General features: G+C 41.1%; 4 protein-coding genes across 4 annotated transcripts in view; all 4 read right to left on the reverse strand.

The window, feature by feature from the left end:
- Nucleotides 1-18,046: 18,046 nt before the first annotated feature.
- On the reverse strand, nucleotides 18,047-24,728 carry LOC128971989 (matrix metalloproteinase-27-like). Its single transcript, XM_054387752.1, has 9 exons — nucleotides 24,571-24,728; nucleotides 23,850-23,989; nucleotides 23,623-23,751; nucleotides 21,475-21,636; nucleotides 21,216-21,339; nucleotides 20,384-20,514; nucleotides 20,016-20,175; nucleotides 18,358-18,461; nucleotides 18,047-18,147 (listed from the first exon to the last, which is right to left on the reverse strand). The coding sequence occupies exons 1-9, from the start codon at nucleotides 24,714-24,716 to the stop codon at nucleotides 18,047-18,049; spliced, it is 1,197 nt and encodes a 398-aa protein (XP_054243727.1). The 5' UTR covers nucleotides 24,717-24,728.
- A 7,561-nt stretch (nucleotides 24,729-32,289) lies between these two features.
- On the reverse strand, nucleotides 32,290-38,779 carry LOC128972164 (interstitial collagenase-like). Its single transcript, XM_054388024.1, has 10 exons — nucleotides 38,675-38,779; nucleotides 37,472-37,716; nucleotides 37,032-37,180; nucleotides 36,816-36,941; nucleotides 36,008-36,169; nucleotides 35,520-35,637; nucleotides 34,750-34,883; nucleotides 33,574-33,733; nucleotides 32,601-32,701; nucleotides 32,290-32,390 (listed from the first exon to the last, which is right to left on the reverse strand). The coding sequence occupies exons 1-10, from the start codon at nucleotides 38,777-38,779 to the stop codon at nucleotides 32,290-32,292; spliced, it is 1,401 nt and encodes a 466-aa protein (XP_054243999.1).
- A 15,717-nt stretch (nucleotides 38,780-54,496) lies between these two features.
- Nucleotides 54,497-62,465, reverse strand: LOC128974897 (stromelysin-1-like). The gene is made up of 10 exons (XM_054391660.1): nucleotides 62,358-62,465; nucleotides 61,273-61,514; nucleotides 61,033-61,181; nucleotides 59,902-60,027; nucleotides 59,198-59,359; nucleotides 58,895-59,051; nucleotides 57,763-57,896; nucleotides 57,008-57,167; nucleotides 55,661-55,761; nucleotides 54,497-54,597 (listed from the first exon to the last, which is right to left on the reverse strand). Exons 1-10 carry the CDS (start codon nucleotides 62,463-62,465, stop codon nucleotides 54,497-54,499), a joined length of 1,440 nt encoding a protein of 479 aa, XP_054247635.1.
- Nucleotides 62,466-69,908: 7,443 nt separating this feature from the next.
- Nucleotides 69,909-71,365, reverse strand: part of LOC128974888 (stromelysin-1-like) — a 6,834-nt gene continuing 5,377 nt past the window's right edge. Inside the window, exons 8-10 of the mRNA XM_054391648.1 lie at nucleotides 71,028-71,187; nucleotides 70,112-70,215; nucleotides 69,909-70,009 (exon numbers count right to left, since the gene is read on the reverse strand). Coding sequence (XP_054247623.1) covers nucleotides 69,909-70,009; nucleotides 70,112-70,215; nucleotides 71,028-71,187 — 365 coding nt within the window. The remainder of the gene's footprint in view (nucleotides 70,010-70,111; nucleotides 70,216-71,027; nucleotides 71,188-71,365) is intronic.

Below are 71,365 nucleotides of genomic sequence, written 5' to 3' on the forward strand. Positions count from 1 at the left end.
ATGTGGTTTGCATCTGTTTTGAATGAGTAATAGCAGTCTCCAAAGGATATTTTGATTTATAATTCCTTCCCTTTTTTATTGTGGTGTTGTGGCTGTCTATAAGCCACTGTTACATTGCCTCTGTGAAATGGTTCCAGCAGCTGCAACTCTGATTCAAATTCTTGTCAAAATAATCTAAATTCACTTGTCAGACTGCCAGGCATAAAATAAAGTGGGAACTAACAAAATGGGTATCAAATTAAAAGGAAGGAGACTAGGTGAGAAAAGCAGAAATCAGTTTTCCACATAGGCTTCACTGGAAGCTGCTGCACCAGCATCTGAGTTTGATGGAGTTTGAGAGAGACAGATGGAGACCCTAATGGCTGGTATTAGTTTCTGGTACTGAGAATCATTCCCAGGCACTAGATCTCCATCCTCTATACTGCTAAATTGTTGGACTGGTTGCTACATCCAAACCAGTTATTTGGAATCATCCTTGATGTGTACATAATATTGCCTGGGAACCATTCATAGGGTTGTTCTGAAATTAAACCATCCAAGAGCCATTCTGGCAACTTGGGAGGAGCATAAAATGGTTATCAGAGGATGTAGGGAGGCAACTAGGAAGGCTAAGGCCTCCTTCTAATTCAACCTTGCAAGGGAAGTCAAGGACAACAGAAAGGGCTTCTCCCAATACTTTGCAGGAAAAAATAACACTAGAGGCAATGCAGGCTCACTGCTGAATGAGGTGGGTGCCTTGGTGGCAGAAGACACAAAGAAGGCAGAGTTACTAAATGCCTTCTTTGTCTCCGTCTGTACTGCTGGAGACTGTCCTCAGGAGCCCCAGATCCCTGAGGTGCCAGAGGAAGACATGACAAAGGAAGAGTTTTCCTTGGTTGATGAGGATTGTGTTGATGAGGACTAGGTTAGGGAACAGTTAAGTGATCTGGACATCCATAAACCCATTGGTCCTGATGGAGGCATCTGTGGGTGCTGAGGGAGCTGGTGGAGGTCATTGCCAGACCACTCTCCACCATCTTTGGTAAGTCATGGCAGAAAGGAGAGGTGCCTGGGGACTAGAGGAAGGCAAATGTCACTTTAATCTTCAAAAAGGGTAAGAAGGAGGATCCAGGTAACTATAGACTGGTCAGCCTCACCTCCATCCCTGAAAAGGTAATAGAACAACTTATCCTTGGCACTGTCCTTAGGCATATCAAGGACAAGAGGGGCATTTGGAGCAGTCAGCATGGTTTGACCAAGGGAAAGTCCTGTCTGACCAACCTGATAGTCTTTTATGAAGACATAACCAGGTGGATAGATGATGGTAGAGCAGTGGATGTGGTTTATCTTGATTTCAGTAAAACATTTGTCACTGTCTCACTCAGCATCCTTTCAGCTAAACTGAGGAAGTGTGGTCTGGATGACTGGGTAGTGAGGTGGATTGAGAACTGGTTGAAGGAAAGAAGTCAGAGAGTTGTGGTCAGTGGAACAGAGTCTAGTTGGAGGCCTGTATCTAGTGGAGTCCCTCAGGGGTCAGTACTGGGACCAGTACTATTCAATATATTCATCAATGACCTGGATGAGGGCACAGAGTGCTCTGTCAGCAAGTTTGCTGATGACACCAAGCTGGGTGGAGTGGCTGACACACCAGAGGGTTGTGCTGCCATTCAGTGGGACTTAGACAGGCTGGAGAGTTGGGCAGGGAGAAATTTAATGAAATTCAACAAGGATGAGTGTAGAGTCTTGCACCTGGAATAGAGCAACCCCATGTATCAGTATAGGTTGGATACTGACTTGCTGGAAAGCAGTGAAGGGGACAAGGACCTGGGGGTCCTAGTGGATGGGAGGTTGACCATAAGCCAGCAATGTGCTCTTGTGGCCAAGAAGGCCAATGCCGTTCTGGGGTGTAATAGAAGGGGTATGGTTAGTAGGTCCAGCAATGTTCTCCTCCCACTCTACTCTACCCTGGTGAGGCCACATCTGGAATATTGTGTCCAGTTCTGGGCCCCTCAGTTCAAGAAGGACAGAGAACTGCTTGAAAGAGTCCAGCGGAGAGCCACAAAAACGATGAAGGGAGTGGAACATCTCCCCTATGAGGAGACACTCAGGGAGCTGTGTCTCTTTAGTTTGGAGAGGAGGAGACTAAGGGGTGACCTCAATAATTTTTATAAATATGTAAAGGGTGAGTGCCAAGAGGATGAAGTCAGGCTCTCCTTGGTGATGCCCAAGGGGACAAGGGGCAATGGGTGGAAGCTGAGGCATAAGAAGTTCCATGGAAACAGGAGGAAGAATTATTTCACTGTGAGGGTGACAAAACACGGGAACAAGCTGCCCAAGGGGGTTGTGGAGTCTCCCTCTCTGGAGATATTCAAAACCCTCCTGGATGCATTCCTGCATGGCCTGGTATAGGTGATCCTGCTCTGGCAGCGGGATTGTACTGGATGATCTTTTGAGGTCCCTTCCAGCCTCTAACATTCTGTGATTCTGTGATCTCAGAGATTAAGAGAGCTTAGTAGCATGGGCATGAACTGCTTCATGCCTGTTTGGTCTCTGTGTCAGAGAATGGTCCCAGTTACAGAAGTAATGTCAGGCTTTAGACTCCATCTGAGTTGCCATCTCATATACCTCAGTCTTGTAGCTGCATCATATCAGTCCTATTATTTCTCATTAATCAGGTTATACTGGTTATATCTATAGCTGGAGATCACTCCCCAGTGTATATTAATGCCTTTGGCCAGCTACAACCATGTTACCTCTATCTGTCACGTGTTTTTGAAGCCAGTATCTCCTCTACAAGCCTTAGAAGAAGAGACTGAGGAGTGATAAAAAGCTTTAAAAAAAATGTAATTTTTCTTTTCACAGACTTAGGAGGTGACTCACAGGCCACAAAGGATATGGCAACCAATTTATGAAATCTGGGGAATTTTTCAGTTCCTGGTTGAAAATGAGAGACACATAAATTGCATTTTATTTTAGGGTGTTTTCTATGTTTTTCAAACTATTTTGCTGACAATCATTATTTTTGGCAAAGTACTATTAAGACACAAGTCTGGTGAAATCCTGCATGACTCCCTCATAGCTCATGGTAAGCTGTGCTGAATTGTGGTTGCACTGTATGGGATTTCAGTGGACTGTTGTTCCAAAGTGGTACAAACATGCTGACTGCTTTAATTCTGGGAAGACCAAGAGAAACAGTGATTGTCACAGCTTTAAGCAGAATACTCATTGATTGTTATCTGAAAGAAGTTCAACTTTTTCACAAAAGAGTTTCTCAGTCCTCTTGGTTCCTGGTTTCACAGTAGCTGAAGTGGCAGGCCAGCATGAGGGAGAAGTTGTCCCAGCTCAGCAGAAGAATTAGGGTTTTTGGATTTCTGCTGTAAATCTGGGCTGAAATGGATCCAAGCAATCACTGGCCACCACCTTCTTAGTGATAATTTGACTGATGCTCTCATAGTCATGCATCCACCCTCCCTCTCCCCAGTTGCTGAAGTGTCTACTCAAGAGGTAACACATCTGAGTCAAACTGTGTTCTTGCTTTTGAGGGTGCTTACAATGTTAATCACAAGTGCTATACATTTACCTTAACCATCTGGACCCCAGGAAGTGTCCAGGTTAGCACATTTACAGGTGCTTAGCCCATTGTCTGGGCTAGGGCATGTTTTGGGGGGTTTGACCCTTCAGGACACCATCACTGTAACAGCATCAAGAGTCAGAAACTGTCTCAATGATTTTGATTTCTGTTTAAGTAGATCATTCTTTGAGAGGCATACAGAATATAATATGCTTGGATCCCTTTCACATTTTCTTTTGGAAAAAAAATCCAAATGGAGACTGATATTTGTAAGTAGCATACATCAAAGCAGATGGAATGGGATGTCTGAAGGCCAGACCATGTCCAAATTCATGGATTGCAATAGTGAATAAATTAAATCCTAAATAATGAAACCCCTACACACAGGCATTTTCTTTGTGGGCAGATGATTCTATTTCTTACCACTTGAAGGTACAGTTTACACTGATCGTTGGAAAGGTAAATTTTCCCATATTTCAGAAGACTAAATTTGGTGAACATCCACAGAAATTTGGATGAGATAGTGCACCACGATGCAAGTGGTAGTGCTTGTGTCCTTGGGAATGCATTCACAGGAGTCACTGATTTATGAATGGAGCTGGACCTGTATGGTAAACTGAAGAATGTGGGATTTGGTTCCTAAATTATTCAGATGAGACAGTCTATATGTATGCTGAAATTAGGCAGAAGAAAACCAGGCTCTGGGACATATTAGAAAAAAGATAATCCAGAGCTCTGAAGAGCATGAGATTTGTCTTCAGACAGCAGCTTGTCAGATGCCTGGAACATATATAGAGGTGGTTATTGTTTTGACTAGAGACCAAGTAGCACAACGATAAACAACATTAGTCTTAAATCTGCCTTGTAATGAATGATTTTTCAGAACATGGTTGCCAAAAAGCAGACGTTGAACAGGACCTCCCATGGCAGTAGATTTCAGCGACATTATTAAGCAAATCCACCCAAACTGGACTGAGATGATTTGGAGGAAGTGTTCCCCATATCCTTGTTAGAATCACTGGGATATCCAGGAAAAAAAGGTTTTTGCAAATTTTTAACAAGGTTTTAATCTTGGATCTCTGACTTCTAACTAAGAGTCAGGTTTGTTTTCCTTATCAATTCTCAAAAGAAAAGTTACTAAAACCTAGATGTGCTATCAGCACACTCAGAAGAGGAAAGGTTTGGGTAATACCCAAGTGGTTGGCAGGCAACCTATCAGATGAGAAAAAAGAACCTAATTATATAAGCAAGAAAGCAAGCTCAGACAAGTCTTATCCATATGAATGTGGCAAACCATGAAGGTGTAAAGAGCAAAGGCTACCTGTGTACCAACAGGCCTGGAGACATTCTTCTCTTATCTAAAATTATCTTTCAAAATAAGGCAGGTACATGCAGAAAGGATTCTTTCATGGGAAGTCCTTAAATATACAAAATTTGTAAGCTACTTCCAGGTACCGATTGTTCCCATGGTCCACTTCTCTGTTCTGCTGAAACGAGTGTCCTCTCTTAATCCTTCACTTCCCATGTGGGCCCCCACAGGGATAAGTCATGATGATATAGCAAGTTAGAGCAGGAGAAAGAGAAGAAACACCCACTACACAGGGTGTCAGAAACTCTATCCCTAATGAATACTTCTTTCTTGGAAGGAAAGACAGCCCAGCATCAACATAGGAAGCAGATAATGAGAAAAGGTGCCTTTGTTCAGCTGTGACCATGAACAGAGATTGAAAGACTCTGCTGAAAAGGAATCATTTAGACACTTTGGGGAAGGAAATTTTGGATCAGATTTAGAAAAGAGATCATATCTCTAGTAGTGCAAACTGTTAACATGTTAACTTAGAGCATTCAGCTGAAGGAATAAGGTTATGACATTGCCTGAAATAGTGTTGTAACAGTGGTTCTGATGCTACTGTTTTTTTTAAAGTCTCTTTCTCATCACAGGTAATTGACTCGTGATTTCAGTGTTTCATGCCTTCTGTCCTGTGGCTTTCCCTCTATAGTTAGGAAGGGATATCAGCTTCGGTTTTACTGTTGTCGTAGTTTAGAGCAGGGCAGATTGCTCTCTTCCCTCTTCCACAAGGGGCAAAAGGAAACTGCTCACACAAAGGATTGGAGAATTGGAAAGTTTAAACATAAAGGCAATTCATAATACTACAATGCTACAGTGGTATAGTGCAAAGCATGGCAAAGCATACAAAATACAAAGAAATCCCTAGTCTGGGCTTAACACAGAAGCTCATTAAGCCAAGGCTTCACACAAACCTCCCTCTATACCAGGCAGACAAAACCCAGGCTGCCATGCTCCCCTCCCTCCCAGGCCTCTCTTCCCTCCATACCATTCCATTAGTGACACAGCACAAAACTCAGCTAGGCAACTTCAGGCCCCAATTAAGCTGCTCCAGTCCTAATTGCCAAGGCTGACCAGCATTGCCAAGGCTGACCAGGCCTTACTCCCCAGCAAGCCAGATAAGAACCTGCTCATCCTTCCCGGGAGGAGAAAGGGAGGGAAAAGGAAGAAACTAACTTTGCAGACAATTTTATAGGGGAGCAGGACTTAATGGGTATGAAATACAAAGATTACACTTTCTGGTACACCTCCTGGACCTTTCTAGCTTCTGGAGGTCTGTAACTCTGTGGTTTTCCTAAAGGCACTAGCCTCAAACTGCCACAGCTATCATTCACCATGACCAAAAATCATTTACATCTTTCCAGTACAAGGGACCAGAAGAGAATGAAGTTCTCTGAAGCACCTTTTACTTTTATAAATATGGATAGAGTAACCAGATCAAACTGCTGTCATTGCAGAACACAGAGCTTGTCCTGTATGTTGATGAAAGTGGGAAGTATTCCTGACCTGTAATTCTACGCAGAACATTGTCTTTTCTCCATCCCTCTCCTTTCTATCTCTTGTTTTGGGAAGCTGTGACTATATTGGCAGAGGAGCAGGATTTGTGATCCAAGGCTGGTCCTTCTGCTGAATACCAGGATGTGGTCTAGGGATGTCTTCCTAGCTCTGATCTTTGCAAAATGACCTTCAACCTGCAATGGAAACTACTCACCAGCTCCTTGACATGATATAGACGATGTATCAAGTCTCCTTTATCTTTATAGTGTGCAGTTTGCCAGCTTCTTTGGATGAAAACATAGCATGATATTTCATCACCAAGCCTCACAGCTGTGAGCATGGGGCTGAAGGGCAAAGTCATTGAGCCATCTGAGTTGTAAATACAGGTTTATCTGTACTGAAAGAACTGGACCTGAACATTTTTTTTTCTCTATATGATTTGAATTATTTTGGTGAGCTCTGTGTCTCAATTTTCTGGCTTTATTTAGTGTTAGCTTTGTGGTAATGCTGAAGAGTTCCTGTAGTGAATCAGGGTCTATTTTGAAAGATGCTTTAAAAATAGTGCAAAAGCCCAGAGGAAGAAGATGGCTTCAGGAGCTTTCCTGTATTCTTGTGAGTCACAACAGCACAATTCCTACTGGAACACCAGTAATTCAAAAAAGCTAAATATCAACATAGTTACCTTTTTTTACCCCAGCCATTCCCCTTACCCTATTCAATACTTTCTTCTAATTCATCTGTTACCCAGATTCATACATTTTTGAGGACTAAGAAGGCCCTTTCATAACCTGACATCTAGCGGCAGCATTGTGTAATAGTAACAAGATACAACAGCCAGAGGTCAGAAATATCTTATCATGGGGAAAATTTATCCATTAATATTCTATAAGAGCATTCAATTCTGTGATAGCTAACCTATGTTATTAACGTAATGCAATGCACTTGGTGGTGCAGTAGCAAGTCAATAAAACAAAGAATTGTGCATTTGAACTTGCATTGTGCCTTTTTATAATACAGTCTTCCTGTAATTCTAAGTACTAGCAATTTCTGGCAAAATCATAACGGAGATAGAAGATTTGAAACACAACTAGGAGGTGAATAGAAATTTGGCAAAGAAGTCAAAACAATATTCTATTTCAAACTGTTGTGGTAGGGGTCATGGCCCAGTACAAATCCAGACAGGCCTTAAGATGTCTAGACACAGGGTCCCTTTCTCTCCCCTCCTTCCTGCAGAAAACAGGGCAATGTGGGAAAAAGAACAAAGGGCACAGGACTCCTGCCTGTCTGGTAAACAAGATGCTTATCTGGGGTGAGAGCAGGTAAGCTGACCACTGCTCCCCCAGATACAAGGTCCTTGCTTCTGCCTTTTATGGTTATAGCCTGGCAGAACGCCTTTCCATTGGGCAGCTACAGGTTAGCTTCAGTGCCCCATTGGACCAACCGATCTCTGGCAATTTGTATATATACAAGTGACTTGGTAGTCACCCTTGCCTTGCCTTGCTCAAGCCTGCTGAAGCCTTACCTTGCTTCAAGCCTACATTGGACCTGTCTCATAGAAGCTGCCTCGAGTGTCTGGTCCAGAGCCTGGGATAACGCCACGAGCCATACACATGCAAGCCGGAGAAGCCACGAGACTATAAGCCAGAGCTGCCTTAGCCCGCTTCCCCTTGCCACCAGAATCGTGCTGTGCCTCAGTTTACCCAGGAACCAAGCAAGTGCCTGTCACGAAGAGCGTCGTTAACTGCCTGCCGTCCGCTGAAGCCAGACCAGCCTGGGACCATGCGGTAAACCTTTCTTGCTGGCAATCTGCCGTGCCAGTGCCTTATAAGAGTGCCCCAAAGCAGCAGCAGCCCTGTGTGGGTGAAACTAGCTGTGAGTAACTGATTTATTGCCATTTGGGTTTAATGGTTCTTATCGAGCCTCTTCCTGCTGTAATCGAGCGCTACCTGCTTTCAGGGACCTTCTCTTTCCAAGTTGTTGCCTCCTAATTTGCATAGAATAGTTTATATTTGCCCTAAAACTGCATAATTCCATTGTAAATATATCTTCCAACAGTACAAGAATCCTTTTAATGAGTTTTGGCATATTTAATTAATAAAGGGTTACTATTTTTATTAATACCCATTTGCCATATCATTTATTATTTATTTTTCTGAGAGTAATTAATAAATATTCCTCCCCTTGACCACAACACAAACACACAGATTTGAAGAGATAGAAGGGAATTGGTGTGTATTTGTAAAAATGAGAAAAATAAAAGGAGATAGCAAAGAGGTTACATGGAAAAAGCAAGTGGCATATTTGAGAATAGCCAGAGCAGTCAAGTAGATGTCTAAGTCTGATCCAAAGACTGAGGCAAGGTACTCCCAAGAATGATTCACCTTATCCTAAGACTGGCATCCTGTGAAAACCATCTTCATCTAGGATGATCAGCTGAAGAACCTATTTATTTCAATCATTTGCAAAGGAAGTCTATGATGAGCAACCTAAGAAGTATATATACTTCTTAATTATTTCCCATTAATTTGCCAACATGTAGGCATCTAGTGCTATTTGAGGTATCTTATGGTACCGTGATTGGCTGCCAAATGCAGTTCTGGAAAATTATGGGTCTTCTCAAAACTTTAAGCCTGGTATATGCAGATATCTTGGATACTTGTACTTAAGCAACTGAATTAGCTGACACAGATTTAAGTTAGAGGAATTTGATGAGTATCTCACTGTAGCTGAAGTTTCTTCTACTCAAACAGATTGTGCAGTTACAATGTTTGAAAAGCAGCTTGGTGCCATGAGGTTCTTCACACTGAAGGCTCTTCCCTCTTTATGTTTTTCTGAAGCTTCGAAGTTTGACAGGTTACAAGCATCATCTCTCTTTCCAGATTTGTAGTGGAAGAAGGCTGACAAGAGTATGGACTGTACAGACAATATGGGTATGGACTTTTTGTGCAGTTATATTATCCAACTACACACAGAGACTTCAGGTCTCCTTATTTCTCCTCTCAGTGCACATTTGCTTTACCTGCTGACAGACCCTGGGCTCATGTTGCTGCAGTATTGACAGATTTTTTAACACCTATGTAAACAGCAAGGGTGCAAATAAATGAAGGCTTATTCACATGATCTGACCCATTGCAGAGCAGCTTAGGGGAAAGGGACCTGAGGGTGCTGGTGGACAGGAGGATGAACATGAGCCAGCAGTGTGCCCTCATGGCCAAGAAGGCCAGTGGCATCCTGGAGTGTATTAGAAGGGGTGTGGTTAGTAAGCTAGTAGGGTTAGTAGGGTTAGAGAGGTTTTCCTCCCACTCTACCCTGCCCTGGTGAGGCCACATCTGGAATATTGTGTCCAGTTCTGGGCCCCTCAGTTTAAGAAGGACAGGGAACTGCTTGAAAGAGTCCAGCACAGAGCCACAAAAATGATGAAGGGAGTGGAACATCTCCCCTATGAGGAAAGGCTGAGGGATCTGGGGCTCTTGAGCTTGAAGAAGAGCAGACTGAGGTGTGACCTCATTCATGTTTATAAATCTGTGAACGGCGAGGGTCAGGAGGATGGAGCCAGGCTCTTCTCAGTGATGTCCAGTGATAGGACAAGGGGCAACAGGTGCAAGTTGGAGTATGGGAGGTTCCATGTAAACAGAAGTAAAAACTTTTCACTCTGAGGGTGACTGGAACAGGCTGCCCAGAGAGGTTGTGGACTGTCTCTTGGAGACATCAAAAACCTGCCTGGACGTCTTCCTGTACTCTGGGTGATCCTGCTCTAGCAGGGGGGTTGGACTAGATGATCTTTCGAGGTCCCTTCCAACCTCTAACATTCTGTGATTCTGCGGTTCTGTGATCCTGTTACCAATCGACTAAATCCGTCTTTTATATAACTCCTTGTTGTTAGCTACACACAGGCAAATCATTCAGTAGGAGACCTAGGACCGATTTCCAGTGCCATAATGCTTTATTTTGGCCACATATTTTGAAGGTGTCCAGCAAACCATCCTTTAGTAGAGCTAAGATCTCTCCGCTAGACATGTGGGCAGCTATGGCGAAGCTTCCCAGATAGCTTTTTCCAACAGGAATCTGATTTTTGTAGCCACAAAGTCCTCCACAACCTGAAGCTATGCATAGCAAGTGGAGGGAATGAGGAGGCTGACTTAAAAATCACACTGCTCTGCATCAAAATGCTAATGTATATACAACATTCCTAGGCATGCTTATCTTAGTGTTAAAGTCTACAATTCCCTTGTCTCCAGCCCCAAATAGATACTCTAAGTGATAAAATCTATTTCTTCCTCTGCTTAGTATGTTCTCTAAATTCAGGGTCCTCCTTCCTTCAGTGTTTTTTCTCACACTTTACAACTTTAAGAATGGGGTCATGATGGTCAAATTCACCCCAAATTGCAGAGACTTGTATTTTCCTGATGATTAAGTATCTTTAAAAGCTCAGATCCAGTCAGCAGAACATCTGAACTCAATCATATAGGTGGAAAATAGTTAGACCTTGGTCTTCACAATGCAAACAAATTCTTACAGAAATATCCCAGAGTATATTCAGAAATGAATGAAGGAACTTTGCAACTCCCTTTGTACAAATTTCATTTTACTTAGTCTTCTGCCTTTTAGTAGCACTGATTCTCAAAATTATGACCTCTGCATAATAATCTGCACCTGACAATAACCCTTTAGAAAGCCAGAAGCAGAAAAGTTGCAAGCTGGTGGGTTAAGCTCTGGGGATGAGAGTTGAGGGGACTGCAAGGGGAAGGAATGTGGTGGGCTACATTCTTGTCTGACTTGTAGATATTTTTGAATGTAAGAGTGTGAATGGACATTTCTGTGGCTAAGTGCTTGAGGCATGGCCATGACTTGCATGAACTTTGTTATGGCAGTATGTTTCTATGCTCGTAATGAGCAGAGATGTCTTCATAAGGAGTCTGACTGAGCAAAAGATTTCAAAAGCAGTGTTTTTTAAATGTATGTTTGAATTGTGGCACAAATTTGAAGACTTTGCTGAACCAGCATCTTCTTATCTAATTCATAGTATCGTAGAATCGTAGAATGATCTAGGCTGGAAGGGACCTCCAAAGATCATCTAGTCCAGCCCTCTCTGCAGTAAGGCCTGTGCTTTAGCTCTTGATGCACACAAGGTGCACTGTGACCCTGGAAATGAGGAAAGAGTTTATGGCTCTTAGAAAGGCAAAAACATACCTTTAATAATAGCCATTCTCCTTCCATACTCTGTGCTTGTTAAAATGCATGTCCTCATGGTATTTCTGTATGTCCATGTAAACAAACACTTGTAAACTTGCAGAGTTTTGCTCCAGAGCTTACCTGTTTTAGTTTTGTCTCCTCCCGAGATCAATGTAACTTTTCCTTGGTTCTTAAAACAAAGGGTGTTTCTTTGCACCATGAGCCTGATTTGTCCACAATAATCCTCTTTGCAGCACTATGAAGTGATAAATGCACTGTTCGGCTGCTTGGGAAAATACAATAGCTAAGCTAAATTACACCATGATTTAAAGAAAAGAGTTCAGATATTTATTGTATAAATTACTTACTTCATAATCTTCAGTGAAAATCAAAATCAGTACTTTTAAAATTAACAACTCTGCTCTGAAACATAGCCAGAGGTAAATAACACATGTATATTTGTGTAACATGCATATGCTTGGAAAAAAAGTTTTCCAGTGCTTTTTGTAAACTGTCTATTTTTTATACTGATTATGAAGTTCACCTGTTGAATAATGACATTTACCATATGTCTGTAAGCTATTTTTTTTTTTTTACACCTTAGTTTGTAAGTATTAATTTTTCATCTTAACTGTTGTAAGCTTTTCAATCCAGGATGTTACAGCGTTATCCATCACATAGGGTAAAAGAGCTTCTGCTAGTTCCTAGGACAGTTGCTGACAATTTAGGCCTCAGTCCTTCAGGACGTATTTTCTATCTGTTTTTGTTTTCTGCATGCTTTCTCTTGACTCACCAGCAACATGGTAACCACACTGCTCAGTTTATTTAATGTAAATTACACTATTAATATGTGTAATAAAGCATTTCTGGTTTTCAGGTGTATTACTTCTTGCAAATGCCTCTCTTTAAAATGCCTTAATGCAAACAGTTATGTAGAAAATTGTGAGCTGCATAGCTACATAATTCAAATTGATCATTTGAAGAACCAAACTCTCAGTAGAGTAGATGCCATGGGGCAGCTCCAATCCCAGGTTGGCATCTGCGACTTCGGGCTGGCAGCTGTGACCACTGGGTGATGACAGCTGTAACCAGTGGGTGACCTCAATGTAGCAGCTGCGACCTGGATGGCAGCTGTGACCCCTGGTGGCATCTGTGACTGCTGGGTGGCAGCTGTAACCTCCGGATGGCATCTATGACCACTAGGTGGCAGCTGTGACCTCCGGATGGCAGCTGTGACCGCTGGGTGGCAGCTGTGACCAACAGCTGTGACCAACAGCTGGTGACAGTTGTATCCAGTGGGTGGCAGCTCTGACCGTTAAGTGGCAGCTGTAACCTCTGAACGGCAGCGGATACCTGGATTGCAGCTGTGATCCTCGCTCGCAGCCCAGGGTACCCTGATGAGCACGGAGGTGAGGAGCGTCCGCCACTGCCTGCAGGCTCTCATGAGATGTGTGTGCTGCACTCAACAGCGCAATGTTCAGAACCCCGTCCTCCTGCAGGCGTCAACGTTTTCTTTGTCTGCCTGTGCTCATCTTCTGTATCCTCAGCAAACGCTCCAAAGTAACCACCACTCTCACTGGTTCCAGGTCCAACTGGTGCCCCACAGCCGCTTTATTTATCAAAAGCCTGAGTTACTCACCCCATGCTTAGTCTTTAAGAGTACATGTTGGCTTTTTATCTGATGATTTGTAGAATCATGGAATCAACCAGGTTGGAAGAGACCTCCAAGATCATCCAGTCCAAACAATCACCCAGCCTTATATAATCAACTAGACCATGGCACTAAGAGCCTCATCCAGTCTTCTCTTGAACGTCTCCAGTGACAGTGACTCCACCACCTCCCTGGGCAGCCCATTCCAATGGGCAATCAACCTCTCTGTGAAGAACTTCCTCCTAATATCCAGCCTATACCTCCCCTGGCACAACTTGAGACTGTGTCCCCTCGTTCTGCTGCTGGTTGCCTGGGAGAAGAGACCAACCCCCACCTGCCTACAACCTCCCTTCAGGTAGTTGTAGACAGCAATGAGGTCCCCCCTGAGCCTCCTCTTCTCCAGGCTAAACAACCCCAGCTCCCTCAGCCTCTCCTCATAGGGCTTGTGTTTCAGGCCCCTCACAAGCTTCATTGCCCTTCTCTGGACACGTTCCAGTACCTCAACATCTCTCTTGAGTTGAGGAGCCCAGAACTGGACACAGTACTCAAGGTGTGAAACCTTGTGTTTCTCACTTATGTGCAGGCTGTATTGCCCTCAGTTCTACCAGCAGCATTTGTTCATAAAACACATAAAAGGCAATTCCTTGCATCTGGTGAGATTCCCTACTCTTTTAGTCACTTGCAGGCCTGCACAGACCCACACACACCCATGGGCAAGCCACTTTCATGGGAGCACACACACACATCTATGTCTATTGAAAGGTAGAAAAACAGAGTGCTTACAGATCATCAAAAAACGAGGCACAGGATGCACGAGGAAAAACCTCAACAGACACATACCATACCATACCATACCATGCCATGCCATACCATACCATACCACACCATACCATACCATACCATACCTTATCATACCATACCCCTGATAATTAAATTAATGAATACAGGCAGACCACAAAAATCTCTGATTCACAGCCAGAACCACAGAACCCACATCTCAAAGCTTTAGGTCCTATCTATAAAGTATGTGTAAAAGGTACAGTTAATAACATCAATGAGGTGGTTGCCCTGAAGACACTCTGCCTGTGTTTGCAGCCCCCAGAGAAGTACCCTCCCCCCTTCAGGCCTGGCACATTGCTCATCTCCATTTCTCGCTGATGTATGATCTCAGTCCCTACAATGGCTGCACTGAGCCTCAGTACTTTGCTTTGTGTATGGTACTGGCATGTCTAAAGGTTCTGTGTAAAAAGATTTATACTTTACACGCTGTTCAAAGAGTATGTTGGCTATTAATGCCTAACTACTGGCCTTGTAGTTTCCTTTTGTTATCAGGATTTGAGCTGTTAGCAGCAAGAGGCATGAAGTTACGAGCATATGTGGGAAAGAGCAGTGATGCAGAAGTTCTTTCTCCGTATGTAAGCTCCAATACTTGTCTTTTTAATTCCCTTAAGGTACCAAACCTTTAGAAAGATTCAACATCGGTTTCTCAAGACTTTTAGGGTATGTCAGCCAAGAGCACAGGAGATAGATTGATCACCGGAAAGGGTAGGGAGAAGAAATGGATTTTAAGCTCTGCTCTAGCAAATGTTTGCTAAAGTAGGTTTGCAAGTGGGGCTTCTGCCCCACTCTGGTAGCTAAAACACTTCCATGCCTTTGTTGGGAGACCAGGCATTTGCAGGCAGAGAAGCAAGCAGGACTTTTCAGGAAAATCTACCAGGGATGCCTGGCTTTGTGTGTCTCAGCAGCACATTACATTAGGATGCATAATTTCCTCATTTCTTAATCTAGTCTCATCATCACAATCTTATGATCCACTTGAAAAACAGCTGTTTCAACAACATTAGTTAGCTGAGGAACAAATGACCAGTTTTGTTTGTGACATGAGACAACTGGAAAGACAAGTATGGATTAGCTTTCTCCTTGGTTTTATATGTCTTTTCTGCCTTGTTTGTTTGGTCTTCCAAACTCCTCTGGTCAGCAGTAGAGGGCACGTGACATTACAAAACCAAATGGAAATGTGCAGTGGAAAGCAAGAAGAATGTTTAGTAAAAACATTGAGAAAATAATTTTGGATTGACAGTGTGGGATTGTTTTTTTCTCTGTATCTGTTACTGTGTCCATCTGGTCCCACAGTAACTGAAGGTACTGGTCAACTTCATCCAAGGTGGACTAAGATTCTGTAGTTCCTACAAGTTCTGTGGAAAACAGCAGCTGTCTAGAGGAGAAAACCCCCTATTAGTAGGAAAGCAGAAAATTAATCCCTTGGCTGGGCTGTGGGACCAGTAGCTGCTCAGCTCGTGGGTAACTGCACAGCATTACTCAGCTGGTAATCTTCAGTGTAGTTGAAGGACCTGTATTATGAAGATCTATAGGTGTCATAAGAGATTGCTGGGGAGGTGCTTTTGGGGAGCTCTCTATGGCTGTGGGAGGATGTGGTGAGCTGCAGGGTACGCTCCTGTTAGCCAGGCTCCTGGCAGAAGTGGAAGGAAAGGACCACCACTCATCACTTACTGGATTTCTGGCCTGATTCCTATTCCTCCAAAGAAATGTCAAGTGAAGAGACAAAACTGAGTGACCAAGCTGTTATTAATAATTAAAATTCAAGTCTTTCTATGTTGGGATTGACTTTTCAGGTCTTCTTCACAAATAAAGGAAAAACAATACTCATTGCTTTATTTATTTCTGCAGGTGACCTGTGAACACAGACACACCCCATGTTGGTTTAATGGAGTGCCAAAGCTGTCAGTCAGAAAACCTTATTAACAGAGTTCCACTGTTAAAGTTTAACTTTCCTTAAGAGGAGGCATTTATATAAATTGTGAAACAATGTTTCACCTGAGAAAAGGAGCACAGAGTAGCTATGATATTTATATATCTGAAGACAGAGGAACTTGCCCATGTATTACAAAGAAATGAATAATCTCCTTGATGATTCAATGACTAAACTTTTCTTGCAGCCAGAATTGTGATTGTATTACACACTGAGTGGGAGTGAAAGAGTAATTTTGCCTCTGAGTACAAGCACTTGGATGAAACCTGGCAGCTTCTGTGACTGTGCTGTTAGACTGTGCTGTTAAACTCTGTTTTCTACACAGCCGTCAATTGAATTGAATACTGGAGAAGAGTTTAAGGAGGCTGAAAGTATAAGAAATAGGTAAGGAACCATCTCCACCTCACAGAATCACAGACAACATCCGGTTGGAAGAGACCTCAAAGAACACTCAGTCCAAACTTCAACCCAGCACTGAAGGGTCAACACTAAACCATGTCCCTAAGTGCCAAGTCCACATGCCGCTTAAACACCTCTGGGGACAGCGACTCCACTACTGCCCCAGGTAGACCATTCCAGTGCCTGATAACCCTCTCTGTGAAGAAGTATCTCCTAGTATCCAGCCTGAGCCTCCCCTGGCACAGCTTGAAACCATTTCCTTTAGTCTTATCTCTTGTCATCAAGGAGAAGAGGTTGGCCCCCTCCTCTCTCTAACCTTCCTTCGGGTAGTTGTATAGAGCATTGAGGTTTCCCCTCAGCCTCCTCTTCTCCAGAATGAACAACTCCAGCTCCCTCAGATGCTCCTTGGGGCCATGTGCTCCAAGCCCTTCACCAGCCTTATTGCCCTTCTCCAGAACCTCAATGTCCCTCTTGTGGTGGGGGGCCCAGAACTGAAAACAATACTTGAGGTGTGGCTCACCAGTGCTGAGTAGAGGGGGATGATCACCTTCCTGTTCTTGCCAGCTACTGTGTTTCTGACACAATGCAGGATGCCATTGGCTTTCTTGGCCACCTGATCACACTGATTACTTATATTTAATCAACTGTCAAACAGAACCCCCAGGTTCCCCTCCAAGTCGCAGCTTTCCAACCACACGTCCACGAGTCTGTAGCTTACCATGGGATTATTGTGAACCAGGTGCCTGCCTCCAGAATGTTCTGCTTTCGTCTCATGAAATATCACAGTCACTCTGCAGGTCCAAGCAGGTGCCTTCAGACAACTTTGTCACTGACTTGTGGTGTTATAAAAAGCTGCTTTTGCATCTTGCCAAAAACCCACAAACATCAGAGAGGATAAAAGAAGGATGTCCTTCTATTTTGAAGGGTGCCTTTTGTGTTAGAGAAGCAAAGGCTGTGCTTCATGACATGGTAATTGAATCCATTTCATGAGTAGGATAGGGCTGTTTTGTGAGGCATTTAATGTATAGATGAACAAACAATGGTCACTGATGAAATGCAAATTGTTATGCTATACAGACAGATCAGAGTGAGAAAATGGATTTAGATGCTGGAGCTAGAGGGTGATTGTGATGGCAAAACACTGATAATGCCTGAAAGGGACAAGGTAACAATAGTCGAATAACAGGAAGAGATACAGGAGAAAGGACAGAACAACAAATGATTAATGCAAAGCCTGACTCTTGAAGACGTTTGGACAGAAAAGCAAAATAAAAACCTTGTATGTTGGAAGGATATTAGCATATTAACCTGAAGTCTTGCACACCTCAGAAATCTAGAATGCCTTCAACACACGAAGCAGGAAACAGTTGATGTCAACCTAAAACCATTTATTGCCAAAATATTTGAAAACCCATCTGCAGTATAAAATAATGAATTATGTTGGACATTTTGCACTTAATCAGGGGTAAAAAAATGTAGTTTTGTTCTAGCCTTTTGGAGATACAATAAGAGCTGACATGCAGATTTATTAGAATGGTAGATATATATGAAAGCTAGTCCTGTTGCCTCCTTTGAACAGTAGTGCATATATGAACAACCTTTGAGAAATCTAGAATGATGTTTATCCTCATTTGCTGTGTGCAAGAAAGTTTAATAATATTAACAGTTAAACCAGCTGTTACTCTTTATTTCACGGGTAACCTTTTTAGTAGTAGGGTCAAACTCCCATTGCTTTGATCCATGGAAGAAGTAGAATAATCCTGGAAATAAAAAAAGTAAAGCATTAGGTAGTGGATACCAGAAGTAGTTTCCTTCTGATGAAGTGAGGAAAATCATCTTTGTACGTAAAGGAGAGCATCTGTTCAGCACTGTTGTCTACAAGGTACAGCAATAATGGCATTCATCATAGCTCCAGAACTTCAGTTCTTTACAAAAAAACCCCATTTTACATAGAAGCTCATTTAATTTACCATTCTGTTGGAAAACAGCATCAACCTTCTGGCTAATTCCTGGAAAGTCATTGGCTGTCTGCCTAGGATAACCCTTCTCCATGGACTGGCTGTTTTCATCAAACCTAAATCATATGAAAGACAAAATGTGATTTTGTAAGGTTTAGACATCAGTTCTGCAAAGAATTGAGTAGATGCTGAAAGGTGTCCACCATCTGTACTATGACTGATTTTACAGAGACTAAAGTTGTCTACTTGCACAAATGTCTGTAGCAGCAAGCACCTGGAGTGAGATAAACGAAAGGCAGACCCACGTTTTTGACAGCAGGGATGGGCTTTACCTCCTCTAGGGATAGCAGTGTGACAGGCAGCACATGGAAACTGGCTGGGTTGATTCTGGCCATAATTGCTGCACATATTTATTCCATGAATTTTAAGCACCTCTTAGACCTTGATACGGAATTGTACATAGTCCTCTACTAGCATATTAGCTCACAGGTTTAGATGGAGGAAAGGAAGATGAATTATTTATAATACACTCAACTTGTTCCTAACTGAACCAGGGCAATTTTTATGAGATGAGATTGAATTTTGGAGGGGTAGGGAGGAGTGTGAAAGGAGAACCTAAAAGTCTTCTCCAGCCTTTGAGGATCCGCCCCAGGAAAAAAAAAAACAAACACACACACAGAAAACAACAACCAAACCCCAACCAAACCCCAAAAACAACTGAACAAAAAACCCCACACAAGCCAGCAAGAAAACAAACAAGCTTTAGTTTTACTTCTCTTTTTTTCACAGGGACATGACACTGAGAAACTGAGTTATTAGGTAAGAATTCTTTGCGGTGGTTTTCTCACATGCCTTTGTCTTGTGACCAAAACCCTAAACCAGCAATGCAAGATACTGTAAATACTCTTTCCAAAACTATCAAAAACAAAGGACAGGAAACAACATGCAGCTTAATATCCAGCCGATATTTTATGTCTCACCTAGGAACCCCACAAATAGTCATAATAAAATTTGTTTGGCCCACACAGGTTCCTGGTTGCCTGCAGAAGGTGTTTGAGGCAGTTGCCCTTACAAACAGAAGGAATCTATCAGCTTCCCAGAGTTGATTTTTTTTTTGCTTTTGTCTGATCTTTGTGTATCAGGAATCACTCATGCCATCTTGGGCATAAGATTTAGAACAAGCTTATTGAGAATCTGATACCAACCTGTCAAGAGCAAGGAAAATGAACTATCAATTCTGTCTCTCTGGAAGAGCTAATTCAGAACTTTTCAGAAATCAGAGAAATCCTGCACACACACCCCCCACACCCCCCCCCCCCGAGAGCCTTCTGCTGAAGTAGATCAGCTTTCAGATCTTTATTTTCTAGAGATACTGTTGTCTGTTTTATTTTTAAAAATTCTCTGCATGCTTGAATTTTTTCAGCTTTGAGGCATAAGGCTTCAAAATGGGTCCATTTCAGGACACCTTTAAGCTCTCAAAAGTCAAAAAACTCTATTCTTCTCCCTATGTAGGAGTCAAAGAAATACTTTTATGAGAAGTAAGATTGCTATAGTTACCTAATTACTTATAGCTACCTAAAGTTCTACTTTATTTTTTATCACATGGATATCTTAAATTGTGTTCAGATTCTACTGGAGTCAATCACACGAAAACTGTTTTTTTTCCTTACCTCCAGTACTTGTCACCTATGAAAAAGTCTGTCTTCCCTGTGTTTTTATTACAAACAGCTGCATCAATTCTCTTGACACCTTTGGGGAAGCCCAGTGTGTTGATATTCTTTGGGTAACCAAGCAACACGTGATACCCGCTGATAACCCAAAATTTGTTGCCTGTTAAAAAATAAGCAAACAAACGAACAAACAAACAATATGTTTAGTTTCACCAGTCATTTTCAGACACTAAAAGAAAAAATGCACTTCCTTAGTGTAGGTTGTACAAAAACTAGAAAAGTGAATTTTATGCACACTTAATTACCCTTCCTTCCTCCCATCTTCCCACAAAACTAAAGATAAGAAAAACTAAACCCTCATACTTCACCTTTGAAAAATAGGATCTGATCTTTATTGTTCTCATACGCAGCTTCAATACCAGGTGGTAGAGTTGGCCAGAAGGTAGAAATTAATTCATATTCAACTTCTAAGTTATCAGGATAGACTCGCCATAAGTGCCTGATTTAAATATGAAACAGTTTCTGCAGTAAATAACAAACCACAAACATTTCTATATATGCACAGGAATGTGAACAGCATTGTGACTTAAAAGCTCTTTCTTATCAGTGAAGCTACCTGGATCAGAAAAGAAAAGAAAACGAAACACTGTCCTCAGTGGGAAGGGAGGGTTTTTTTCCCCCCTTCTGGTTTATTTCTGGAATTACCCCTCTAATTGATGCTGATTGATTAAAGGGATAAGCTACAAGCATCTGAAAAATTTTTGGTTGTTCCTGTATCATATAGTAAGAGAGCTGTAGGGTCCCAGATAAGCCTGACTATAAACAATTCCCTAGATGATTTAGCAGGATAACTTCAGGCTTACATAGATGACTGGAGGAGAGATTGGCCTATCTATATGGTAGAACATATTAATGTCATAGGAAAATGTTGCAGCATTTAGTCATGTCATGGCTTGGTATAACCGTCTATACATTTGGGAATAAAGTCTTATTGAGACTCAGATGTTTTCTGGAAAAACATGAAACTTTCTTTTTTTTTTCCCAGGAGATTCTGTAAAAACATTAGTAGAATTCATATCTCTTAAAAGTTGTATCTGTTTGTCTCATTATAAATTTCATAATCAGGTGACCCACCAAAGCATTCAGTCTTTCAAGGAATCCAGAAAAAATAAACCTTATAAATGTCATATCAATATTTACCTGCCCTTTAGAAAAATGACCTCTCGTCGGAGTGTAGTTATAGCATTGAAAGACATCTGGGAGCCACAGGTTTTAGGTGAGGTAGGGGTGGATGGCCTTCTATCTGGGACATTTGGTGGAGATCCTAAGGGGGACATTTGAGAAAGAATACACCAAATTTGTAGAAACATTAAGGTTTTAATATATAAATGCATTTAAAGAAAAATATGGGAATACAATTATTTTCATGGTGAAACTTTATGAAAGAGAGATTACTCACCATAAATGGACTGAATGCCACTTATATCATCTGGAGAGAGGGGGAATTCGCTGAGGCTGACATAAGCATAATTTGGGAACATCAAAGCCCTCTGGTCATTAGAATGGGAGAGACCCAGGGCATGCCCAAACTCATGAGCAGCAACAAGGAACAAGTTGAACCCTTGAAAAATGGATAGAGGTTATCAGTTTAATTTTGATCTGCTAATGTCTGATGTGAACAGAGCAGAGCTACTGCTCCAATAGTTTCCATACAATGTATTTAAATTCACTAGGGTATGCACATACACAAACATATTTTTGCACAGAATAAGATTTTGTTCTCTCCTGAAAGAAGGGAGTAACTTTTGGCCTTCTTTCCTGCTGTTCCTTCTGTTAGCTACTGAAAGTATGTGTGTGGCATGAGTAGATGTCTGTGGGTGAACGTGGGTGCAGCACTGAGGAGTGCCCTGGCAGGGTTTCCTGGCTGAGCTAGAACAAATTAGATAGTGAGTCACATCAAGCTAATAGCTCTCCAGGGCAAGGACAGAACAGCGCACTCTGTGCTTACTTGAGGTACCAAAGTGTTACTCTGTGTGTCATCCTCCCTCCTACAACTCTGAGAAAGAAAGGTGAGATCATGAATAGACAAAGAAAAATAGCAAAATTATTTACCTGTTTCTCATCAGGACTTTAAAGTGTATGGTTTCCTTATAGTCTTGTGAAATACCTTTTCAAAATGTGATGTTTATGCATGTTTTTTCCCAGTGAAATATCTTAACACAAGAAAAAGATAATAATGGAATTTTCCTCAATATGCATCCCTTTCTGAAACAAGGATGAATGATAATCTGTCCTGCAGACCAAGTCAGTAATGTCAACAGACTTAGCGAAGGTACTAAGCCCACGGCAGAACAGAGAACTTGGCTGCCTGAAGCCAAGACATCCATTTCTAAAAAACCTCAACAATAAACCCCTCAATTTTTCCACACATATTTTCAGTCCTTCCCTGTCATGTGTTCTCTGAGCTCTCCAACAAGTTCTGCAATGCCTGGCTCCTGGAACCATGCTGCTGAGGAAGCACAGCAAAACTGGGGTTGACCCATTCAGTCCCAGTGTGGGAAGAACATTGCATTTTATCAGCATGACATATCCACCCCCCATCCTTCTTCTTTTTCTTTTTTTTTTTTTCCTCACCACAATAAACCCAAGCCTCTCCTCCTCCTGTAGTGCTCTTACAGCACCTTCCTGTTTGTTAGTTTCTTGATTTTCCTGCACTATAGCCTCAATTCTCCTGCTGCAGTTATCCTCTGCCATTTTCCATCCCAAATAATGGATGAGAAAAGGTACTGAAGTGCAACAGAGTACAGTGCTCATGTACTGCTGAATCTCTCAGAGGCAGTATGTGCTGTACAGCTAGCCTGGAGGTTGAAGGAAAGGGATGGAGGGGAGCAGATATATCATAGCCAGATGGCTGAGCACTCGGGTTCCCCTCTCTTCTATCCCGGTGGCACACATCTGTAGTCAGCTTTACATGCTTCATGTCAGCCAGTGGGTGGCCTGAAAAACACATTCAGACTCCAAGCTGCTGGCAGGAAGCTGAAATTGCTTGGAGAACTCTCATTTATAAGCCCATTCTAGCCTAAATGAAGAATAAAGCTGTAACAGCCTACAGCTGGACCTATCTTGGTGTTATTAGTGAAGACTCTACATTATTTCTGTTGCCTGTAATGTTTTCTAAGTGGTAGGGATCTCCTCACAGGACTGCTGTAAGGCACCATGTGCTTCCTCTGCAGTGTGGTAGTACCAGGCTTCGGGCCAGCAAGGGCACCAGGACGAGAAAAAGTCAGAAAGCTTTTACCATGGGTTATGAAATGCGGGTGGGCATGGGCTGTACCAAATCCTGGGTAAAACTGACCCATGTTTGTAACATTTGTGTCTGAAAAGGGTCTTCCCCTTGGCTTCTTTGTCAATATTAAGTGAAAACAAAGAGTAGATCAGGCTGATTTTATGTCATTGTAAGTAACACAGTTGAGGGATGGCCTGTAATATCCTCAAACTGCTCCTATGATTAGTGCTCTGTTTCATCTCAGTCTATTCCTTCACTTAAATAAAACCAGAAGGGAAATTACCTATCTGTATTGCACTTTAGAAATGTCTTTTTACCCACCAGCTGAGCCTGTGGTCCAATCTTCATCCTCATCAAAGTGCACATCACCGCCAAAACCATTGCCAGGTGGAAATGCATGAGCAAGGATACCAAGTGGGCCATCAAAATAACGAGGACAATGTCCGTGAGCTAAATGATGGGTTTAAACAACATTGAGTTTATAACTATTGGAAAATCTTTAAACTAAATTTACCATTGGTATACAGTCAGTATATTACCTTTGGTACCAAAAGCAATCATTATATCTGCTATTTCCTCATGAATTCGAGTGAAAACCAGCGGGGTTACAGCGCTCCACACTTCTAATGCCTTCTCAACTGCTTTATCCACATCCTTTTTGCTCATATCTGGTGTGTAGTTCACAATTCTACAGTTGAGGGTTCAAGTAATAATACTTAGTATTTGCAGGAAAAAAAAAATCTCAAATATTGTTAAGATGTTGAAGATACTCAATAGCTCCCAAGATTCATTTTGGACAGGGTGAGTTTGAGGAATGTGGTAACTGTCCAGCATACCTTGTTTATAACAATAGTTGTGTACACAGTATCAGGTTTTCTCAAAAAGACCCTTAGCCAGCAGGTTGTCTCTGCAGTGTGAAGAAAGTCACCTCCTCAGGATTCTGTGACTACTGAACTGCTAATCTTAGCAAATTTTGAGGACAATGAGGCTTGTACAGGGTGCAATCGGTATTTCTGTTTGGCTCACAGGATATTTGCAAGTAGTGATCCATGGCAGGCAAAATACTGTGACTGACTCAAAATGTAAAACTCTCAGATTGACTCTCAGAAATTCCTCTCAGGAATATATATAGCTAACAGCTGGAGAAAGAGAAATGTTTTGGTATTCCCAGCTGGAAACAATTCCTGTAGAAGTTATATTGAAACATAACAAATGTGAATACCTGCAAACCCCAAATTTAAACCAAAAAGGTAATTATTGAAATATTACCTGTATGTCAGATTGTTTTTTTTCCATCCTGGCAGAGTAACACCATAGAGACCCACATCGGGAACTCCACACCTGGGTTTCTTCATCATTTCCAATGTCTCAGTATCTGGTTTTCCAGTCACTTTCAAACCAAAAAATTGTTGCATTTTCTGAAGTTTTTGAGTTGTGGATTCAGCATTTATTTTCCATCCAAGGTGACCCGGATCTGGCTCAACAGCATAGAATTTATTTAAATAGTCCTAATGAAAAAATAAAGTGAACACATTTCACATTTTGATTTGTTTCTTAAACAAATACCTCAGGACTGATATTATTTATGTGCTTTGCTGGCAAAACCATCTGTCTGTGATTTTTGGAGCATAACAGATGTTGTCATGAGGATCACAGATAAACAGAAACAGACAGCATTGTCCCTGACTATTGTTTACGTGACATTTCCAGTTTGTACAGACCTATCCTACTTTAATAAAAGCTGAACAACAGAGTTCTGTGTAATAGTAATGTCTCAGAAGGACCACAAACTGCTTTGTATCTGGAACATGCAGCCTGAATCTAAAAAGAGAGGGGTCAATAGAGCTCAGATATTGATAACATAGTTACCTGCACAAGCTTTGCATTGCCTCCTTGGCTATCATTCTCTGGATGGACAGGAAGAGCATTAGAAACAGCTGCACACATTAAAAGCAAAATTGAAAGAGCTTTCATTCTTACTCTTGTCTGGTCTGGTAGGAGATCAGTCTGCTTTTCACTCCTTGTGATTCCTCTCTCCTATCCCAGTTCACATGGTTATGGAGTGCTTTGCAGAGCCAGCTGTAGACTGACTCAGAGTCTATCATGCTCTGATTACCTCCACACATCCTATAAAACTGTGCTGGCTGAAACAGCTAAACTTAATTAGACCCATCCGATTTCTCAAACATCTGAAGTCAGTTCATACTTGAATACTTCTAAGCTGCTTTGCTACCATTTCAAAACAGGCACTCCTTTTTAGTTATTTTACACTGAATTTTAGTGAACTGGAGAAATTTCACTCCAGATGAAACGGTGGACAAATGACAAACCTTATAAGTTGTCCCGACTCAGCTGTGGGAAATGGGGCCACTAAACATGCAGAGACTCTTAACCATTCTCTGCCTAGAAAACCTGAGTCATGCACCAGCTATGAATCCCAGCCCAAAAAACTCAAACTTTGGGAGAAATTACTGTAAGCACAAAGTTTGCTTTCAAAATGGATCCTGGGTGTTTTAGAAAATCCCCAAATCATTCCCTGACTTTTCCCTGCAATTCTTTCAAAAGGTGTGTTTCTTTTAAATTATGCAGGTCACATAAATATCCAAGATAACAGAAAACATTTTACCCCATAAGCCCAGCCTAAGGGATGCCAATAATTTCATATCTCTGTCTACATTTATCTAGTCTGTCTATCTGTCTATCTATCTATCTATCTATCTATCTATCTATCTATCTATCTATCTATCTATCTATTAATATATGTCTGCCTGTCTATCTATCTATCTATCTATCTATCTATCTATCTATCTATCTATCTATCTATCTATCTAATCTATCTATCTATCTAACTATCTATCTATAGAGAGCCTTTTGAGGAGAGGCTGAGGGACCTGGGGCTTTTTAGTTTGGAAAAGAGAAGACTTAGGGGGGATTTAATAAATGTTTATAAATATCTGAGGGCTGGGTGTCAGGAGGGAGGGGACAGGCTCTTCTCACTTGTTCCCTGTGATAGGACAAGGAGCAATGGATGTAAGCTGCAGCACAGGAGGTTCCACCTCAACACAAGGGGGAACTTCTTTACTGTAAGGGTCACAGACCACTGGAACAGGCTTCCCAGAGAGTTTGTGGAGTCTCCTTCTCTGGAGACTTTCAAGGCCTGTCTGGATGCATTCCTCTGTGACCTGAGCTGGATTATATGGTCCTGCTCTGGCAGGGGGGTTGGACTCGATGATCTATTTGAGTTCCTTCCAACCCCTGACATCCTGTGATCCTGTGATCGATCATCTATCTATCTATCTATCTATCTATCTATCTATCTATCTATCTATCTATCTATCTATCTATCTATCTATCTATCTTTCTATCTATCTATCTATCCATCTATCTATCCATCTATCTATCTATCTATCTATCTATCTATCTATCTATCTATCTATCTATCTATCTATCTATCTATCCATCTATCTATCTATCTATCTATCTATCTATCTATCTATCTATCTATCTATCTATCTATCCATCCATCCATCTATCCATCTATCTATCTATCTATCTATCTATCTATCTATCTATCTATCTATCTATCTATCTATCCATCCATCTATCCATCTATCTATCTGTACATCTATCTATCTATACATCTATCTATCTATCTATCTATCTGCCATTTAATTAAAAAAGACTTTTTCAGTTTAACCACATAAGCCACAGGGGATATGATTATTTCCTGTCTTAAGTAATTCAGAATAAAGGAAGTTTGAAGCGTCACACAAGCTGTAACAGATTATGGGATTTCACCCTGTACTGGCCAAGAACCTTCCTCTTCCACTGACAGCAATAGGAGAAGAAAGTGTTCAGCACCTCAGAGGAGCTCTGACAGCATGTGCTCCAATTTTACAAAACACTTGCCAGATATATCCTCATGTTGGACTGTGGCTTTTTCAGGAAACCCTTATTTCCGTGTTTTTGGCTTTTTAAATTTTTCTTTTGTTACTTGCAGCCAACTTTTCTCCCAAGTGGAAGCATTAATGATGAATTTTCTACCCTAAATTTCACAATGTAGCCTTGCTAGTTAAACTTGTTTGCTAGTTCATTTCTCAGCTACTATAAAAAACCCCTAAACTTTCCCCTTAATTTGTTTTTATTATCATTCTTTTACAGTGCAGGTAAGAGGCCTGTGAGGCCTGGATCCCATTCAGTTCTGTAACTGAGATACAAACTGTGACAACAAATTTTCTGGGATGGACGGTTCAAATGAACTAATACTGGAAATGACATATCTGTTTATTCAGAAATATAAAATGTCTTTTTTTTAAATCTGTCTTATGTTTTAAAATGGATATATTTGTTTGTTTGAAAGTTTTTAAATCTAGGAGGAATGATCATGGTGCTATCATCTGTCTGTATACATGTCATAGATCACAACATACAAACCATCGCTCAGTGGCTTTTGTACCAAGCATATTTTACAATGCCTAGAACCCATTTGTTGAGACTATATTTTGGATTACATAAACTAAGTTTTGTAAAAAAAACTAGGTAGCAATATGAGCAAATTTGATACGAACTGGGATAAGTGGTTATCTTTTTTCCTACTGTGATTATCCATCAGATCCCCACAGCTATCTGCTGAATAGCAGTGGAAAGATAGAGACAATGAGTGCAGCTAGGATAAAATTAATTGCATTTTACTCTGTACATTTATTAGCTAAGCACTCTTCTACAGAAAATAGGGAAATACATATCTCTGGAGCATGAACATGGAGAAACATAAACAATTAATTTAGATTACATTTCTAGTTTCAGGTAACTGCTCAAGCTGGAGAGAATCCAACGGAGAGCCATGAGGATGATTAGGGGACTTGAGCATCTCCCCTGTGAAGAGAGACTGAGATCCCTGGGGCTATTTAGTCTGGAGAAGAGAAGACTGAGAGGGGATTTCATTAATGTGTATAAATATGTGGGGGTGGGTGTCAAGTGGAGGGGGCCAGGCTCTTTTTGGTGGTTCACAGTGATAAGACAAGGAACAATGGGTTCAAACTAGAACACAGAAGATTTCACCTCAACATGAGGAGAAACTGCTTTACAGTGAGGGTGACAGAGCACTGGAACAGGCTGCCCAGGGATGTTGTGGAGTCTCCTTCTCTGGAGACTTTCCAAACCCACCTGGATGCGTTCCTGTGTGGACTACCCTAAGTGATCCTGCTCTGGCAGGGGGGTTGGACCTGCTGATCTCTTGAGGTGCTTTCCAACCTCTGATATACTGTGATACTGTGATATGTTAATGTTTGTTCAGAAGACATCTGAGTGACAGATTATGGATGTCCATGTTACTCAGAAAGCTTTTTGTGTTTTGCAACCTGACCTCCTACACAACATAGCAGCCTGTTCCCATTACCCGTGGGAGAGAGGCCTGGACATGTTTTTTTCACAAGTGGTGTTTCACAAAGATGCCTATTGCTGGTCTTGAGGTCTGGGAAAAGAAGAAGCTGTATAAGTAGCTCATGGTTATGATTTCTTAATGCTTATTTTTGACATTCATTAGAGTTGGTTAGTGAACTGTATAAGCTTGCATGATATCAACAGAAATCTAATCGATATGGTCAGATGGCATCTAGAGAGGATTTCATCTGACAATGTATAGGACATAAACTAAGGAATGATTTATGCAGCACTTAGGAGCTCCCCAAATGTTTTGACCAACACCATTGGCTAGGATGAAAACCTAAGCCTGAGATCACATGGAAACACTGAGGCTACAATTAAGCTGCCTGAACAGTGATTGCTTGCACTTTTGAGGTGGTCTGGTGAACCTGAGACATTAACACAGACCTGGTGGTTGTAACCCAGGACCTAAAGGGGGTAGCTTCTAGGGAGGTTGTCAGAGGCCAGCTGGAAATCTTCAGGTACCTTACTGGCACTAGATACCTGTCCAGTCAGCTGAGTTGAGCCATTACTTTGCAGGCTCAACCCTACCACAGAGTCTGGAAAGTTGATCCATTACTCAGCTCTTGTGAGACCTCACCTGGAATACTGCATACAGTTCTGGTTCCCCCAGAATAAGAAGAACATCAAACTGTTGGAGCAGATCCAGAGGAGGGCCACAACGATGATCAGAGGGCTGGATCACCTTCCCTATGGAGACAGGCTGAGGGAGCTGGGGCAGTACATTATGGGAAAAGAAGGCTTCAGGGAGACAAAGAAGGCTTCAGGGAGACCTTATAGTGGCTTTCATTACCTGAAAGGAGCCTGCAAGAAAGCTGGAAAGGGACTTTTTACAAGGGCTTGTAGTGATAGGACAAGGGTAAATGGATTGAAGCTTGAGAAGGGAAAATCTATGCTGGATACTAGAATAAATTCTTTACAGGGAAGGTGGTGAGACACTGGAACAGGGGTCATGGATGCCCCCTCCCTGGAGGTGTTCAAGGCCAGGTTGGATGATCTAGTGGAGGGTGTCCTTGCTTATGGGACTACCCATAGAGTTGGAACTAGATGATATTTAAGGTCCCTTCCAATCCAACCCATTCTATGAATCTATGAATGGTTCAAATAATGCATTTAACCCTTGATAAACCTTTAGCAAAGACTGCAGCCTGTGAGGGCTGGATTCAACCACCCAAACATAGGTGCCTGGAGACAGTGTAGGCTCTGTGGGGCACTGGGAAATGCTGGTCTCCCAGAAGTCCTGTTTCATAGCTGCATGGGTGACTTGGGTACCCTACAACATTCCAAATGCACTAAATACATGTTTGAAGAATTTGCCCTGCATGGGCAAATCTGTGTCAGTTAATAAAGGTATGTTTTACAACTACACACAAACCCAATAACCAGACATATAGTAGAGTAATTAGCAAATAGGACCATAACCTTCTTAAAAAGCTGTGAGAAAATGGCAAGTGATTGTATGGATTGAGCTGGAAACAACATCCATATTCCCTTTTACTGAAAGGGGTGCTTGTGCCTGCGGACAGGCAGAGCTGTTGGCACCAGAAGGCTTCCTTTTTGGTGGTGCATAAGACACATTTTGGTGGTAATAAGACAAGGAACAATGGATGCAAACTTGAACATAGAACACCTCAACATGAGGAGAAACTTCTTTACAGTGAGGGTGACAGAGCACTGGAACAGGCTGCCCAGGGGGTTGTGGATTCTCCTCTGGAGACTTTCAAAACCCCCTTGGATGCATTCTTGTTAGGCCTGCCCTAAGTGATCCTGCTTTTGGCAGGGGGGTTGGACTCAATGATGTGTGGAGGTCCCTTCCAATCTATAACATTCTGTGATTCCTCCTAATGATGTGGCTGGAATGGAGAAGTTGCCACATTCATGCAGGCAAATGAAATGCTCACATAAACACATGGAATACTTCTCACAAAGAAATCACTCCATTTTGAGCTCTTGATGTTTCTTCTCAAGAGAAACTCACCAAAAAAAAAAAAAAACCAACAAAACAAAACAAACCCCAAACCCCAAACCAAAAGAAGTGCTTTGCAACTGAAATCAGAACTTTGAAGGATACCAAAATGCATAGACTAAAAATATGCCATTATAAACTTCATCCTCTAAGTACTTCATCTTCCACGGTTTGTAAATTGTGTTGTATCTCTCTCCTCCAAAGCACAACCACATCCTTAGTACTCGTCTTCCTTTTGACATTTTCTGTGCCCTGAAAGTACCCTCTACTTTTTCCTTATATAGGGAGATTATTGCTCTGCTCCAAATCTGAGGAGCTGTTCTGCCATCTCCTTGAGACCTGCTTCTAATTCATATCTGAAGGGAACATGTGCCCTCAATTTGTATTTTATACTATTGGAATTGGTTTAGTAAGAAAAATTATCTTTCCCTGTAAATCTTATGTTTGCAGATCGTCTCTGCTAAAACAGCACAATCCATTTAGACTCACATACTTCTACAATACTTCTTGGTTTAATTGTCATTTAATTGAATGGACATATCTGTTACACATTTTTTTCTTATAATGCAGTGGTTTCTATTACAGTAACCTGAAACTTTCCTCTAAAATGGGCTGAATAATACAGGTGTTGTAAGAGATAATACATTTTGTTAAGGTTGTATGACTTCTAATATTATCAGCTGAGCTACAAAGACTAAAGAGAAAATGGATGACTGTTCAAGCAGTGGTGGGGGGTTTTGTGGTTTTTGTTGTTGTTTGTGGGTTTTTTGAGGGTATTTGGAAAAAAATGCAATTAAGCTGAAAGTGAAGCTGTCTTTTTCATGAACTTTTTGTAGCATATATATTTTTGGCCCAGAATTTTATTTTTTTTTAAATCGTCTTAATTCTTGAACTCACTGAAATTAGGAGAGATTTACTAACTACTAGAGTAGCACTTGAAAGTACCCTGAGTAAAGAGGTTTATTTGTCTTTTATATGATGTGTCTGCCTGTGACGACAAGAGACTTGTTTCAGCTATGTCAGAGGTCCTTTCTAATCTACATTTCCAAGCTTATACCTAGTTCCTAAACCCCAAAACAAGAAAAAAACCAAAACATCTACACTTGCAAAGGCTAAGAGCAGACGATGAGGAAAGAGGAAGAGAAACTGAAAGCATGAAGTGTAGATTGGTGCTACTGAGACTCACTAACCTAATTACCCATAGGATTTTTACCAGAGCTTTTGTGGGGTGATGGAGTTCAGAGACATCTGACTGTTCCTTTTTCTGTTTGTTTCTGTGATGTTTCATGCCAGAATGCATTTTTAGTGGTTGGAAGTTAAAGCTGGCTTTTGAGTATTAGTGCAAGTAATGTATCAAGGACACAATGGTATAACAAACATAATTTATTAGGAAACTTTTATGTCTCAGGTGAAATTGTGATAAATTGCATAAATGCAGTTTCTTTACAATAAATAATTATGGAGACTATACTCACACAGAATTTGGACAGAAATCCATATTGACCTAACAGTCATGAAATGCTGGAAAATTCAGCACATGAAAACATGCACTGTGCACACAGAAAAAAACATTGCAATTAACAATTAAACCAGCTGATGCTTTTCATTTGTCTGACAATCCGTTTGGCACGAGGATCAAACTGGAACTGGGTTGTTCCATGGAAGAAATAGACATAGCCTAGAAAGAAAATTTAATTCAATTACACTTTATAGGTGACTACTTTTCAGTATTTTGGAAAAAAATCCCAAATGTCAACAGTCCATGTATACCTGCTATTTTTCATTTCCATGTCATTAAGATTAATAGCAGGTTTTGGAAACCAAGTTATTTTATCTACAGAAGCCCAAATGTTCAAGTAAACCCAAACTAAAGACATGCTTTACTTACCATCTTTCTGGAAAGCAGCATCAACTCTGCCGATTTTTCCAAAGTCAGAGGCTATTTTCCTGGGATATCCATGATCCATGGATCTTTTATTTTCATCATATCTTAACACAAGAAACATCATTACCATTTGCAAGGAAGTAGACCGCATTTTGAAAGTTGAAAGCAAACTCTGCTGTTACTAAGAGTCCTATAAAGGTTAGCCAAAATAGCTTTTTGATTCTGTTAAGTACTAAAGTTCTCACATTATGTGTATCTTGAGATTTGAAAATCATGCCTCTGGTAAAGTTGTAACTCTCAATAGCCTTAGGAATTCAGCCCAGGAATTTAAGGATGCATTTCCGGCCTGTCCAGAGCCTTGGCCATCACTTGCACATAAAGTGAGTTTCAAATTTGAGGTGCTGGCTACCCAGTTCAGCATAAAAGCAAAACATAAAACCTGGGAGTAGAAGATGGTAGTACAGTCCTGAAACACTTGTATTAGTGTCAATCATGCACTTGAACAAACTTACTCTTTCGAAATTATTGTGATCTACACTTGCATTCTAAATATGATTAACTGTAGAACTGCAGAGTATTTATAGGTAGTTTGTAGAGAAATTCAGTTGCAGCACTTTTTATTAGTAGTTTATCATGTTTGAAATGTGAGAAATGAACTCCATCACAATATTGCCCATGAAAGCAGCACTGTGGTGCAGAAAAGTGAATAACTTACTAGGAAATCACTCTTTCATTGAGGGGGTATTTAATTCATTAAAAAAAAAAAAAAAAGTACATTCCTGCTACAGAAGTCTAATGAATGGCAAAAAAAGAATTAATGGAAAAGTTGACATTTCCTAGCAAATGTTTAAAACTTTTGACTTCGAGAGACTCCTGTTTAAATTTCTCACATACACCTGGTTAAAATACAATTGCATTTGAATTTTATAGTCTTCAGGGACAAGAGAAGATATGGTAACTGCAGGGTAAATCTTACCTCCAGTATCTGTCAGCTATAAAGAAGTATGTCTTGCCCGTGGTTTCATCACTGTAAGCTGCATTAATTCTTTTAACAGTCTTCGGGAACCCCAAACGATAGATTGGTTTAGGATAACCAGGTGCAATGTCATATCCCCTGAGGAGCCAGTATTTACCCTCTGAAAAATACAGCATTTAGTTTCATTTGAGATGGTCAGCAAACACTGTGTCTTAGATACCAGTATTATTTCTTTCAGTTTACTTATTTACGAAATGGTTCTAACTGTTCCATTGGGACTCTATCATGAAGACAGTGAAAAGTTTTTTTTTGTTTTTATGAGCAAGGCATTAGAATCATGAGGTGTATTGATAGTACTTTTGCCAGCTGTTTTTCAAATGAATATAAAGTGTTCATCTGGGTAGCAACCTAGGGAGGGCAGGAGATTGCTGAGTTAATCCAATTACATTGGATTGGGATATTAACATTATTAAATTTCTGTTATATGCTATTTAACTGTGGAGTCATATATTTTGAAAAGTAGAAAATGTGGATTAAGAAAAGCCCATCTAATCAAAGTGTATGGGTAATTTTAGATGCAGTGAACATATTTATATGTGGTAATATGTAATGCACTACAATTTGTGCAAATGAAGTTATTTGATACACTTAATTTAGACCTTTAAAGGAAAAGAATAATTTTCCTCTCACAGGACATTTTTCCACCAACACTTTACAGTTTTTTTGCCTTGCTTTGATTGGTTTTGTTTGTTTGTTGTTTGGTTGGTTGGGGTTTTTCTTTGGTTGGTTGTTTTTCCCCAAAAAATATCACAAAATCTTAAAAATCATATCAGTAGCAGTAGTGTGCAAATGCCTGTACCTGTCAATTTGATTTGGCAAAAGTCATTCTGCACAAAGTGAAGTGCTTATTAATGGGAACCAGGCTTGAAGAAGAGAAGCTGTTTTCATATGTCTTTTCTCAGGGCATTAACAGAGGGGCAAGGTTTTGGGGATTATGATCTCTGGAGATCCCTCACAGCAATATATCTCTGTGATCCTCTGGCTTAATTATTTGCAGAGCTGTAAGAGTCTCTGTTTCACTGATCTTCCTTAGCACTTTGAATCTGTAGCTGCACAGTTTGTAAAGGATCAGGGAGTGACTGGTCAGAAAAAGTAGGGAATTTCAGATTCAGTTACCTTTAAAAAGCAAAACTTCATCCCTCTCAGCGTTTTCATAAGCAGCTTGAATTCCCGACGGCAAGTTTGGCCAGAACAGTGATATAAAATTGAGCTCTGTCTCTGCCCTCTCAGGATGTTTGCGCAGCATATATCTGGGTTAAACAAAATTTCTTTAATAAAATAGTTCCATTCCTACCATAGATGTAAAATAACTATTATAGCTCTTGGTGATTAACAGGAGACATGAGTACCTGGATGTGAATATCCTCCTCCACTAGATATAAAGGAAATCTGGATTGATTGTAATCTTAAATTTAACACCTCAGTTACAAGCTAAAAATCAGGCAAGATGAATATAAGCCATTCTATTTCTCTGCAGTACAAGCAGGCTGAGTTGGCTTCAGTAACCACCTAACAGACATCTTTCTACCTAACAGTGCTGTGAGTTCTACCCCTGCTCTTGTATGGAAGAAGAGCAGCAAGGTTACAGTGTGTGACCCATGGGCACATTGCTAAGGGATATATGAATGCCCCTGCATTGCTATGCATGGAATTCAATTCAGAGGGAAGTCTGTTAGAGCAGTGCCCATGGCAACAGCTGAAGACCAACCTGTCTTATCAACTAGAGCTCTTAGGATTAATTATTTGAAAACTTTCCCTTGTGTAAATGCATGATGGTTTTCTAGTGCTTCTCTTTGTACTACATTCCAAAAGGATGGCTTTCCCTCATGGATTACGTTAAGTACTGAATATTTAAATGAGATAATACATATGATTATTTTGGTTACCTGCCCTTGAAGAACATTATTTCTCCACGTAGGGTAGTAATAGCATCAAATGTCAAGTTTGGATCACAGGCTTGTGGGGTTACAGGTCCTGTTGGCTGCACAGCAGCATTAGACTGTCCTATAGGAAGAATATTTTGTCTTTTAGTATGAAAAAAATATAAAGACAGTGTTCAGAAGGTCTCAGAGGACACAAAGAATCCTCTTTACACATAATGAAAGGACATACTGTGTTAAACTAAGGATGTGTCACTAAAAGCAGAATTTCAAGGCTGATAAAATTAATTTTGTTCATCTTTTCTAAACTGATTTTTTTTTACAGAACTGGACCTCAGCTGAAGTTAACTCCCAGGCATTTTCTATCTTGTTATCTACTGTTCAGCAAAGGTTAAACTTCTTACTTTGGCAGAATAAGCATATTTAAAATATATTCTTATTAATGCTTACGAGCCTCCCAACTAGAAATATTAAGTAAAAATATTTTTTCTTACCATAGATGGCTTGAATGCCATCAATGTCATCCTGAGGAAGAAGGAATTCACTGGGGTCTGTGTAGGAGTAAGCCGGATACATCAGCGCCCCAGGATCACTTGAATGAGACAGACCCAACGAATGGCCAAGCTCATGGGCAATAACAATGAACAAATTGTAGCCTGTAAGAGAAAAGTAATATCAAACAAGGTAAAATCTGTTTCAGCATTCAGTACAGTCCACTAAATAGGAAACATTTATATATCCCCTCCCCAAGATACACTACATGTACAAGAGAGGCTGTAAGTAATGTTATCAACATCACAACTCCAAAATATTTTAACAGAAGAGCCATATGAGTACTTAAAGAATACCCAGCCTTAATTGTGGTCTCATTGTCCTTATGTCTTAAACACAAATCCTGTTTCTTCTGCTATCACATAAACTGCTCAGATTGAATATCATGCCAATCACAAGTGAGGGTTCAACAACCCAACAGAATAAAAACCTTCAAAACAAACACTGAGATGAGAGTTTTGGTAATACTTGAATATCCTACCTAGCACCAAACTTTGAAGTGTTAGGTTAATAAAGATGAAGGATTTGATTCCACTGGATCTTCCTGTATCTAGGTTTTAGGTTTCATCTGAACAAAAAAATTATTTTTTAAAGTGCTGGCTTAGTTGCCATCATAAACCAATATGACCTAAAAACCTGTTTTCTGTCACTTTTATTCACTTTTTGCCTGTAACCAGACACAAACTATCGTGTGAGCTAAGGTTGTATGAGGCAAAACCATATAAATGTATCCAATTACAAAGTCCTTACCTCTTCCATCTTTTGTCCAGGCTTCTTCCTCATCGAGGTGCACATCTCCACCAATACCCTCACCAGGCTGGAAAGCATGAGCCAGCTGCCCATTGGGGCCATCAAACGGAGAGTTGTCACGATGATCTGAAAGGAAGAGACAAAAAATCAGTTAGAATCTTAAATTATTTCTGCAATTGCTGGTGGCAATTTAATACTTAAAAGTATCAATATTACCTCTATAAGCAAAAGAGATCATTATATCTGCTTCTTTGTCCTCAACCTTTTGGAATGTTAGTGGTGTCACATTGCTCCAGACATGGAGAGCTTTTTGGATTGCTTCATCTACATCAGCTTGTCTCATTTTTGGAGTATAATTCAAAATCCTTCAAAGCAAACCCAGCACATTATAAATCATCAAGAACACAACATTTTAGCTGAAAAATAACAACTTGTATAGAAGTCAGAAATCTTAGAATGAATGAAATCTTAGAAATCGTCTTCCAATGAAAATTAATAATGGCTTTAATTCAGAGATCACTTTCTAGAGTGTCTGTCTCCCAGAAATCAGTTAATCATTCTGGATGTCCTTATATGGCGTAATATGCTTAATTTAGACTCCCCACAGGTTGGAATAAAACATTTTTATATTTCTGAAGCAGATTAGAAAAGGTTACCTGTATGTCAGATTATTTTTTTTCCATTTGGGATTTCCTGCTGTAAACACATATTGCCCTATATCAGGTACACCACATCTGGGCTTTTTCATCATCCCCAAAGTTTCAAGATCAGGTTTCCCAGTCACTTTCAGTCCAAAGAATGCCTGCATTTCCTTCAGCTTTTCAACAAGCTGATTTTCACCAGTGCTTCTCAAATGAGGATGGTGATCCCTTTGAAGATCATAGAAATTCCGTAGATAGCTCTGAATCACAAAAAAAAGAACATTGTGACATGTCAATTCTGTCTTCAGTCACACTTATATTTTCTAAGTAGTCTTGAACTGTTTCCATATCAGCATGATCTGTGTTTACCAGGAGCAAAACCAGACTATTTTCTCCAGGAATCGGTGTGAAGAATCAAGTCAGATCTGGATTAGTATTCATATAGTTTTCTGAGTTTCTTGTTTCTCTGATGGAATATATGAAGAAATGTCTTCAGATTTTTACTATTAATAATTAAATCTACACTTTTTCATAGTGGCCATATTACTCTAATGGCAAAAATATGTTGTTTGTTTTTTTTTTTTTTCAAGGAAACAGAAATTGGCAGGGAGATTCCACACAGCCAAGGCATCCAACAAAGCAAGTGACTACTGCTAGACACTCAGCGCTTGGTGAATCATGTAATTTATTTTTAGCTATGAAATATAATATTAGAAACTCAGGTCTTTCTACTAAATGTCAACAATTTTGTCTCCAATAAATAGTGTTATGTCTATGTAAGTGTTGTATTTCTCACAGATGTCCCTTTTTTCAAAGTATTTCACAAAAGACCCATTCAGTAAAACATTGAAGCAAGTGCTGGCTTCAATCAAGTTGACTCCCTTATGTTACTGAGAGCAGCTGTATCACAAGATTCGAAGCACATTCTGAAATGTAAATTATTGGTGACTTTGGCTGTTTCTGCAGAACCACAGAGCATTGTTGCTAGAACTCATATTTCAGTAATTTTGTTATTACTTTACTGACAACATCAAAAGTGAAGTTATGCAATATTCAGGTAAGTTTAGGGTAAATAAGTTCCACATAATTGTCACACATTTTCTAGATGGACAGGAAAGGCTTTCTCTTGAAATCTCTGTCATAGCCTGTGAAAAGAATTGAGATTATAGTTGTTTCTTGAGCTATCTTAGGTTTAGAAATGCACTGAGAAATATTTACCTCTACAAGCTGCAGGGTTTTCCCTTCATCTTCTGTTTCTGGAGCCACAGGAAAAGCAGAGGAGATGGCCACATACAGCACCAGGAGAAGCAAAAGAGTCTTCATCCTTCTCTGAGCTTGTCTGCCTCAGTTTCACTCTTGAGCTATTGAACACACTTCTCAGCTCTGTTTATATAGCTAATTTGTAAATCAATGGCAGTGACTCATGCTGTACAATATCCTCTGATTAGTAAAAATGATGCATAACTGTTTCATCATCAGGTAGTGACGCAATGTGTTTAACTAATGTTACTGTCCTTATTTTGCCTGAGACTTCTCTTTTGGGCAATATTGTAGTGTGTTTAACTAACAAGGAACTGTTTTTCAGTTAAAATCTGGTGCTGCTTTTCTTCTTTTTCTTTTTCTTTTTCTTTTTCTTTTTCTTTTTCTTTTTCTTTTTTTTTCTTTTTCTTTTTCTTTTTCTTTTTTTTTCTTTTTCTTTTTCTTTTTCTTTTTCTTTTTCTTTTTCTTTTTCTTTTTCTTTTTCTTTTTCTTTTTCTTTTTCTTTTTCTTTCTTTTTCTTTTTCTTTTTCTTTTTCTTTTTCTTTTTCTTTTTCTTTTTTCTTTTTCTTTTTCTTTTTCTTTTTCTTTTTCTTTTTCTTTTTCTTTTTCTTTTTCTTTTTCTTTTTCTTTTTCTTTTTCTTTTTCTTTTTCTTTTTCTTTTCCTTTTCTTTTTGTGTGTGTGAATAATGTATTTAGAGTACTTATGGTACAAGGTCTTGACAAACTAAAGAAATTATCAGAAATAACGCATAAAAGTTAATGTAATATAGACTTTTGAATAACATTCTATTTATATGATACATACGTTTTAATATTTAACAAAATACAGCATATTATGTCATAATATGAAATAAAAATATGTTTTAAAGTGTAAAGAACCAATCTTATCCAGGAATAATCAGCATCATAACTGCAGAAAAGCTGTCATCAGTTAACTAATATTTCTATCTGAAACAGTCTTATGATGCTAGCAAAATTGAGTGCTAAAATGATTCTATATTTATTGACTGATGTTAACAGAATTTGGTCATTTTACTGGAATTCATAAACTGTTTTCCCATGTGTATGGTAAATAAAATAATGTTTATACTCTTGCCAGTCTGGATAAGGTCTCATCTGCAATAACATGTTTGGATCCAGACAGAGAGATGAGCTCTGATACCAAAGAGGTCAGGAAGCCCAATAGGAATTTTTGTGAGCCTGGAAAAGGAAGATTAAAGTAATCATTCCATAATTTTGTGTTCACCGTTTCATGGAAGGAAGAGTGAGGAGTGTCATGATAAATGTTGTTAAATACACAAAAAGTTTTTCCTGAAAGGGAAACAGTGATTGTTCCCCAGGACTCTAGAATGATAAGCAACAGTGACTAAGTTTAGACATGACACAGGATTCAACTACCTGTATATTAGTGATATTTGAGATGCTCTAGAGAGGAGTCCCACCTGCCCTCTAGCTGCCTTGGAAGGGTGCAGATCTCCACAGTTCCTGTGTCATGGCAGCCAGCCCAAAGTAGGTGTCTTAAGTACAGGCAAATGAGTAAAGAGGTGGAATTGGCTTTAAGTGTTTCACTGTGTAGATAACCATAAGTTATTTAGGTGTTTAAGCTCCCAATTTGGACAACAGATTCTCAAGTGATTCAACTGACCATACGACATGGACTTAAAGTTGAAATGTATTGCTCTCTAGACTTCATTGACTGTGCTGTCAATCATAAGAGGAGTTTAAATACCCCAGACACTTGTAGGACTCTACAGTGTAGATGCCTAAATTGAGGAAACATTTCTAACTGCAAGGACAACTAAACACCAGAGTAAATAGCCTGAAGTGGCTGCATGTTTGCTAACTCTGGAAGATATCAAGTACAGAATGGCTTTGGTCTTCCTGTCCTTGTTAGAGGTAAAGAACCTCTTTAGAAACCTGAAAAATGAAACAGTAAATGCGAGTGTGAGAAAGGACAAATGGGTATCGTTATGCATTTTTTTTCCTGATTTTTGAGAAATTTTGCTCTGAAGAAGCTTAATGCAGGATGAAAATGGTAATTGTGCTAGGAAGTACCTCACCTTTCCCAAAAGGCAGGGGAAAACAATGTGCTTAGAATATGATTCTGTACTCACTGAAGTGTAGCACCCCCTGATTATATCTAGGTTCAGTAAAGCAGACATCATTGCTGGGAAAAGCCAACTACTTTATACCTTCCAGTGAAAGTCACCTTGCTTATCTGGAGAGATTGTCTAAAGCCAATACAGGACATTTCAAAAGTAGAAGCATCAGTCTAATGTCTAATACAATAGTTCTTCAAAGGATACAGCTTTTGTAGGTGTAAAGAGATTCAGCCTCACGGCTTCATTGTTGATTATTCTTGATACAGCTTGATTTTCAGAAATGAACAAAAAGAATTGTTTTGCATCCTTCTCCAAAGCCTTTCCTGCAGCTCATATGATCCTAGCATTTGTGAAATTAACTTCTCTGTGTTTCTACACTGGTGATATTTCCCTGTAAATATTTTTCCTTCATGTATTTCTGCAGGTTGGTTTATATAGTTCCTGTTTTAACGCCTCTGTTCTGCTGCTGCTGCTTCTTCTTTTTTCCCCCCCTGAGTGGTTAACTCCTTGTTTCTTCTATCCTTTTCCCTTTTATTTGCTGAAGGCACCTGCATCCAGTGACTGAGATGGGAACGTTAAGAAATCATGTTTTGTGGCTGGCAGAGAGAGGTTCTTCTGCCTTGCATATTTCTGCCAAGGGTCTATGACTAAATTTTAATGTGATCAAGAGGATATTGATTTAAGCAAAGGAATGTTTGGTTATTTTCCAGGAAAGTTTGAATAAATTACTTTCCAAGGCAGCCAGTGGCAGGACTAGAAAGACCTGGACTCCAGCACTAGCTGTGGGAGCTGGTTATGTATTTGAAGAATTATCAAGTGAAAAACTTTAAATGTCAGGAAGAGGAAGCAGAAGCAGTGGCTTCCCTCCTGTGGGAATTTCCACAGTTTTGGGCTAAAAAGTCATGTCCTGTCTCACTGTCTGCATTGCTTTTCTACTGCGTGTGCTTTGGCACATCTCTCTTGAATAAGGGAAGGGTAGCTTTCAGACATCTGCTCTTCCCATGGTGTGGCAGTGAGTACACTGGCACCCTTACCTTTTCAAGCACCTTCCTTTGGACCAAAGCTCAAACCCAAACAGAAGGGGACATGTATATGCCAAAACGAAACCAAGACCCCTCAAAACACATGAGAAATTTTGCCAAGTGCCAACTGGTGTCTACATAGTCCCTTGCTTTGTTTTCAGAATCATTGTGTTGCGCCGGCATCTGACCAACACAGTCTGTTTAAACATCTCACTAAGCCCCATTGCAAGTTATTTTCCCATGTCAGGGGCTCTGTCCTCTGTGAGTGTGTCTCAGTGACAGCCCTTGACATGGGACCAAGGCCTGAAGATCCAGCTGCATGAGCCACTGAGTTGGGTAAGAGACTGGCAGCTGAGTATCAAACTGGCCATAAGCCAGGGCTGAATACTGGAGAGACCAGAGTTCTGTGGGTTGGGTACTTGAGGGACTCAGCTGAGCACCTGGGGATGCTGTGGGGTTGGGGGCAGCAGAATGATCTGCTTGTTTGTGTGTGCATGAGGCAGCAGGGGACACTGGCACATCTGGGGGCAGTGGCTGGCTGGCTGGGATGTCTGACCTCAGCTGCTGGGTGATCCATAATGTCTTTGTGTGTGGACTTGTGTGTGTTTGCGTGTGCATGTGCCTACTGGGAATACACATTTGGCCTCACTGTTTGAGGGGCATGGAGCTGTGGCAACTTCACCTCTGTCAGGGTACCAGATAACACACTGCCCCTGGCTGAATTTGCCAAAAAACTCCAGGTAACTAGGAAGAAAGTAAACTTTGCCCTTACCTACTTCTAGTTGTTCTTCAGAGGCAGTTCTTGCCTGGACTGTGAGTATCTGTACCTCACACAGGTCACTACAAATAACCCTGATGGGTCTGGGACCCATCTAAGTCACTGCTAAATCCAAACTAGGTGCCTAAGGAAGAGAATGTTGACACTGTTAAGAAAGAGTCAGCATTTTCAAGCGTTTTTTCACTGTATACTCAGGCAGTGCAGGCTTGTGTCTCCCTATACTAGCAATAATCCTGCTTTATTTACACCCATATTTCCCCAGAATAATTTCCCTTCTCCCCTAATTAGATCTGATAATACTTTAAAATGCTCTAATGACTTTCATCCTTCTCTCCTTAAGGAGAAAATTCCACTCACGCTCCTTGCTAAATAATGAAAAAATAAGTTCACAGTGTGAATCATAGCGGGGCTTCCCTAAATCAAAGTTTCTCACGACAGATTTACTGCAGAAAAGGGAACTTTGATTGGCAGTTCTGCAATTTTCATGTCACATAAAGTTAAAAGTGGTACTTCATAATTCTAAGAATTATTTACTGTTATAATTTGTCACAATGATGTAAGCAATTTCTCTCTCAGTAGCAAGAGGCTCTGCAAAACACAGTCATTATTCCTGCAGGAAGTACTTTGAGGTCCATTCAGTGCACTTACACTTATCTTCATGTGTTTCCAATCTATTTTGAAGCAATAAAATAAAAATCATTCGACAAATCCAGAGTGTTTTCCTGAAACAACCTTGGAGGATGTAACTTTCCATGAAATGACTGAAGTACTAAAGGTATTAATCACATTGCTGTGCAGCAATATTCAAATGGTTGCCAGATATTTGCATGAAAATAAAGAATTCATTAGGAATGTTCGCTGAGCTGAATTAATTTTAACACCATGATGAAAAAGCCAAAGGCAACCTCCCAAGTCAAATGGAGAGACAGAGACCTGCTGGAGACAATCCAACAGAGAGCCGCGAGAATGATTAAGGGACTTGAGCATCTCCCTTATGAAGAGAGACTGAGATCCCTGGGGCTGTTTAGTCTGGAGAAGAGAAGACTGAGAGGGGATTTCATCAATGTGTATAAATATCTGACAAGTGGGTGTCAAGTGGAGAGGGCCAGGCTCTTTTTGGTTGTTCACAGTGATTAGACAAGGAACAATGGGTCCAAACTTGAACAGAGAAGATTTCACCTCAACATGAGGAGAAACTTCTTTACAGTGAGGGTGACAGAGCACTGGAACAGGCTGCCCAGGGGGATTGTGGAGTCTCCTTCTCTGGAGACTTTCAAAACCCACCTGGATGCGTTCCTGTGCAGACTACCCTAAGTGATCCTGCTTTGGCAGGGGGGTTGGATCTCTTGAGGTGGATCTCTTTCCTTCCAGACTCTGATATACTGTGATACTGTGATACTTCTACAATGTTTCTTGGTTTAATTGTATCTTGGTTTAATTGTAATTTAATTGAATGGACATATTTGTTAGACATTTTTGTCTTATAATGCAGTGGTTTCTATTACAGTAACCTGAAACTTTCCTCTAAAATGTGCTGAATAATACAGATGTTGTAAGAGATAATACATTTTGTTAAGGTTGTATGACTTCTAATATTATCAGCTGAGCTACAAAGACTAAAGAGAAAATGGATAACTGTTCAAGCAGTGGTGGGGGGTTTTGTGGGGTTGGGTTTTTTTGTTGTTTGTTTGTGGGTTTTTTGAGGGTATTTGGAAAAAAATGCAATTAAGCTGAAAGTGAAGCTGTCTTTTTCATGAACTTTTTGTAGCATATATATTTTTGGCCCAGAATTTTATTTTTTTTAAAAAATTCTTCATTCTTGAAGCCACTGAAATTAGGAGAGTTTTACTAACTACTAAAGTAGCACTTGAAAGAACCTTGAGTAAAGAGGTTTATTTGTCTGTTATACGATGTGGCTACCTGTGACAGCAAGAGACTTGTTTCAATTATGCCAGAGGTCCTTTCTAATCTACATTTCCAAGCTTATACCTAGTTCCTAAACCCCAAAACAAGAAAAAAACAAAACATCCACACTTGCAAAGGCTAAGAGGAGAAGCTGAGGAAAGAGGAAGAGAAACTGAAAGCGTGAACTGTAGATTGGTGCTACTGAGACTCAATTAACCTAATTACCCATAGGATTTTTACCAGGGCTTTTTTGGGGTGATGGAGTTCAGAGACTGTGATACTGTGAAATGGCTTAAAGTTTGTACAAGTTTGTGGACTGGCATTGCCTAGAGTGAAATGTTTCCTTTGTAGAAATGCTGTTGATTCTGCTCCAAGAGAATGATCAGTCAGTGTTTACCAATCAGGGTGCTGGCCTGGGCAGTGCCAGAAGCACAATGGTATAGCTCAAATCATGCTGAAGTCCAAAGGCCACTGCGATAGGGCTCAGGATGTCAGGTGCTGAATCAGTCCTAATTACCCTATAATAAAAGAGCAATTCCTTGCGACAAGTCATGGGCTGTGGCAGTCCTGAGTTACACCTCAGTGACTTTCACAGCCGCAGACATGGTATTGTCAATGATGTCAGCCAAAGGAGAAGGGAAGGAGTGCCACTTTCCATGCCAAGCACCTGTTCCTTGAACGCAGGACAACCAAATCACATTCCTCATCCCTGCAGCAGAGCTGCTGTCTGGGATGCAAACCTGCTCTTTTGTGCCCGGTGCCTGACTTCCTTGATGGCAGACAGGCTCTGTTCTGCCTCACACAACCAATCTTACCAGCTTACATGCTTGAAGTCCTTTGCCTTAAACTTGGCAGTTGTCACACAAGTTGTGTAGATATAAAATTTGTCCTAAAAGATGCAGAAAGAAGAGATCAATGTCTCCACACTGATCTACAAACTAAATTTCCACATGTCGTGGGGCTCTGGACAATTTGATACATACAGGAATTGCTACAGGCTCACAGACTCCCAGGTGGATGCATGCCACCTGTGTCAAAACGTCCCATGAGACTGCACCTGCAAGGGCAGTTGTCTTGCTGGAAGGGAGTAAACATGAACAGGATGACTGGATACTGGATGACTGCAGTCATGAACAGGATGACTGGAGTCTTTACTCCTAAGACCAGCCCTCAGGAACCTCAGTTTCTACAAGCAAGGGAGCAGAACTGGAGAGATGTGGACATTTCACTGGTCAGTCAGGATTAGGTGAGAGATTTCTTATACCATCTCAAGACACCCAAATCCATGGGCCCCGATGGGATGCATCCATGAGTGCTGAGAGAGCTGGCTGACACTGTTGCTGAACCTTTCTCCATCATATTTGAAAATTCATGGAGAACAGGAGAGGTGCCTGATGACTAGAAGAAAGCAAATGTCACTCCAGTCTTTAAAAAAGGCAAGAAAGATGACCCAGGAAACTACAGACAAGTCAGCCTCACCTCCATCCCTGAAAGATGATGAAGCAGCTCATCTTGGAGGTCATCTCTAACCACATGGAAGACAAGAAGCTTATCAGGAGTAGCCAACATAGATTTACAAAGGGGAAATCTTGTCTAACTAACCTGGTAGCCTTTTATGAAATTATGACCAAATGGATAGATGAGGGCAGAGCAGTGGATGTCATATATCTTAACTTCGGTAAAGCTTTTGATACTGTCTCCCATAACATTCTCATAGAAAAGCTCAGGAGATGTGGCATAGATGGCTGGTCAGTGAGGTGGATTGCAAACTGGCTCCACAACAGAGTTCAGAGGGCCATCATCAGTGGTACAGAGTCAGCTTGGAGGCCTGTGGCAAGTGGTGTCCCCCAGGGATTGGTACTGGGTCCAGTTTTGTTCAGTATCTTTATCAACAACCTGGATGAGAGGATTGAGAGTACCCTCAGCAAGTTTGCTGATGATACAAAACTGGGGGGGTTGGCTGACACCCCCTCAGGCTGTGCAGCCATCCAATGTGACCTGGACAGGCTGGAGAGCTGGGGGCAGGCAAACTCATGTAGTTTCATAAGGACAAGTGCAAGGTCCTACATCTGGGGAGAAATAACAAGAGGCACCAGAACAGGTTAGGGGTTGCCCTGCTGGAAAGCAGCTCCACAGAGAAAGACCTTGGAGTGCTGGTGGACAGCAAGTTCTCCATGGAACAACAATGTGCCCTTGTGGCCAAGAGAGCCAATGGGATCCTGGGATGTATCAAGAAAGGTGTGTCCAGCAGGTCTAGGGAAGTTCTTCTACCTCTCTACTCTGCCCTGGTGAGACCAAACCTGGAATATTGTGTCCAGTTTTGGGCTCCCCAGTTCAAGAGAGAAAGAGACCTGCTGGAGAGAATCCAACAGAGAGCCACGAGGATGATTAGGGGACTTGAGCATCTCCCCTATGAAGAGAGACTGAGAGCCCTGGGGCTGTTTAGTCTTGAGAAGAGAAGACTGAGAGGGGATCTGAACAATGTCTATAAATAAGTGAGGGGTGGGTGTCAGGAGGAGGGGGCCAGGCTCTTTTTGGTGGTTCACAGTGATAAGGAACAACGGGTTCAAACTAGAACATAGAAGATTTCAACTCAACATGAGGAGAAACTTCTTTACAAGTGAGGGTGACAGAGCACTGGAACAGGCTGCCCAGGGGGGTTGTGTAGTCTCCTTCTCTGGAGACTTTCAAAACCCTCTTGGATGCATTCTTGTGCAGGCTACCCTAAGGGCTCCTGCTTTGGCAGGGGGTTTGGATCTCTTGAGGTGGATTTCTTTCCTTCCAGACTCTGATATACTGTGACATTGTGAGACCAGTCAGATGGCAGAGGCTGCCAGGAAATCATCTGGAAAAAAAATCTGCATCTTGTCAGCTTTTAACTTTTTTTTTCTGGAATATCATGGCAGCTGAGAGATGTATCTTTGCAGTTTTGTGTTGCCTTCAGCTTGTCTGAACACAGAAATCTGCGATTTCTGTCACCAAGAAAAAGCTTTTCCCACTCCCATTTCCTTAAACCCAAGCTAATATTTCACTAGGAACAACTTCTTGCAAACAGTAGTTAAATGGGTGCAGTTTGATTTTGTTCTTCTCTGGTAGTTTATAATCCCTTACCTTTGTCACTTTTACTTATGTGGTAAACTCTCTGGCGTCCAAATCATTGCACAATGGCTTTTTGGTTAACTACCACAGCCCTGCCTATTGTGATAACAGATATGTAACTGTGCCAAGAACAATATCAAAGGACATCTGTCCCTTCCAGGCAGGGTGAATGTGTGAAGCAAAGAAAAACAATAAATAGTAAGAAGAACAATAAATAGTAAGAAAAAGAATATCTAAGTGAAACTGTTTTTCTCCTGGGGTAGGTAATGTTGGACCTCCAGGATTGTGTTTGATGGATATACTATGAAATTCCTAGCAAACAAAAGGCAAATAGATTGATTTAGATGCAGGCAAAACGTGGTCCAAGACAAGATGATGAAAAACACAACAAATAAAACCATTATAAATAAAATATTGAAAAAAACATTATAAATGTTGTGGTCTGAATTCCAGAGGAGAGTCACACGATAAGGCTGTTCCTTGTTAAGAGATTTTTCCTTCCAGGCTAGAAATGTGCCATAGCACAGAAAAATCTGATGTGCTTAGAAGACTGAGAAAACTATAACTGAAATACTTGCACTGAGTGTCCACAGACAAGGAAAACATTGACTTGAAGCCCAGGTCTCAAACTGTATCTCAGATGAGCACAGGATATTGAATATAGGTCAATGACCTTCAGTTCAAAAGCCTGCTTTCACTCAAATGTGGCTGACTTGTCAGTAGTACCTGAGATTTCCATGTAAGAATTGTGAAGCAAAAAAAGGGATCAATATCCAACAGTAAACCAGCTAAGATGTATTAAGACAGATAATACTAGAGTTAGTCCAGCTCTACTTCTAAAACTTCAAGAATTCATATTCAACAACTACTACGATCATCTGCGTGCACACTTAGTGAAATAAGGAAGGAAAGAGTCCCAACTAATCAGAAAACACAAGAAGCAAGGAAGGGACTAGTTAGATAAGCATTTAGAAGCCAGAAAACTACAAAATAATAATGAGAAGTCTAGGACAAGCCAGATTTGCTCTGAAAACTATAATCCTGCTTGAAACAGAATATTTCCAAAAAAAGCTGGAAAGATTAGAGCCAAGAGAGATTATGCCATTTAATGCAGTTAATCACAATGACAGTCCTATGGATGACATAGATACTGTAGAGCAGGATCAGCAGCAGGAACAACTGAAAAAGCCACTTAAACCCAGGATGGCCAGAAACTTCTTTCAGGAACTGAACATTTATAACGTGTGAACCAAACCATTCATGTATCTTTTTTTTTGTTTACTTTTACTGATCAAGTCTTGCAGTGGTAAGACCACTCAAAAAGTCATATCAGAAACATGAAAGAAAACCAGAATTAGAAAACAAGAACAGCATAAGGTGAATAATGAGGAGCAAAGAAACAGTATTGAAATATTTCCTACCAATTCAGTAGAAATATTCAAGCTAGAAGACTTGAACCTGCCTCTCTGACCTCAGCACTATCAGACACTAAGGAGAGCTACTCATTTCCTTTCCTTTAGGTGCTGTAGTTAAAAGTAATCATTTTGATTATAGTTCTGTTTAGTCAGCAGAGTCTTGTTTGCCACTTCCACAGGAGGGTGTGGCAGCACTATTAGTCTTTGCAAGACTGAGAGTGTCAGAATACGCTTTGGACCTTGATAGAATTCTGATAAAATTCATTCAGTGTCTAAAGCCACACTGGAGTGCTCCATTTGAGCAGTCCTGCATGTCCTGAAGGGTCAAACCCCCAGACATGCCCTAGCCCAGACAATGGGCCAAGCACCTGTGAATGTGCAAACCTGGACACTTCCTGGGGTCCAGATAAACATATACCATGTGTGATTAACTTTGTGACACAGCTATGAACTGTGTGTGCCTCTGGCCATGTTTGGGTATGCCTCATCCTAGAGGTCCACAAATCCTGTGTTACCAAAGGGCATTAATTGTCTTGGGACAGTATTTAAACCAGGCAAGAAGTCAGGCAACTTGCCTTGTTCTCACCCAGACAGCAACAAGAGCCAAATGATGCCCAAGTAGCAGCTGAAGAACTTGGCTCTAGCAGACCAAAACTTCACCCAGGCCTTGCACCTAGACCAAGGCAGAAAGGGGAAAAGCTCCAAGGGAACTGAATCCCAGAAGGGGCTGCAGCCCAGCAACAAGAGACAGGTTCCCTAGTCTTCTCCAAGACAAGGGCAAGATCCAGACTGTGAACTGGGCACAAGAGAGAGGCTCCTTAGCCTTAGCTGGAATTATAGCCACAGCATCTGGGAAGATACCAGACAGAGGAGCAAGTTGTGAGTACCTTGCCAATCTGCCATGGAATCCCATTTGTGGGAAAACCAAAGATCACATCACCTGTATTTCCAGTTTGAATTGCAGTATTGGAAATGTTAGAGCTGTGCTTAAATAATTTAACTGTCTTTATATGTGGAGTGTAAGACCCACAACCAAATAATTGAACCTGAGAATGCATTTTGTAAATAAGCTACAATGGTGTTTGAAAACTATAAAATTATAAAATATAAAAATATGCATTTTTATTACACTGCATCAGAAAAAAAACATTCCATATATGCTGTCATATCTCATTGCATTCATAGAATACAATTGTATGTCCTGACAGGATCAAAGGTAATGGACACCAAATGAAATACACGAGGTTCCCCTCCAAACACCAGGAAAACCAGGAAGCTGATGGTGCACTGGCACACTGAGATGGTAGAGTATCTTTGGATATGTGCAAAAGCAGTATTGCCAAAAAATACCTACAGCAGGAAGGCTGGACCAGATGACCTCTAGAAGTCCAACTGACTTTAATCATTCTGTGATTTTGTGGCTCATGGAAAAGAGGACTCAAACAGAGGAACTATCTTTTTTTTGGCTTGAAGTTTTTTGGTTTGGGCTTGTTGTTTGGGTTTTATTTTCTTTGGGGATTTTTTTTTTTTTTGTGTCTCTTTTTTTAGGGAAACTGTCCAGTGAGTGGGAAACAGTGGGTACTGGGTGAGATTGTTTTTTTCATACATAAAAGATATCACAGTATCACAGTATATCAGAGGTTGGAAGGGACCTCAAGAGATCATCAGGACCAACCCCCCTGCCAGAGCAGGATCACTTAGGGTAGTCTGCACAGAAATGCATCCAAGGGGGGTTTGAAAGTCTCCAGAGAAGGAGACCCCACAACATCCCTGGGCAGCCTGTTCCAGTGCTCTGTCACCCTCACTGTAAAGAAGTTTCTCCTCATGTTGAGGTGAAATCTTCTATGTTCAACTTTGAACCCATTGTGCCTTGTCCTATCACTGTGAACAACCAAAAAGAGCCTGGCCCCCTCCACTTGACACCCACCCCCACATATTTATACACATTAATGAAATCCCCTCTCAGTCTTCTCTTCTCCAGACTAAACAGCCCCAGGGATCTCAGTCTCTCTTCATAGGGGAGATGCTCAAGTCCCTTAATCATCTTGTGGCTCTCTGTTGGATTCTCTCCAGCAGGTCTCTCTCTCTCTTGAACTGGGGAGCCCAAAACTGGACAGAGTGTTCCAGGTGTGGTCTCACCAGGGCAGGGTAGAGAGGTGGAAGAACTTCCCTCGACCTGCTGGACACACCTTTCTTGATACATCCCAGGATCCCATTGGCTCTCTTGGCCACAAGAGCACATTGTTGTTCCATGGAGAACTTGCTGTCCACCAGCACTCCAAGGTCTTTCTCTGTGGAGCTGCTTTCCAGCAGGGCAGCCCCTAACCTGTACTGGTGCCTCTTGTTATTTCTCCCCAGATGTAGGACGTTGCACTTGTCCTTATTAAACTTCATTTGATTTGCCTGCCCCCAGCTCTGCAGCCTGTCCAGGACACGTTGGATGGCTGCACAGCCAGAGGGGGTGTCAGCCAACCCCCCCAGTTTTGTATCATCAGTGAACTTGCTGAGGGTACTCTCAATGCCCTCATCCAGGTTGTTGATAAAGATACTGAACAAAACTGGACCCAGTACCAATCCCTGGGGGACACCACTTGCCACAGGCCTCCAAGTTGACTCTGTACCACTGATGATGACCCTTTGAACTCTCTTGTGAAGCCGGTTTTCAATACACCTCACTTCAATGCCACATCTCCTGAGCTTTTCTATGAGGACGTTATGTTCTCTTAGACCTTATATCTTGCTAGATGTTAGGGGTGTGCCTAGGTGGCCAAGAAAGTCAATGACATTCTGCCCTGTATCAAAAACAGTGTGTCAGGGTGGAGTGGGGAAGTGATCATGTCCCTGTACTCGGCCCTGCTAAGGCCACAGCATAAGCACTGTGTTCAATTCCTTGTGCCATAGTGTAGGAAAGACATTGAGGTCCTGAAGGGTGTCCAGAGAAGAGCAGCAAGGCTGTTGAGTGGTTTGGAGGCCGTGTCCTGTGAGGAGTGACTGAGGGAACTGGGGTTGTTTAGTCTGGAGAAGAGAAGGCTAAGATGAGATCTTATTGCTCTCTACAACCACCTGAAAGGAGGTTGTAGTGAGGCTGATGTTCTTTTGTCCCAAGTAACTAGCAATAAGATAAGAGGAAATGGCCTTAAGTTGTGCCAGGGGAGGTTTAGATTGAATATTAGGGAAAAATTATTTACTGAAGGAGTGGTGAGGCATTGGAAAAAGCTTCCTGGGGAGGTAGTGGAGTTGCCGTCTCTGAAGGTGTTTAAGAAGCATGTAGGTGTGTCACTTCAAGACATAGTTTAGGGGTCGTGGTAGCTGGGTTATGGTTGGACTCGATGACCTTAAAGGTCTTTTCCAACCTTAATGATTCTATGAATACTTATGGGTCCCTGTGTAGCATTACCAAGTGACTTCAGTGGCAGCTGCTATATGTCTGTTCCCCAGGACCAGAAAGCCATGAGGCTGGCCACAGAGATCATCACAGACAGAAAACATGGAGCACTTGAACAAATATGAAAAGAACTGGTGGCACCAACCTATTCCTCTCTTCTGGCTGATGAGGACTCCATCCACTGGTGAGATATTGACATAGAAATACAAACAATGTGGATGCCCTCAGCAGCCAGGCTGAGGCACTAATTCCTCTGAGTAGCTGCCCCCATGCTTCCTGCATCCCCATTAATGTATGAGTCCTGCAACTCCAGTTGCTGCTACTCACATCTTTTAATCTATCCCACCTGAAGTTCACCAAAACAGCTCAAAGACACATAATACGTGTTTTACAGTGAAGACAGGTGGAAGGCATGGCTAAAGCAGTACACTGACCTGCAGCCTACGTGCATGTCACCAGTCCCCTTCATCCACTTATCCCTCTGTTTCCCCAAATCTATTACTCCCCAGTCTACCTGGATCCTTCTCTTTCTCCGTCTTTGGTCTTTCACCTAAATAATCTGCAGCCCAGAAAGCCAACCAGATCCTGGGCTGCATCAGAAGTGTGGCCAGCAGGTCAAGGGAGGTGATTCTCCCCCTCTACTCAGCTCTGGTGAGACCCCACCTGGAGTACTGTGTCCAGTTCTAGAGCCCTTATTCCAAGAGGGATATGGACATGCTGGAATGTGTCCAGAGAAGGGCCACCAGGATGATCAGAGGGCTGGAGCACCTCTCCTATGAGGACAGACTGAAAGAGTTGGGGCTGTTCAGTCTGGAGAAGAGAAGGCTCCGAGGTGACCTTCTTGTGGCCTTTCAATATCTGAAGGGGGCCTACAAGAAAGCTGGGGAGGGACTTTTTAGGCTATCAGGTAGTGATAGGACTAGGGGGAAAGGAATAAAGCTGGAAGCGGGGAGATTCAGGCTGAAAGTGAGGAAGAAGTTCTTCAGCATGAGAGTGGTGAGAGCCTGGAATGGGTTGTCCAGGGAGGTGGTTGAGGCCCCATCCCTGGAGATGTTTAAGGCCAGGCTGGATGAGGCTCTGGCCAGCCTGATGTAGTGTGAGGTGTCCCTGCCCAATGGGATGATCCTTGTGGTCCCTTCCAACCCTGACTGATTCTATGATTCTAATCCATACTACATTTTACCCATTCCCACAGGGAATGACGTACTAAGTCTTATAAAACCCCCAAATGCTCTCCCATTGGATACTGATCCCTGTCACCTGGACAGTGATATCTCAGACTGTGAGGTGATGGGCAGCCTCTCCTGTGGATACATGGTGAAGAGTGTCCCCCAGCCTGTGGGAACTTCCCTGGGACATCTGTAGAGGAGTGGAGGCTGGTCAGAGATGACTGGGGTTCCCCGACATGCTCTTGTGCCCCTCTGTCCCTGTGAAGATGAGCCTTTAAACACATATAAATCAGTAAATATCTTAGTTTAGGATTCATCCCACTTGAGCTTAGCCTTTGATAATTGGCTGTCTAACATAACTGCTCAAATAGGATACCTCTCCAGTCAGTAATGAAAAGAAGCACTTCCATCTCATCTCAGGCTGAGAGATACTGCTCTCTGGAGCTCCTGTCTGTCTCCCCACAATTATGAGCGGTAGCTTTGATTAGCTGGCTTGCTTAACTTTGAAATACCTAAAACTAGTTGAAAGCAATCCCAGCTCTAGGAACAGAAATACTCTTCCTCGTGGACTCCTGGCTAGTAGGGCTATGAGTAGGGTAATGTACAGCATGAACAGCAAAAAAGAAAATGATGGGAAAAGCAAAAGAAGACACAATGTTGTATCAGAAAGTAAAAACTGCATTATTTTTTGGTAAACTAAAAATCCTGATGTTAATGTATATACATATATACACAACAGTGTGATAAATAATGTTCTGTTATTTACAGAAACACAGATTGTACAGGTGTTGAGGTTGATTGACTAACGCTGAATCACCTATACATTCCATGGATTTACAAAAGAAAAAGCATTTCCAGTACAAGAATACTACATTCTTTCCAACACCATCACAGATTTCATGTTCTCAGCATGAAAACCAGAAGTTGGTCTTCAGGAGGCGTGTAACTCTCTTCTTATCAGGGTCAAACTCAAATTGCTTTTTTCCAAGGAAGAAATAAAGGAAATCTAGGGAAAAACCAAACACCCAGATGAATTATGGCATTGCAAGTGTAATAGTTAGTATCCAGAAAGAGCTCAGAAAATCTTTGGATGCATTTACACTGCCAACAGCACCTGCTTCCAGTTGTAACCTCTGTAAAATGGTACACAGTAGCATGGGGACACCTTCCATAGCAAAGCAGCCATGCACACACTGCATAATATACTTAACGAATCCCATGGTGACCTTGCAAAAATGTATCCTGTGTGTTTCTAAACTTTAGAATATCTGCTGGCAATGCAACAGCTGTGTTGAAACCCTGTAGAAGGGTGCACTTCCAGCCACCTGTGGGTAGGTATTGCACAGCTTGGAGCGTGACACAGAGCCCGACAAGGTGTGAGCAGGTACAAACTTGCTGGATACTGCCAGATCCTGTGCAGCGAAGGAGAGATAGCCTGGGGCAGCTGTGTCCACATTGTCCTTCAGGAGTGACAGCTGCAGTTAAGGATCCCCGGCACCACATGTAAGACTCATTTTGGAGGTAAATGATAGATTTTCTGGGAAGCAATTAACATGCATGGGTTTTGATGATGAGGAGATGAGTGGCTAGGAAACAATCGTGAAACTGTGCCATTTGGCAGTGTGGAGTATGATCCAGCATCTTCCTGTCTAATATTCTCCTTCATCCAGGAGAAGCTAGTGCCAATTGTTGTTCTCACATCAGTGCCATTTTATGTCAGAGGGCCAGGCTGTGTTAGCCTTGGACATAGCAGGCAGACCTTATGTTGTTATCACTGTCTTGATTGGTGCTCTTCATGGTGTGAGGTGCACATCAGTATAAACACATAAATATCAACCTGTCTCTTAGAGCTGGCCTTTCCAACAGTGAAGCTGACACCCAAGTTATATTATTACTATATTTCAAGGTGGAAAAGTGAAACATGTGAGTGTTATATGACTATTTCAGGGTCTTGTTGGTCATCCTGAGGACTACAAGAAGCACTTAGAGGTGCCTCTCTCTGTGTGAGCACTGTCAGCTCTGTGACCCTCAGAATTTCACACAGATTTTTATCAAGAATGGTTACTCACTTTCATGTTGAAAAACAGCATCAATCTTCCCATTAATTCCTGGAAATATATCTCTTATCAGTTTGGGCTTCCTGTCCATAGACTGACTTCTTTTATCATAACTGAGGAAAAATGATAAACAGCCTGGTGTCAATGAAAACTGCAAACAACTCACAATTAATTCTGCTCACATCATTCAGTATCACTTAGGTAATGTGCCACAAATCATTATTAATTTATTAGCAGAAAGAATTGCTTCTGTTTACATCAGCTCAAGATACATGAAATAATACCTAATATTCTAACCTTCATTGTAAATATGATAAGTATTTTTTTGTAAAAGACTATACCTAAAGGAGAGGTAGGTAAGCTGTCTCAAACGTAAGTTAGATTTGTAAGATGATAGAAAGATTGATTTCTTGTACCTGTAAGAAATGTTTATCAGGAAAAATCTGTTGATTTTTTTTTTTCATAAGTTCTGATTAATTATAAGTCATTTTACCTGTTATTAATAGCAGGTTGTTACATTTTTAGTGAAGTGTAGTTTGTCTATCAGTGATGGAATAAGAAGGCTTCTGAAAGTATTTTTCTTCTGATACCTTTGCTCAGTAAGAGATTTAATAATCAGACAAACTGCTGTAAGAGTTTGAACTACAATGTAGAAGTCTGATCTTCTGTTTAACCTACAAATTATATAGCTCCAGAATGATCTCTGCATGTACAATGACTTGGCTATTGCGGTGGCAGAAAAGAGAGAAGTCGTGCCATTCATCTACAAAAGCTCAGGCTATCTACTACATCTGTTATAAGGAGCAGTTGTTGGAAATATATTTCCTATAACACAAACCTGATTGCAAAGAGGAAATAACAACCATGCTCAGCAGATAATTCTTTGCCTTACACAGCATTTAGAAGCAACATTATGAAACTATCTGTAGGTAACTGGAAAAAGGGTGGATATCCCTTTCCCCACAGAAAGGTTTTTGATATGAAGAGTGAGGCTCTGACTGATTTTCTGAGACGATTCATGGAAATGTAGGATGTTGGGGTTTGTGTTTGTTGGTTGTTATTTTTTGCCCCCAAGGTAGTTAAATGTAAATAAAAATACAAATAAGAGAACTTAAATAATTAATTCAACTAAATCAATAATTAAATAATTGAATCCATTAAATAAATAATTAAATAAATTAAAAGAAAAGGTAAAAAAAAACACTATTTCACCTCTCTTTCAAATATTTTTCTGTAACAAGCTGTGGCAGTGAAAGAGATTACCAAACACATCTGACTAATGCATCCTAAACCATGACAGGATATTGATCATGTGATGATGTTTGCTGCTATTTAGGAAAGCAACACAGGAAATATTACCTCCAAAATTTGTCTGCTATGAAGTAATATATTTTATCCTCATTTCCATTATAAAAAGCAGCATCAATTTTGGTAACATCCTTTGAAAAGCCCAGAGTGTAGAATTTTTGGGGGTATCCAGGAAGTATGGTATCTCCTCTCACAACCCAGAACTCATTCCCTATGAAAAAAAGTTGATGAAAACGTGTTATCAGTATCTTATTCTGGGAATGACAAAATCCTTTCCATGAAAGCTAATCTTTTAGTGGAAAAATGCAGAGAGACAATGCCAGTTACTCAAAGACATTCTGCATGCTGATTCTAGAGTACAAAAATGACAAGAATGGTTCTTTGCACCATGTTTTACGAAAACTGAAATTTCAGGCTTCTTTCAGAATTCTGGTAGTTTTCCACAAGCTGGGAAGAAGCATATGTCTTAATTTTTAAATTGAATGGATAATCTTCCATTCCATAAAAGGAAAATAATGACAGTTACTTAGACAATGAAATTTCTCTATATTGACATTAAAAATTAAGATATATATTCCTTATCTTGGATAATATATCTGTTGTCTCTGTGACTGAAATGCATCAGTTCACTGTCATGTGGAATCCTGCAGAAAGAGCTGAAGTATGTTTTAAGCCCAGCACAAACTCTTAAGATTGCTTGAAAAGACGACATAGAAAATAAAGACAGAATAAAAAGACCAAAAAAACCCCAAACCAAACCAACTAGCCAACCAACCAACCAAACCCCCAAAAGACAACATTTTTACCTTTAAAAATGACAGTTTCATCTTTCTCAGGAATTTCATATGCAGCATCAACACCAGGTGGCAGCCGTGGCCAGAATGAAGATATTAAATTAAACTCAGCTGTCCTGACTGCAGGATGCTTACGCCAAAAATGCCTTACGTAAATATAGAACAGGTTTTCAAACAAATAAAGCATTCACACACACAAATGCATGAAACCACATCATGGCAACCAGGGCTAATGTATCCTGAGTTATTCACCCTAAGCTCCCTGTAATGTCAACGGAAAGAAAGTTGTTTCCTTGGTGGGATTCCTCTGATCTTGATGCAGACATCTAAAATAGGTCTGATTAACTGTTTTGTCAAAACAGTTGTTATTTTCCCTTACGCAGAAAAGCCTGGCTCACAGGTCTGCTATGGGGTAAGATCTGGGGAATGAAACCCCACCCTGGGGTTAGCAACACCAGCTCAGAGAAACGGACAGTGCACACGAGGACCTTCAGCAAAATAACACTTCACTGGCTCTGTACACTCCAAACTCTGAGGTCAAAACTCTGATGTTGATTTTGGGGAGTGTCTGCAGCGGGGGAGGAGGGGGAGCACAGCCCTGCCATTAGAAAAGGAGAGGAATCAGCTCTTTTATCCCTTCTCAAGATTTTGGGCTGTCATGCCCTGAAGCAAGACAGTTTATCTGAGTTTAGCACTCAATCAATATCCTTTCCTTTTGTTGTCACACTAAACCACCACTACAGGGGGTCTTCAAGCAAATATTGTGTCAGGAGTGGTAAACTCTCAGCTTTCTCAAAACAAAAACAGCAACGAAGGTGCTGTCTCAGAGCTGGTGGTGTCTTTTAGGAAAGCTGAACTCTCCCAGATACCAAACACCGGACATGCTTACAGCCTAAAGTGAAAACAGCATGTTTTCAGAGGAGCCATCTTTCCCCCACCCTATTCATAGCACGCTCTGTTTCGAAAGTGATCTACCTCTTTATACTGACCTCTTTCCATTTCTCCACCACTCCTTTGCTTTTGCCTCCCATGTCTTACCCTGATTGCCTCTCTCACCTTCCTGCCTAGAATGGTTGATATTCTGAGGAATGTTATTTTTCCATGCTGCCCAGCATAATTTAAAAATGATAGAGAGCTGACCTACTTGTCTTTAAAGAACATGATTTCTCCACGGAAAGTGGTAACAGCATCAAAGGTTAAATTGGGGCCACAGGTGTTCGGTAGTACAGGATCTTTTGACTCATTTGGGTCTTTTACCTCAGTAGATTCCATTTGGTCATTGTGAGTGTTGGAAGATGGTCCTAAAAGAAGGAGTTTATGGAAGAAATTAAAAGGAGAACTCATTCAGGTATACCCAGTACACACACACACAAAAAAAAAAGCCACTGAAAGATATTCCAAAGTCCTTAAAATTATAAGCACTAGTTAATTAATAATTATGAATTACCATAGAGGTATTGAATGCCTTTAATATCATCCTGATGAAGAGGGAATACTGAAGGGTCAGATTTCCTGTACACTGGGTACATCAGAGCATTGGGATCTTTGGAATGGAAAAGTCCCAATGAATGGCCAAACTCATGGGCAGCAACATAGAACAGGTTTGTACCTGGAAATAATAAACAAAAGACATCATAGGAGAGCAGTGCCTTTTAATTTGTCCTGAAAACATGAAGGACATAAGGCAGATCAGATTTCAGAACTGCTTGCTCAAGCAAGTGAAGCTGTTACAGGAAATTCAGTTGGGGATGAAATTCTGGTCAGAAAGAAAAATAAAGAAATCATTGAAGTAGAATACAAGGAAACGGTTGGCATATCCTGCAAAGCCAGTGTGGACTAGTGCTGGTGATGTAACTACTGGAAGAGACAAGCAGGTTAGAAGGGTGGGGAGAAGGGGACTTCCAGGTCCTTCAATTAGTTCCCAAATAAATCTCCACCCAGTCCATGTAGAAGTTCAGCTAGGGTCTTAACTTTTTAAACCAGAAGGTTCAGAGGATTTTTTTTTTTAGATGGCAGAAACCATCTACCCAATGGCCCTTCAAATCAATCCCATTTTTAAGCACTTCTTAAGGAAGAAAGGAGACAGACACTGTACCCTTGAAGTCATGTACAGCTTGCTTCAGAAAAGGCTTGAAGAACTTAATTTCCTACCCTCTGTGTTTTTGGTCCAGGTTTCATCTTCATCAAAGTGAGCATCTCCACCAAAGTCCTTGCCAGGTGCGTAGGCATGAGCAACAGACCCTCCTGGGCCATCAAATGGGATGAAGTCATTGTGACCTGAGAAGTAAGTCCCATAGACAGCTGAGTGAGGCTTAGGGAGATAAGTGTTCTCAGTCATGCACAGAGCTCTGTGTTCTGCTGATTTTGTAAACTCTCAAATCCCCCCTCCACACAGACTTGCCAAAAGCTCTCTTTTTTTCACAGGGAAAACTCAGGAAAATTTGAACCAATGCATCAGGAGTGAAATCTTGGCTTCCTCACAAAATAGGTGGACATTTTCATACTGCTGCCTCAAGGGAAGGGCAAAACATGGTTTGTTTTGAAATAAATTTCCTTCTTTGCTCATAAGGTAAAAGGTTCAAAACCTCTGTGTCAGCAGCCATCTGAACCTGGCTGGCAATTTAAATGCTGATGGCAGAAGCAATATTCTTGGAAAGACTGTAAGCCCTTGAGTGTAGTCTACAGAAAAGGATTTAGGGACAAAGACCTTATGTGCAGTGCCTGCATACTCTGCATAGTCCAGATGAGTGGATGTCTGTTTGTGAACAGAGGAGCTGACTAGAAGAGTCCAGTGCACAGACTGCCAACTAAAAGAGCTAAGCCCACCCTGAGGGCGATTCCAAAAATACAAGCCTTAAGGCTCTCTAGAACTTATTTAGTTTACACAAAGCACATGTCTAATCCCAGGAATGTTCCTAGAGCTATCCACTCCATACTGCTCTGATCTTGGGTATATCCAACAAACCCTAAACCTCTTGTGGTTTGTGCATACATTAGGCATCGTATGCTAGGTATAAATCCAGTGAACTACAGGCAGCTTGTTACATTCATTTTCTCACTCCTTCTCTTCATCTGCCTCTCCACCCTCCCCTGTGGACTGTCAAGAATTACAGCCATAAAATCTTAGCATGAACTCTGTTTTTCTGTCTGCTTGTTTAACTGAACACTGGATTTTGGCATTTTATGATTCTGTCTATGAGAAGAAATCATCAGCATTTCAGGCTAACTGCTCCACACAGGCAATAACTTTGCAATAACTCATAATGGCTGTGTAGAGTTTACCTCTGGCTGCAAAGGAGATCATTATGTCTGCATCACCTCTGTCCTTCTTGATGAATTTCAGAGGGGTTACACTGCTCCAGACACTTAATGCTTTTTTGATCGCTACATTGACATCTGCTGGATGCAGGTCTGGTGTGTAGTTTAATATCCTTTAAAATAAAAGATAGAAAATCAACTGTTTTCTTGCAGCTTACACTGTGTAACACACAGCCTTTGCATTAAGAATTCCACTATAGTTACCTGTATGTTAGAACTTGTTTGGCCCATTTTGGATCTCCTGCAAAGGTGGAGAACCCAGCTATGTCAGGGAATCCACAGCGACGTTTCTGCACCAGGTCCAAAATTCCAGAATCCAGTTTCCCTGTCACCTCAAGCCCAAAGAATTCCTGCATTTCTTTTATTTTTTGTGTTATTGGACTATTACCTTTCCAAATGAAAGATTCCCCATCTTTCTTAAAACCATAGTAATTTTCCAGGTACTTCTAATGAAAAAAAGGAAAAAAAAGAAAGAGGAGGGGGGGGGGGCATTTTAGGACAGTCAATGGTGCTTGCTTCTGAAGCTCATTAAAAATTGTACTGACACAACTTCAGACATGTATCTTTGCTAGTTTTCTTTCTGTTCAATGGAAGCATGGGTAATAGAGTTTTCTTAAAGCCTGCATGCTAATTTGTCTCCTGATGATAGCTTTTTGCATTATGTTATCGCTATAAATGTTTTGCAGGTCACTCAGAATACATTCAAAATGTGCATTTGTCTAATAAAGTGATTATTTTCTGGTAATGTACCATCCACTTACCCTGTGCTTTAGGGATGCTCAGAGTCCTTTAGAGCAGGCAGTGCACAAGCTGTTCGAAATATAGGACTGAACACAAAATTTCAGTAGTAGCATCCCTCTTTCCCACATTTTTTACAGTAACAATTCATACAAAATAACGTCCTTATTTTATGAAGAGTTATGTATCGTAGTACCAGAAGTCACATAAATAACCACATATCCACCTGAACTACAAATCAAACATATACTGAATCAGGAGTTCAGTGGCTGCTAGAATCAACACATAAGTGAATGCATAATCAGTTTTATTTGTTCTCTAGAAAAAGACCACAAACAAACAAAAAAAACAGCTCAAGAATGAATCAAGATTAAAGAAGCATTTGTTATCATGGTACAGAATGCAGCCCCCTCTATTTTGGGAGATAGTCAAACTCATTACTCATTCTGCTGCAATCTGCAGAACTAGCTCCTCATCTGTATATACTAGCCCCAGAGACTGCAATGAATGCTCAACGGCTGCTAAAGATCTCTCAGAGAGGCCTTTCTCACCTGGATAAGGTGCATGCCACCTTCTTTTTTCTGCCTTGTAGCTGCAGGAAAAGCACAAGATAATGCTGCACATAATAACATGAGAAAAGGGAGGTTCTCCATTCTCATTTTCACTAGTCTTTAGAAAAATCTTCCTTGTACTCTACCACATACCTGCTTTGACTTCATCTAGTACTCACTTCCTTTATAAAGCTTTCTAATCCCTGACTCATTGATTCTCACAAGTTCTAGGTAGCAACAGAACACAAGCAAAACAGTGTTTTTACCATTAAGAATATTTATGATGTCTTTCATCCAGTTCCACCCTTGTGCAGGTTTTGCAATAGGGAAATATGATTAATGAGGCAATAATAGACTTGTAGTTCTTTTTAATAAGATCAATAACCTTTTAGTTATTAAAATGCAGTCTTACTCTCCCAAAACTTAAAGAATGTCTCTTTAATGTTTTCAGTTCATACTGATTTCAAATGGATTGTGCAGGTACCTAAAGGGAAAAACATTTGCAGAAGTTTACAAGACTGTAGACTACAAGTAGAAAACTTGTGTATTAGGTTTTTTTGTTGTTGGCTGGTTGGCTTGTTGTTTTTTGTAGTTGTTTGTACAGGAGCCTGTATTTTTTGAGGTTATTATAGTGCCATCATCTTTCCCTTTAGTAGAGCCCTTCAAAATTATAAAGTCAGTGCTGTAACCCATGAAGCAGTAGTTTGTTTATGCAGTTTTGTTTTGATACAGTTCTCATCTGGATGAAACTTCCAGGAAAACGTGTAAGTGCCACAAGGAAATTAAAAGCTTTGCTGAGCGTAGTTAAAGTCATTAGAAAAATTGAGCCATGGTGTCACTTTTGTCCAGTAGTTGCCACTATTCTCAGAGAATGGCACAGTTACTTCACTTCCCAGTCTCCTTCTTTTATACCTACTATAAGGTTTTAAAAAGCACTCAGGTCTTCTGGATCAAAGTCTTTGATGGGTTTCCCATTCAGAGAAGTTCCTCGGTTCTCCAAGTCTGCCATTGGTGGTGAGAACTGCAGAGATTCAATATTATGTCTCCTCTAGTGCTGGGTCCAGTTTTCCTCCGTGCTAAATCACATCCTCCCCTCACTGCCACCAAGGAGGATGAAGCAGAGGCATAGATGAAGTCTGAAGAGAAAAATCTACTGCCACTGAAGATAGCCCTCTGTGTGGGACTGACACAGGAATTAGGGTACACCTACAGCCCTGCAGGGCAGGTGGGACTTTGCATGTGCGTAGAAATAAATCACCTTCCAGAGCTGGCAGGATAATAGAACTGTGAAAGGAGGGTTGTAAATATATTGTAAACTTGAGATATTTGTTGAAATTGTTTCCTGTTGAAGAGCACTATGTTGGTTCCAGCAGGATCCCTAGAGCAGAGCATGCATTGTGGACATGAACAGCAGGAAATGGGCAACTGATAGGTCTGGGTATCCAAAAAGGGGGCAGACCCTGGCAAGGCTGCTGGAACTCTGCAGGGGCCGTCTGGTTACTAAGGGCTCAATTCCTTCTCTGAGAGCAGACACCTAACTGAGGATCATGTTAGGGTAGAAGCCCCCTTTCTGGTTTTGGAGTGAGATGGACAAAATCACCTTTGAGGGTCCTTTCCAACCCCATGCAATCCGTGAATCTGTGAACAACCCAAAAATGAGGCAGCTGAGCCAAGGGGAAGTGATCCCCTGAGGGAGCTTTTGATAACGACTGTACTCGTATAGTTATGTTAGATGTCCCTAACTGAGGGGTTGAGATGAATCTAAAATTTGGGTGCAGAGTTCTCCTTACACATACACAAAAAACCTCTCTGCAAAAACAGCTTCTCGTGCTTACAGACCCACTATAACTTTCCCAGTTTTTTTCTCTTTCCACACAGTATCTCTATGTGTACAGTTGTCCCTTTGGTTCTAGAGGGAAGAATTGACTTTCCAGCATGTAGAACTTCATAGATTTTCATCATTCATTTTTCTCTTTAATGAAAGGGCCATTAGAAGTCATCAAAATCATATAGGAAGCTACGATGGGCTTTCTTATCATCAGCCTTCTAAAATCATAGAATCAGAATTGTCAGAGTTGGAAGGGACCTCAAGAATCATCTGGTTCCAACCCCCCTGCCATGGGCAGGGACACTTTTTACTAGATCAAGTTTCCTGGAGCCACATCCAGCCTGATCTTAAAAACCTCCAGGGATGGGGCTTCTACCACCTCCCTGGATGGTTAACCCGTTCCAGTGTCTCACCATCCTCGTGGTGAAAAACTTCTTCCTTACGTCTAATGTAAATCTACTCTTCTCTAACTTGGATTCATTCCTCCTAGTCCTATCACTACCTGACATCCTAAATAGTCTCTCACCAGCTTTCCTGTAGGGCCCCTCCAAATACTGGAAGGCCACAATAAGGTCTCCTCAGAGCCTTCTCCAGACTAAACAACCCTGACTCTCTCAGCATGTCTTCATAGGAAAGGTGCTCCAGCTACTCTGTCAACCTCATTCTCTCTTTTCTTGATGCTAATCACTGTTGCCCTCAAGAGACCAGTCACATCAAACATTTTTCAATCACCTAGAATATGCTTTATGAATAAAATTCCATGACAGAGATCTTCTTTGATGTCATCCTTTGAGGTGACTTCATCCAGAAGTAGTTCAACATATAATGACAATCTCTTGTTTTGTCATAAAGAAGTAGCTATGAAAACTGCTACATTCTACTCTTTTCAGCCTTTAAAAGTGCTTGGATGATTGCCTAAGCTTGTAATTCTTTTCTTTTCCAGAGTCAATCCTCTAGCCTTCCCATATAACCAACCCCTCCTAGCTGTACCATGGAGAGACATGTAACTCTGACAAGAAGTGTTAAAATTTGCTCCCTTTCTTTGGCAAGGTTATTGCTAATGCACAGTTTATATGTTTAAAAATGAATGCATACTATAGTACAGGGAAAAGTGAAAGAACATCACATAGAGCCTCAGCAGGATGTAATTAAGTTGCCTCAAAAGGAAAACTTAATTACAAGCAGCTTGAAAGTGTCGTACTCCCTGCCTTATGCACCCTCAGTGTCTTGGCCAGACTGGACTCTAGCATCAGTATAGGACCTCTGGCCAAAATATGGGACAGTAGGTCTGTGCACAGGAGACTTCTGAGCTGCAAAACTGCAGCTTCAGACTGTGCTGCCAATGAGCAGTGCTTAACTCAGCGCCTTCGGCATGTTCTTCTTGGCTGCGCTGCAAACCCTCAGTCCTGGCTGCACAAATCTAGCCTCAAAAATGTCATACTGCTAATGAAGATGAGTGACCTAGTTCTGGCTTTTATATAAGTCATCTGTCTCCAGCATGGTAATGCTGATTCACTGACAAGGCCTCTCTTGTCCCAGTTGGTTTGGACACAGGTCATCCGTGCTCTCCAGTGCTGAGTACTCAGGGCTTCCTGGCAGTTTAATTTTTTGTTTTCTCCCTGCTTCTGGCAGTGATGTCTGTTCCTGTGAGTGGAGCCTTGCTTTGTACACAAAACCTGTCCAGGAAGATCTTAAATCTCAGGTGCAGAGAGCAGCATTAGACATATATTTCCAAATTTCCTCTGCAAGCACAGTAACCATCTTGAAAATCAGACCAGGAAGAGGAAATGCAAAAGATCCTTGTCACAATATCTCCACAGAGTTCTGCATAACACATTGATTTCCCTTCCAAAGAAGTAACATATGACAGCTGCTGCAAGTGAGACTAAACCAGCCCTCCATTTGCAGAGTGAGTACTTGTAACTGGACTGTTGTATGTCCACGTCTGGAGCCTATTGCTTTGCCATAGCAATCAGAAGTGATGTGACTGTAGTGCTGGAAGGGCAGCACATGCTAACCAAACTTTTCACTTCTTGTGCTCCAGACACTTTTTGTGATAGTAGATATTATTACAAGCTCACACAGATAATACTCTGTAAGGATCCTATTAAACTGTCAGTGAAGCTACTAAGACATTTTTGCCTGTGTTTTCATGTGCAAGAGGCTGGGTCTGGGATAGCAGTTCTCCAGGGTTTTTTTTTGTGTGTGTGTGTGCATCTCTTGTTTTGCTTTCCAGGTCTCAAACTCCAGAGAAGGTTCATATTCACAAAGTGTGACTAGTTGAAATTATGTTTATGGACCAACTTCCCCTGCTGCTATTCAAAAGGCCTTTAATTCCAGTAATCATTTGAGTTGCAGTAAAATCACGGTTACAATAAATCTTCTCTTTCCTACTAAGTGTAGACAGGTACTTCCAGCACTCCTGTTTCCAGACCCATCTGAATTATACATTATTATAACATTTGGCAGGAATTTAATTGCTTTTCCCAAATAAAAAAGTAATGCTCTGTCATTGCTAAAATGTAAGACATTAAAAAATATCCATGCTTGACACATTTCACCAGTCCCTTGTCCAGGTGAAATCCATGCCATGTTGTCTTCCATTTATTGTTCAGGTTAGATCAAAATGCAGGACACTTTATAGATTCTCCTCCACGTATGAGTAAATATTACTAAATTTTCTGATACTAGTAATTTTAACTAATTACTACTTGGAGGGGGGAAGAGTATTTTAATTTAATTGTTTCCTTGAGATCAAAACTAATAACGAATACCAGCCTTATGTAAGAGAAATAAATTAATACAATGGCTAATTTGAGCCATCATAAATATCATTGGTCTTCTGCTTCACCATTGCTGGGATGAGGGGTTTTTTTTTGGTTCCTCCTTAGCCACTTTCAAGTCTCAGCCAACAACTAGAGCCAACAGGCCTGATTTCTGAAGGTAGCCTTCATATACAAGAAGGTATCTAGTTAGGATATCAAAGTGTCTAGGCACATTTAAAGACAAAGAGAATTAACTCAGTACTCAGAAGTGCCCTGCCTAACCCTGAAGGCATCTAAAGTCCTTGGGCTGAAGTTTCTTCTGGACAGGCTGTGTATACACACTGTAACATTGAGTAAGATACTGGGAGATGTTGGGGCAACACCAGCTTTACTGTATCTCTGCCCTGCTTGGACTGCTGCCAAGTGAGCTCATCTGCTTGCCAGTTCATGACTTCGTTGTGGTACACCGCTGCCCTTCTGGCGATGCTGAGCTGTTCACTCCCAACTTGACTTTTAAGCCCTTCTGGGATTCAGGGCACATTTTCTCATCTAGGCTGGTTTTAGGCCTTGCTTTAGCAGTGCTCAATACATATCTAGAATGGCACAAAGCACACATGAGGAGCAGGACATGGTAAAGAAGAGGTTCTCCAAGATCAGACATGGCAGCATCTCAGCTGCCTGTCCTTGGTCTTGTTTGCTAAGAAAGTGGGACAATAACTCTTGGATATGCTAAGACACACATGGCTTCCCCTAGCCCCCATGGGTGCCCATGGGTGGTGTGACAGATGCTAGTAGCTGTTTTGACCAGATGTTTGAGAGATCTACCCTGTGCAGAGGACAGGAAACAAATCTCATTGCTGCCTAATAGGATTTGAGCTGTGGTATCTGGGAGAATGTCTTCATCAGCCATCCCCACTTGCTGCTTTTGCCAATTCTGTTAAAGAAAGAGGAAGAATGAGAAAGAGTTGAGTTCCTTGTATGATCACATCATCTTGGCAGTGTTGTGAGACATGGAATCACATACCTTGAATTTGGAAGCAGGTGTTGATCTGTTAGAGGGTAGGAGGGCTCTGCAGAGGGACCTTGACAGGCTGGACATAAGGGCAGAGTCCAATAGGATGGCATTTAAGTCCAAGTGCCAGGTTCTGTACTTTGGCCACAACAACCTCATGCAGTGCTACAGGCTGTGGACAGAGTGGCTGGAGAGCAGCCAGGCAGAAAGGGACCTGGGGGTACTGGTTGACAGTAGGCTGAGCATGAGCCAGCAGTGTGCCCAGGCAGCCAAGAAGGCAAATGGCATCCTGGCCTGCATCAGGAATAGTGTGGCCAGCAGGAGCAGGGAAGTCATTCTGCCCCTGTACTCAGCTCTGGTTAGGCCACACCTTGAGCACTGTGTCCAGTTCTGGTTTCCTCAATTTAAGAAGGACATTGAGATACTTGAACATGTCCAGAGAAGGGCAATGAAGCTGGTGAGAGGCCTGGAACACAATTCCTGTTAGGAGATGTTGAGGGAGCTGGGGCTATTTAGCCTGGAGAAGAGGAGGCTCAGGGAAGACCTTATTGCCATCTACAACTACCTGAAAGGAGGTTGTAGCCAGGTGGGGGTTGGTATCTTCTCCCAGGCAATCAGTGGCAGAACAAGAGGATGCAGTCTTAAGCTGTGCCAGGGATAGTTTAGGCTTGAGGTGAGGAGAAAGTTCTTCACAGAAAGAGTAATTGGCCAATGGCATCGTCTGCCCAGGGAGGTGTTGGAGTCACAATCCCTGGAGATGTTAAAAAAAAAAGATTGGATGTGGCACTTGGAGCCATGGTTTAGTTGTCAGGAGGTGTTAGGTATTAGGTAATAGTTTGGACCTGTTGATCTCTGAGTTCATTTCCAACCTGGTTGATTCTGTGATTTTGTGAAAGCTAGAGTGAGAAGCCAAGCTTTCTTACAGCACAAAGGATCTTTAAGTCATGATCAGTGACTATGAGGGGAACCCAAATAAGGTGGCCAGAAGAGCACAGGTGCTTTGAGTGTGTCTCACCACTCTTCCTGTGGAGGATTTGTCTTTGGTAGTTACATGAAAATCTGAGGGGCTTCTTACCACTTTGACTTGTTTGCTCTGGGAAGTGGTTCTTGCCAGTGGTTTCTTGTCCGGTATTGCAAGCTGGACCATCAGCTATGACTCCATTCCCATGGCACATGGTCACAGCTCCCCTTGTCTCCCTGGGATCCTATGACTACGTCTCCATCACTTCCCACTCTTCCTGCATGCTGCCTCCATCCCCAGACTGTACCCTTAACCTTCCCTCCAGTCACACCTTTCCTGCTGTACCAAAAACTCTGGGCCACCAAAACCTTCCACAGAAACACTGAGCACGAATCCTCTCAGCCCATTGCCCATGTTGTCCATCTACCAGCAGGCACTTTTCCCATCCCACCTCTGCCCTGACCCCTCTGCTGTCATGCAGTGGGGCTATGGCAGGTGAGTCTACAGCTGCCAGTCCTTCCACAGCCCTTTTCACAGCTTTGCATAGGATCTTCTACCTCTTCTGCCTCCTTCACACTGTTCTCAGCTAATATTTTATTGTGTGTCTAAACTGCCCACCTCCTTCTGCTTCTTTTTGACTTCTCCACAAACAGCCCTGCTAAAACAGTGGTGGGTGCCATTCTGGTGCCACTCAGGCTCCTGTGTGGTTACAGCAAATGTTTTGCCTCCAGTGGACTGAAGCAGAACACACAAATACTGCTATTTTATGCTTTATTATTCAAAACAAGCTTGATTAATAAATACTTGGAAAAGAAAATAAATTAAAACTGTACAGTATGTTTTACATTTTTAAGGTTTTAAGTTAAAATTACGAAAGGCTATCATTTCAGATGCACAAAAACAGGTGAATGATATTGTTTAGGACCAAGGAACTTGAGAAAATATTTCTGGTACAAACACAGCCCTGCAGCATCAGTTAAGATTTCTAGCAATTAAACCAGCTGTTGCTCTTCATTATACGGATGAGTTTCCTGTTCTTCATGTCAACCTCATACTGATTTGCTCCATGGAAAAAGTAGAAAAGTCCTAGAATTGGAAGGACAGAACATTTAATATATTTATATATTTGAAACATATGCCTTTTTTTTCCCTTTTGCTTTGTTTGAAATGACATTTAAATTTATTTACCATTTTTCTGAAGGGCAGCATCAACAGTGTGGCCAATGCCTTGGAAGTCAGCAGCTATTTTTCTTGGATATCCCCTTTCCATTGACTGAGTGTTTTCATTGAAACTAAAGAAAAATATTGCATTAAAACAAGAAGCAAACATGTGATGGTCAATGTCAAAACAGGTGGAATTTTTACTAAGTAAGCCTGCCCTTAGATGAAAATCCACTAACAGCAAGCATCCATGATCTGTTGGAAACTTGGCTGTGTGAATATTTACATATTTAGTGGCTTATGCAACCCTGTTTTCACAACATTAGATTAAATATTCTTTTCCATTCTCTGAGATTGATAATAAGGCTGGATGGGGCTTATACTTAGCAATAAACTTAAAATAATTTATGGCATTTTAATTTTATGGCATCCAATCAATAAAGTGACTCCACAAGTGGAATGTAAACTTTTTCCAGATATTATTACAGATTAATTATTAGGGCTAACATTACTGTTTAGTTGGATTGTTTCTTAAAAAGTAAATATTTATTCTCCTTACATAAAAGTTTTGATAGGTTTCTTATTTATAAATTTCAGAGAGCCCTTCTGCCCCTTAATAGCTACTGAATGAATATATGACATGATGATAAAGTCTACTTACATTATTCTTTTACACTAAAGATCGTGCTTCCTAATTAATAAATAAAGCCCTTGTTTCTGTTAATCACAGACTGAGATGAGTAAATGGGTGTTGTCTTTATCTCAAGTGTTACAGACTTTGTTCTATGAAAACAAATGAGTAATTTTCCCTGAGCTTCAGCTTTGTACTATCTGAGGAGGATGACAACAAGAGACCATGAACTTACAACACAAGTATTAAAATAAATTTTCATTTGAAAAGCTATTTTGGTTATCTGCTGTACAAAAGAGGAGTGAGCCTTACCTCCAGTACTTGTTGCCTACAAAGAAATAGGTTTTCTTGGTATTTTCATCATGAACAGCTGCATCGATTTTCCTGACACTGGTGGGGAAGCCCAGGTTCTGAATAGGCTTAGGGAAGCCTGGCTGTATGCTGTAGCCACTGACAGCCCAGTAGTGGTCATCTGCAGGAAACCCAGAAAAAGTTAGTAGTGATTCCTGAGGAGGCTGAGCCCCTGTTCATTAAAGACCCAGAGCTTTCTGTATTGTAAATGGCACCAAATAGACATAGGTTCAGCTGGCACCAAACAGCACATACATTCAGGGCACAAATAATTTTGAATATTTCAGAGTTGCGGTATT

Source organism: Indicator indicator, chromosome 1, assembly GCF_027791375.1.
Source record: "Indicator indicator isolate 239-I01 chromosome 1, UM_Iind_1.1, whole genome shotgun sequence".
Lineage (NCBI taxonomy): Eukaryota > Metazoa > Chordata > Aves > Piciformes > Indicatoridae > Indicator > Indicator indicator.

Coding starts and splice junctions, on each gene's coding strand:
- LOC128971989 (XM_054387752.1), bottom strand. CDS start 24,716: ATGCAACAATTTTTTGGTTTGAAAGTGACTGGAAAACCAGATACTGAG. Junction 23,990..24,570: donor AAAAACAATCTGACATACAG/GTAATATTTCAA, acceptor CCTCAACTGTAG/AATTGTGAACTACACACCAG. Junction 21,340..21,474: donor TGGCATTCAGTCCATTTATG/GTGAGTAATCTC, acceptor TGTCCCCCTTAG/GATCTCCACCAAATGTCCCA.
- LOC128974897 (XM_054391660.1), bottom strand. CDS start 62,465: ATGAGAATGGAGAACCTCCCTTTTCTCATGTTATTATGTGCAGCATTA. Junction 59,360..59,901: donor CTGGACCAAAAACACAGAGG/GTAGGAAATTAA, acceptor TATTATTTCCAG/GTACAAACCTGTTCTATGTT. Junction 57,168..57,762: donor TGAAACTGTCATTTTTAAAG/GTAAAAATGTTG, acceptor TTTTTTTCATAG/GGAATGAGTTCTGGGTTGTG.
- LOC128972164 (XM_054388024.1), bottom strand. CDS start 38,779: ATGAAGACTCTTTTGCTTCTCCTGGTGCTGTATGTGGCCATCTCCTCT. Junction 34,884..35,519: donor ATAATGTTCTTCAAGGGCAG/GTAACCAAAATA, acceptor TGTTTAACCCAG/ATATATGCTGCGCAAACATC. Junction 32,702..33,573: donor ATAGCTGACAGATACTGGAG/GTAAGATTTACC, acceptor TCTTGTGTTAAG/ATATGATGAAAATAAAAGAT.